At 37.4% G+C, this 72,089-nt stretch overlaps 5 protein-coding genes and 2 long non-coding RNA genes across 9 annotated transcripts in view; 2 read left to right on the top strand and 5 right to left on the bottom strand.

The window, feature by feature from the left end:
* Positions 1–3,206, bottom strand: part of LOC127856214 (uncharacterized) — a 4,288-nt gene extending 1,082 nt beyond the window's left edge. The window contains exons 1-6 of one of the 2 annotated variants that reach the window (XM_052392289.1): positions 3,054–3,206; positions 2,454–2,552; positions 1,229–1,442; positions 855–956; positions 492–543; positions 1–39 (exon numbers count right to left, since the gene is read on the bottom strand). The exon at positions 1–39 is cut by the window's left edge and continues 146 nt beyond it. In XM_052392289.1, the coding sequence (XP_052248249.1) occupies positions 1–39; positions 492–543; positions 855–956; positions 1,229–1,442; positions 2,454–2,543 (497 nt within the window). In that variant the 5' untranslated portion in view covers positions 2,544–2,552; positions 3,054–3,206. The remainder of the gene's footprint in view (positions 40–491; positions 544–854; positions 957–1,228; positions 1,443–2,453; positions 2,553–3,053) is intronic. The other variant, XM_052392290.1, reaches the window with a different exon arrangement.
* Positions 3,207–3,872: 666 nt separating this feature from the next.
* On the top strand, positions 3,873–6,175 carry LOC127854438 (uncharacterized). The gene is made up of 4 exons (XR_008037070.1): positions 3,873–4,246; positions 4,937–5,053; positions 5,686–5,787; positions 5,926–6,175. It is a non-coding gene; the product is annotated as an uncharacterized LOC127854438 (long non-coding RNA).
* A 12,496-nt stretch (positions 6,176–18,671) lies between these two features.
* Positions 18,672–20,556, bottom strand: LOC127855921 (uncharacterized). Its single transcript, XM_052391835.1, has 3 exons — positions 20,417–20,556; positions 19,084–19,333; positions 18,672–18,950 (listed from the first exon to the last, which is right to left on the bottom strand). The coding sequence occupies exons 1-3, from the start codon at positions 20,554–20,556 to the stop codon at positions 18,672–18,674; spliced, it is 669 nt and encodes a 222-aa protein (XP_052247795.1).
* Positions 20,557–22,523: 1,967 nt separating this feature from the next.
* LOC127855919 (cell surface glycoprotein 1-like) lies at positions 22,524–29,179 on the bottom strand. The gene is made up of 8 exons (XM_052391833.1): positions 28,640–29,179; positions 28,336–28,481; positions 27,211–27,397; positions 26,385–26,555; positions 25,640–26,017; positions 25,211–25,336; positions 24,544–24,786; positions 22,524–22,922 (listed from the first exon to the last, which is right to left on the bottom strand). Exons 1-8 carry the CDS (start codon positions 29,177–29,179, stop codon positions 22,524–22,526), a joined length of 2,190 nt encoding a protein of 729 aa, XP_052247793.1.
* A 142-nt stretch (positions 29,180–29,321) lies between these two features.
* On the bottom strand, positions 29,322–29,927 carry LOC127855917 (P30 adhesin-like). Its single transcript, XM_052391831.1, has one exon. It carries the CDS (start codon positions 29,925–29,927, stop codon positions 29,322–29,324), a length of 606 nt encoding a protein of 201 aa, XP_052247791.1.
* An 8,703-nt stretch (positions 29,928–38,630) lies between these two features.
* Positions 38,631–68,861, bottom strand: LOC127856006 (rRNA N6-adenosine-methyltransferase METTL5-like). Of its 2 annotated transcripts, none has more exons than XM_052391971.1 (6): positions 68,771–68,861; positions 51,610–51,732; positions 49,799–49,913; positions 45,404–45,597; positions 44,801–44,883; positions 38,631–38,795 (listed from the first exon to the last, which is right to left on the bottom strand). In XM_052391971.1, exons 1-6 carry the CDS (start codon positions 68,826–68,828, stop codon positions 38,640–38,642), a joined length of 729 nt encoding a protein of 242 aa, XP_052247931.1. In that variant the 5' UTR covers positions 68,829–68,861; the 3' UTR covers positions 38,631–38,639. The 2 variants fall into 2 exon arrangements, with proteins under 2 accessions (XP_052247931.1, XP_052247930.1); XM_052391970.1 differs by lacking the exon at positions 68,771–68,861 and adding an exon at positions 60,455–60,533.
* LOC127856008 (uncharacterized) lies at positions 60,359–62,587 on the top strand. The gene is made up of 3 exons (XR_008037815.1): positions 60,359–60,605; positions 60,960–61,166; positions 62,194–62,587. It is a non-coding gene; the product is annotated as an uncharacterized LOC127856008 (long non-coding RNA).
* Positions 68,862–72,089: the final 3,228 nt, after the last annotated feature.

The raw sequence follows: 72,089 nt of genomic DNA, 5'->3' as shown, positions 1-72,089 counted from the left end.
GTGGCGGAATGGACCGAATCAATTGACACGTCTTCCGCGCTGAAATATTTACTATTCGTTTTTGTTCTTAACATCAGATAATACATATGATACAAAACACCCGTAATCTAGCAATATTTAATTCATGCTGCAAAAAAGCAGCTATATTTTTTTAATCAAAATTTCGCATTATAGTCGAAAGTGCATCATCATGTATAGAAATGCAAGTCGAGAAATCAGTATAAATATATACATATTTATTTATACACGAGTACAAGTAACGGAATGATTAATTCAATAATGAATAGCAAGTATTAAAAAACATTGTCCGAATTCCAGATGTGTAAATGTAATTTAATTATGATTTTGGGTTCGCATGCGAATACACTTATTGTGCGATGAACTTTTACTTTGTTGAATTCTCCATACGCGCGATCAACCAGTTTATTAAGGATCAATATTCGCATCAAAACAACAATCGATTACTGTTTTGCTAACAGCCCTGTACTTACCAAATGTCAGCGTTACTTTCGTCTATCGTTTTCGTCGTTTCCAACTCTAGACCTTTTTAGAAATTTGTTAATACAAGTAAGTAAACATATTTTATAACAAGAAATATATGTTTAGCACAATGTATTTATTGCATACTGGTAAATTTAGCCCTAATATTATCAACTAGCTCTCTATATTTGTATAAAATGGTATCATACATGATATTTTAACAAAAACATATATAACGTATCAATGAGTGATTAGTTAAATGGATTATATAATGTGTACACTACATATTATTTAAGTAAAAAACATTAACACTCGCACCAAACATATACTATTGCTTGTATTGCCAAAGGCTAACAGCTTATATAAACATTTACCTCCAATGGTTGGAATATTTTCTGCCTTTTCGTCATCAGTGATTCTGCCTTCAGCGTTTCCTGCTGATGTTTTAGGTATGGTGCCCGAGACGCTGTTACAATCTAGCAGAAAAAACATCATCATTTTGATTAAAGCTTACGCAGTCCTTTTGAATTAATAGCATCGCTATTGTTCAATATATTTTGGAATATGTGAAAAAAATACATATATTATGAACATGACTGGAATTATTACTATTTTTTTGAACGAATCTATGCGATAAAACCCACCAAGATTCTTTTAAAGACAACACGTATTACAATAATAACTGCTGCAATTATCAAACAGTTTTGTACGAACAAAATACTAGAATACATGAAGAAGAAATGCCTACCAGTATGATTCATATATTCGCGTATGTCAGATACGAGATCTTTCCTAAACAAATTTGTAAAAATGTCCTCAAGAAATGACAAGTCTGTTTCAGCAATGTAACCTCTGTTGACCATCAGCATAAGTACATCGAATGCATTGTTGACGTTTAGAAGTGCCTTCGTCTTTAAGTTTGTTTCCGGCTCAATGCTCAAAACCAGCTTGACAGCAGAGACCTATTAAATAAGCCGTCATGCGCTTAAAATCATGATCAAACAAGAAGTCACGATGATCATCAAGCGGTCACCTGAATTCGAAGTAAACCAATTGATGACATCGTGACCTAGTGGCCTAGACTTTCATACCAGTAAACCTAGATCGAAGCTTGGTGAAAGTTGTATAGAACGTTTAGTTTGATAATATTTCGATCAAATGCAAATCTGGATCACAGCGTTCAAAAACTAGGTCGCCAGGTCATATCTGATAAAAAAACGTTTTAACATGCTCACCAAGTTTCATCAAGATTTAACCATAAACAGACCTTTTTCAATGATACCTAGGTTTTTCTAAGATTTAAACTATTGAACTAATTGTTGGACGTACGTGAATAAATATTCAGCGATGTGCACTAACACTTACGTAAAACACGTCGTGCTCATGTGCACTAGCAATTACATATAACACGTTGTGCTCATGTGCGCTAACACTTACGTAAAACACGTCATGCTCATGTGCACTAACAATTACATATAACACGTTGTGCTCATGTGCGCTAAAAATTACGTATAAAACGTTGCGCTAATTTTCGCTAACAAGTACGTATAACACGGCGTGCTCAAGTGCGCTAACAATTACATATAGCACGGCGAGCTCAACTAGTGCGCTAACAATTACATATAACACGGCGAGCTCAAGTGCGCTAACAATTACATATAACACGTCATGCTCATGTGCACTAACAATTACATTTACGTATAAAACGTTGTGCTAATTTGCGCTAACAATTACATATAACACGGCGAGCTCAAGTGCACTTACAATTACATATAATACGTCGTGCGCATCGCTAACATCCAGAGACAACACGTCGGGCCTAATAGCATAGTTGAACAAAATTCATTGGCAGAACTTCTTGCTCAAGGAAGCTAAAATTCATCGAGAGCATTTCGTGCCCAAGAAAGCTAATTTAAGATTAGTGTATAAATTAATACATGTAATGCACATGTTACAAGTGTAGTTTACCGGACCTCAATATCCGACATGTGGGAACCAATGTGCAGCAACAATTTGGTAAACGGCTGTAATGTGCCATTGTTCGCACTAAATCCGAAACTCATTGTTGAAACCTACAAAGACCGTAAAATATTGCACTCATTACCGCTCCTAATATATATTACGTAATTAAGTATTGTTTTTTTTCCTGACATAAAATTACTCTAATATTCTGCTTTAAACGTTTGCACCTTATTTAATTTCTGAAACATGACGCAATATTTAAAAAAAACAACAGATATGGGTTTTTCCTGAATGAAGCGTTTACACTATTCGACACTTTCAATTACGCTAGCAGACCCATTAAGGAATGATACGTAAATGTAATACATTGTTAAACGCGTGTAAACTAATTTGCTTTCACTGCAAATATAGAACTATATGATTTATCTATTATATCACAATTCAATTATAATATACACGATAACAACATGGAAAACGAAAGTGTCAACAATAAATAATGTATTTTTTAGACTTCAATACCATTGTTACACTTAAATACTATTGCTGAATATAATACATGATAACACGATGCATGGTTTATGAAAACATATAAAAAATGAGTAAATACTTACGTGGTAACAAAATATATGTCAATATCCAACCAGGTGTTAGTCTTTTCTATATGTAATTATGATTGTGCAATTCCAACGACAACGGCATAAACCTAATTAGAGTAAAGCGCAGTGTTGTGGTGGCACAATCATTGACATATTAAGGGGGCTTTTTCACGTTTTGGTAAATGGACACGATATAAAATAACATGTTTCAGATTCGCAAATTTTCGTTGTAGTTATGATATTTGTGAGGAAACAGTAATACTGAACATTTACCATGCTCTAAAATATCCAGTATATGTATATTTTGACGATTTAAAAACCTAGAAATTATAAAGCGTTGTAACGCAAGAAAGATTGAATAATTTAGAGAGTTCTGTTGTCGTAGCTATCATTTGTGATACTACAATGATCGCTTATATAAAGTATAAAAATCATTTTTCATGGTATGAGCTCGGATGGCCGAGTGGTCTAAGCGATAGATTTTTACTCCAGGGGTCAGTGGTTCGAGCCCAGCGAGTTACTTTTTTTTTCTTTCTTTAATTTTATCCTTGTTTTTACTGGAGCTTTTTAGATGCAATGTTTACATTTATCAATATAACGCATTTAATGACAATACATTCACACATCTGTGAAAAGGCTCTTTAATAAACATAAATAATTATGTGTGTTTATAAATAGTCACAAATATGTCGATGATTCGAAGCGGAAATGGTTCGTTTTGATTTTTAAATGTTTTATGTTACCATAATGGATTTATTATGGAAATGCTGTTATGTGGCAAACTTTGACCTTTAACCACTGATTATGACATTTACTTTTGAGGTTGGGAGACGGGTGCTTGACGCGACACGTTATAATGTTCGACATTTGTGCAAGGGTATTTCAATATCCATTGATATGACAAAGAGAGAAAATTTAACTTCGACGTTCTGTGATATTGATGTATGCCGCCTTTCCATGGGCATGAAAACAATCGAGCCTTTAATAACAAAGGCACTCAAACATATGATACAAAAAAAGTTAAATGAACTATCATGGATAATTTTGCAGTCAAAGGGCAGTAACTGAGTAAATGCTAAACTCAACGTTAATAAGAGTTGTCTAACTAGTTAAACAAGCTTTATTTGACTAGAGAGTGGCCTCACATTATTTGTACGATTTGACCTGGTGATTGAAAGCACGTCGACTCCGGTCCAGATATTATCTAGGTGAATATTCTGAAAAGTGTAATCAAGACTGAGTCATTAATGTGGCCTATAGAGTAATATTAATAACCGGATTATTCTAAGAGTTGACCTGGACCCAGTTGTTCGAAACCTGGGTAAATTTTAACCCTGTGATAAATGTCGGATAAATTTAACCCAGGGTTAATTTTTTTGGGTAAGTGTTGTTGCATCATTTTGGTTAAATTTATCCAGCGTTTTGTCTGGATAAATTTAACCCTGGTCTAAAGGTTGGTAAAAATTTATCCGTGTAAACAAACAAAATGGCAGAATTTTATCTGTATCGGAATGCACGCAAGAATCGACAACATTCTTTGAATGTTGATTTAAATGATGAAGAAATGCGCATTCGTTATAGATTTTCAAATGCAAATATTGATAGAATTTGTGACTTAATAGGCGGAAACACCGAAAGATCGACACAGCGTTCAAACGCACTTTCTGTCAAACTACAGGTTTTAATTACATTACGGTACCTGGCGTCCGGCAATTTTATGCCGACCGTGGGGGACACTTTCTGCGTCGATAAAGGTACTGTTTCCAGAGTGGTAAAGTCCGTTGTCAGCCAGTTGTGTTCCCTCAAAAATCGGTTTATCACATTTCCAACGACAGCTGAAGTTGTACGCAGGGAACAAAACGCATTTTACAATATGCATGGTTTTCCCTGCGTTATAGGTTGCATTGATGGCACACACGTCCGCATACTGTCTCCAGGCTCCCCTGCTGAGAGAGACTATGCTAACCGGAAAAACTTCCATAGCATCAATGTGCAAGTGACATGTAACAGCCGAGGTAAGAATCTGGGACAATTTTGTTCAACACATCTATAAATGGAATTAGAGGCCCGTCCACAAAGTCTGTCATTACTTTCCCTAACCTAACGTGACATCGTTGACACATGTTTTTTTAAGTGGGCAATGCTATTCGATTTACACCGTTCATTTTTATAAAAATTCCTCTTGTTTCTGTATTTAATCTCCAACCCATGCTACGATTAACTGATAAATGAATAAATTTAACAAATATACAAATATAGTTAGCACACATTAGAGCGATTTTCATTGACTTCAATATCTTCTATGCTGTTTACATACCATGCTCGCTTTTACGTTTACAAATGCCAGTTTCGAAATGATTCGTTTTCTTTACACTCATGATCGCATGAAAGGTTAATGATACACATTTTCATTCGCATTTTTTTTTACAAAATCACGACAAGTACAATAAAAAAATACATATTTGTTTGATTGATTTATAATCATATAAAAGATTGAATATAACGGATAAAAAATTAACGTTTTAAAACTATTATTTAATCTTTTCCCCAGAATATGCTGTCCTATTTATAGCTGGCGATGTTCAAATTATTGATCTTAAACGGCCGAGAAACACTAGCACATGTGTTGGTTTCTGCTATATTTAAGGTCTTATCACCAGCACCAATGCAGCATGGCCGGGAGCTGCACACGATGCCCATGTCTTAAGAAGTTCAGCGATAGGAACGTATTTAGATCGGCATCACCGAAGTATGCGAGTAAACCCTTCATTTCACCCATTGTATACATAGTACTACGCTGACGTCTCTAGCTCGTAGCATGTGATTGTTAAAAAGCGATACTCGGTTTTGGGGATTGTTTCACCAATACATATATACCAATTTGCAGGTTTGGAAAATGGTGTTCTTCTTGGGGACAGTGGGTATCCCTGTCGCACGTTCCTGCTGACACCGTATCTAAACGCTACTAACGCTGTCCAAGAACGGTACAATGACAGTCACAGCAAGACACGATGCTGCACTGAGCGCCCCTTTGGTGTTTGGAAGAGACGCTTTCATATCCTTCACGCTGAGGTATGGGCGATTTGTAGTTTACTGTATGCTTACATATTTTATTCAATACACATAATGGTACTGACGTTGACAACACCGTGTCCAGGGGGCGGATCAGGATTTCTGGTTAAAAGGAAGGGGGGGGGGCGGAGGGGACATTGAAAGATTTGTTGAGGGTCCACGATTTTAGTGATTTTGAAGGCTTTGACAACTTCTCGAGCATGTCACGCCCTATATACTGTCATCAAAGTACCTTTTTATTATGCCAAACAAGTGCATAGTTTATTGTTTTGGGGGTCCAGGGGGTGCGAAGGCCCTCCCCCCGGAAGCTTCACGACTTTAGTGATTTTGAAGGCTAAGACTAGTTTAAATAGATGATTTATATCTAATTTAGTGTGAAACTTCAAATAAATTGACTACTTCGGCGATTTAAGGGGGGGGGGGGGGCGTACGCCGCGTCCGCCCCCCCCCCTGGATCCGCCTATGGTGTCATAGGTACAAAAAATCTGTCCGTAATTTTTTAACTCGACACCGTTACGAAGAAAATTTCATCACCGCACGGGAATGATAAGGGGATACAACTATTTCCGAAAAGGAAACATTCTTTCAACCTTTTATGTCATAATCAAACAATGAAAAAAGCGCGAAAAATGTGAAAATCATCAAAAAGTATGTAAAATATTGAACGTACTTTTATTCAGTGTCAACACCGTTCTTCCATTTTCTTTGCCATTTCCACTTCGTGTTCTTTTATGATTTTCAAATATTATGTATTCTTAGATGCCACAAAATAATGTGTGCGAAATGTGTTTTTGAGACAAGTAGCATGCTGTTTGTGGATGATCAAATGCCTGAATGTCATCACCGTTACAGTCCACACCGTTACGCTGAATGAGTAACGGTGATGACAACATCTTAACGCTGTGCACAAATATATACACACATTGTGGTGTGAATAAACTTCGTTTTCATATCGCCGATTGTTATTCAAACAACATCGCAAATTTTACGTGGAATTTATCAGACAAAAAAGGAGAATTAATACAATTGGAATCAGTTCTGTCAGAATTCCCAAATGTCATCACCGTTACGTTCTACACCGTTACGCTGAATGAGAAACGGTGTTGACAACATTGTAACGGTGTGGAGAAATGTATACAAACAATATCGTTGTCGTTCAAACAACATCACACATTTTACATGGAACTTATCTGACATACTTTCTAGTAAAAAACACGATGCGAATAAACAAGAATATGAAAGTATAAGATAATCTGTCCACACCGTTACAAATGTGACAACACCGTTACGCCGCATAAAAAATAAGACTTTTATATACAATAAGATTCAACAAAAACTGCAAACGTGTTTTAACATCATAAAGTCTTCAAAAAGGTGTCAAATGAAAGAAGAATTTAGTATATAAACATGTACCCAAACATTTTATAGAAATTCTTAAAGTTGTAAAATGTAATTAAAATGTGTATTTACACCGTTACGCACTTAATGTTCTGATAAAGTCACTGACGATTTGGAATTGACGTTATAGCCACTCTTGATCACTTTATACAATGAAACAACGCCAAAAAATTCATTTAAAATAAGTTAAAATTAAATAATATTATCAAACAAGTATTTATGTCCGCAACGGTGTTCTATTCACAGCTTTTGACGTGCGTCAAATAAGCCTTCATAATCGCGATCTGGGTCACATTAGGTCGTGCCCAGCTTAGGTTGACGTCCGTCTGACATATACCTAACTGATAAACGGTCTGTCGACACTGCTTTACTTATTGTGTTTTTGAATATATTTTTTATTAAGAATGGAACCTAATCAAATATACACCCGCAGACTGCAACTTCATCATGCAACATGCAATTTTAAAATACATTTTTACCACACATATTCATCATGTGAATAAGGCGTGTAACGTCAACAACTACCTTCTTGGCTCTTAGGTCAAGGTCACGTGTCTCTTGTAAGAGCCTAGCCACTATAATCTAGGTCAAGGTCACATATAGAATTCAAAGTTAAGAATTATACAACATGTTCAAACTTAAATTTTAAATCTCATCGTTGTATTTTAAAATAACTTACCAGGAATGTTAACCATCTGTAGATGGTTTGTCGCCAGAATCAACTGTGTGTCATCCCAAATATTAAGGTCACAATTAAAGGTAGCGTGTCAGATTTTGGAACAATACAGTTTGTTCGAAATGTTACTGCATCATTAATTTTGCTATTTTGAAATAATTTATGACAAATGTTCATCATATGGAGAAAGCGTGTCACGCCCAAGTGATGCGCCCCTTGTGTAAAGATCAAGGTCACACTGGAGTTCAAATGTCAATCATTAATTGCCCGCATTTTTGACAATGGGCTCGACGCGCGTGACCGGGATATTCATCAGAAACTACAGACAGCAAGGTGCCTGTACCACGTGACTTTTTCGGCTATGTGTGGGACAATCGGATGTCAACAAACCATCGCTTCAGGTAACGTTTATGATAATTTCTTCATTAATTCAAAACCATTTATAAAAAAAACAAAGACGAGAGCCCGGTCATTGCCAGATACACAACTGTGTTAAGTTTGCGCAAAATAAATAAAGAATTTTTTCCAAAAAGTGCAACCGCGCGTTTGAAAAGACACGAATTGAAATGACATGTGTGGTATATTTTTTATTCAATTAACAAAAACGTTCATTATAATATTGTCAAAGGTTTAAAAAATAGGTCGGACATTGTAATTCTTCATAGAGAAGCTACATACATTATATGTTTGCATAAATACTTCTGATTCGGAGTGTGTGCTTAAAAATGCAATAATGCTATGTGTGGGATACGTTTTTGAAATGCTATCTGTTGTATACAAACTAAACTAGAGAATCGAAAGATTGACATAAACATCAATAATATTTTAAGTCTGTCTAAATAACAAAAGTTGGTCAATAAAACATTGTTGGAACTGTTTTGCGTGCTTAAAATATGATAATCACGACGTTCATGTTACTCAAAATTATCATGATTGTCGATAATTTATATTCATATTTTTTACTTGTAGAATGCCACTTGTTTGGGAACAGTGTGGTAGAGAGGTCAAAACACAGTCGGGAATCTCCAAACACAAAGCCACCCACGCACGGGAAGGAAAATATTTCTGTTCCTGCAAACCTTTTCTTGTGAGTTTTTATAAAATTGATTGTTGCAAAATGTTAAATTTTCATTCACTGCTAACTTAGGCACTCGTTTAATACACAAAATCGTAGGGATTGTTTGTGCAAGGTGTCATGTGAATATAATTGGAACAAAATTACAAAAAGTTATTGAACTTATGGTTGTGTGCTTTTTATCAGGAATGTGTAAACATATTAGACCGTAACGAGAGTTATTAAATAAGCATAAAGAGATAATACAGCATTATTTAAACAAATAGAAAAAAGGATCAATAACTTATTTTTCTGTAAAATCATGTATTCGTATCTCAATCCTATTGAGCTATCTTATATATCACGCATGACAATTATTTATTTATTTTTCTAAGTTTAACAGTTTATTTCATGTGTATTTTGTTCTTTTCAGGGAGATTAAAGTATTTTGGAAGCACCTTCAAGAGACGTGCTGATATCTTGATCAATGAAAAGTTGTCATATATAATTAATGTTCAAAAGTTTAAAAGACTGTTTGTTTTGTTACCAGATGGTGCAAGCATTGCAGTGAAAGAAAACAATCAAAGTAAACATTAAATACAAATTTGACAATTCAACAAATTGAACAACATGTATTGTTTATTACTTGGTGCGGTGGTAACAAGATCTTGCAGCCCCTTTCATGACCGGGTCGAATGAGTATTTTCATTAAACATCTTACACTGTTTTCAGTTATTCAGATTTCATTTGAAATTGAGTTCATGAAGTATTAATACAATTAAATATGTTTGTTAGTATAATAAACCCCCAAAGCCAAAGTCATTTGTTACGTGTTAATTAGATCATTAATATGTTTGTATAACAAGATTTGTTACTTTGCGAATACTGATGTACTTCTTTATGTACTTGGTGCTGTGATTTCTATTGTAACATGTGCATGCTGGTTATAAAGCAATGTTATTATTAATGAAGTGTTTATTTTGATATACTTAAGATATTCATATGGAGATGATATTGGAAACTAAATGAACTTAATAGGCCACAAACACTCATCATTGAATTTATATTGTTATTTGTTATGAAACAATTGTTTTATTAACATATATACTCAGATTTTATATTCATCCAATCGATTTCATTAATAACATAGATACAAAACACATAAATATACACAAATATCAATACATACACTTTGTTTTGATTATGCCAAAATACATAATAAATGGTATGTTTGCATAGTTAGTTGAAATAGCTTTCCGTAATCATCACAGAATGAAGATGGGTCCGTCTCTGTCACTGTGGTTTTGAAAATTAACTTGCCGCATAAAACCTTCCGTGTGGTTTGATGGTGTTCATCTAATTCTAACACAGCTTCGCGCCTTAAAGCGTTACAAATCCTTCGACTTATCCTTTTCAAGTCTGAAAAACAACAGAAGTAAAACCCATTTAAAAGCAAGTGCTTTTACTTTCTTCTTACTGTCATTCATTTATAAAAAAGGACCGAATTTAATAATCAGGCAGAAATATCAATCAAGATATTTATTTAAAGACAATAAGTAAAAAAAAGAAGAAAATATTACAGTTCAACATAGCGTGTTTGTTAAAAAAAGACCATTGGTTGGATAACAATTACGCAGTGTATTTCATTTAAAATGTATGTTCAATTAAACATAAATTGTTTAAACTTTACACAATTACTTAAGTATTCCATCATGTAACATTTGGTAAATTTGATATATTTTCAGTACAGACTGAAGTATATGTTTTAGATTCTTACACAACTGTGTTCAGATTAAATGCAGAACTGACGGGAAAATTATTGCATGCCACACATAGCATTTCAAAAATGTGTCCCACACATAGCATTATTGCATTTTTATACACAGACTCCGAATCAGATGTGTATCCGCCCTATTTTTTAAACCTTTAACAATATTATAATGAACGTTTTTGTTGATTGAATAACAAATATACCACACTTTGTGTGTTTTCAAACACGCAGTTGCACTTTTTGGAAAAAATACTTAATTAATTTTGCGCAAACTTAACACAGTTGTGTATTTTGACAATGACTGGGCTCTCGTCTTTGTTTTGTTTTTTGAAAATGGTTTTTAATTAATGAAGAAATTGTCAGAAACGTACCTGAAGCGATGGTTTGTTGACATCCGATTGTCCCACACATAGCCGAAAAAGTTACGTGGTACAGGAACCTTGGACAGGAATTCTTTCAATCTTAAATGAAGCTTTATTACACGAACGTCATGCTTCAGTGAATTTTCATGGGGTAATGATACGTCGAAAACATCTGTAATTAATTTATTGTGCATGCTCAGCAAATGCTTTCGAAATGTCAGTAAACTTTGTTGAAACGCTTTATTATATTGATAATGTGCCTATAATCATCGCGGATTTTAATAGATATGTATAATATTTCAATCAAATGCGCAGTTTCTTTCTTAAATGTATGACGGTCACAGACAGACGCAAAGCATAACTACAATGCATTTTTTTATTTCATATATATTATTTTATTATAAATTTCATAGAAATATGAAAAGCAAACGTATAAATGCATCATGTTTTGTATTCAAAATATACAGTTTTAATTTTAATGTCACAGGGATTATTATATCGAGATTAATATATAATGCATCGTTTTTATAAACAAAATATGCAATTCAGTTCTTAATGTCACATAAATATGTTAAGCAAACTTTAAAATACAAGTTCTAAAAAATCATCATAAGTCAACTCATTAAGTGATTGAATATTGGTAAACTGGTGTTGTCATTGAGGTTACCATGCAGTAGTTATTTTATAATGTTGTTGTCTCAAAAGGAGGATAAAAACACAACGCAAGCACTATCGGATATGTTTCCAAAGAGTATATTGAACAGCTATACATGTTTAGAGGTGTAAAATTAAAAACAAATGAGTCGCGTTCTGAGAAAACTGGGTATAATGCATCTGCGTAAAATGTCATCCCAGATTAGCCTGTGCAGTCCGCACAGGCTAATCAGGGACGACACTTTCCGCTTTTATGACAATTTTCGTTTAAATGAAGTCTCTTTTTAGCCAAAATCCAATATACACGTAAAGTTTCGTCCCTGATTAGCCTGTGCCGACTGCACAGGCTAATCTGGGATGACACTTAACGCACATGCATTAAGCCCAGTTTAGGTCGCCGTGGTGTAATGGATACGGTGTCCGCCTAGCGACCGGGAGGTCACGGGTTCGATCCCCACCGTGGGAGCGTTCTTTAGATCTCCCCAAAGACACCAAGTACTGGTTCTAGGCCCAGGAAACGGACTCGAGAGCGTTTATATAAGCCTAAGGCTTTCGATGCAACCGAGCTAAAATAAATAGGTTTAAACTAAATGTCTTGTCCATTTAATGTTACTGCTAGAATAACAGTTATTCAATCAAAGCATGCGATCAGACACGCAACGCAATGATTTCATTAACAGTTGGGCATTCATCTTTCAATTATGCCAATGATTATGAATTACAAGTTAAGTTTGATATTATCAGACAACACGTTAAATGTCCTCTTTTGTAGCATGCAACTAATTAAGTTTTTTGGTAAGTGCAAATCGTTCCCTCCTCCAGTACAGTGTTGGAAGCGGTTTGAAGTTCACCGAAACCTAAAAAAGCAACATGGTTGTATTCATGTCATACAAACCACATAGTAACCGGTAGCTGTCCATTATGAAAATAAAATATTACAATGAAATAGCATCAAAATTGTAGACGCTTTATCAGAGAACCGAAAGATTTGCAAACTTATTAGCAAGAATGAGAATTATGTGTCATTTCTGTAGCTGTGTTATATTTGGTCAAAGGAAATGATCGTGAGATAAATGGTCCATATGGTAAATCCCTGTTATGAATTGACTTGCCTGCCCTAAACTCAACTGACTAAGGGAATTTTATGATCAGGCTTGCCGATATCTTCTAAATGGTTATATAATTAGTCCAATACATATGATTTAAGTCAAAAACATAAACACTCGCATCAAACAGACTATTGCTAGTATTGCCAAAGTCTTACAGCTAATATAAATATTTACCTCCAAGGGCTGGAATATTTTCTGCCTTTTGTTCATCAGTAATGTTTTTGGTTGTTTCTTCAAGTTGTAAATTGCCACTGTAACGAACAGAAAGTATGAAAACATATTAATAAAAGGCCGTAACCCAATTTACCAAACGATACACCCTGGGATCACGAACGCGCAAACGGTGATCAATTTTACTAACTTAAAATGGCTAAACAAACAAACACTCTCATCATGATAAGCAGGTAAAGCAAATGCAATTTTCAAACGGAAATCAAAATCGGCTTATAATACAACAGTCATGTTTATGTTTATCCAAATTTGAGTAAGCAATGTTTCAAGTACTAAGTTTCTCTTTTTTATTGAGAATCCTTGCCCACAAGATCCACCTGCGCTTAGCCCCTCTACGTAACCTGCAGACGTTTTAGGTATTGTGCCCATGGCACGGTTGTCATCTGGTTGATGTCAATTTAACAACTTCTAGTTAAGTGGAATGTATAACATGAATGTATATGGTTTATCTTGCGATTTGTAATTGGGAAAGGACGAACTATATAATTTAAATAACTATATATTTTTTAAAACGAATCAATGCGAATAAAAAACATCTATAATTTAAACACAACGATGAAATCGTCATTGAAATGAAGTGTTCGTGTAATATGTTTCAATTTTTTAATTTAAGAGTTGATATTTGTGCGAAATTTCTATTAAACACAACGTGCAATAAAATATTAACTGGTGCGATTTTTAAATATATTTGTTGGAACAAAATACTAGAATACATATTCACGACCATTTTCTTACCCGTATGATTAATGAATGTGTGTATGTCAGAGACGAGATCTTTCCTTGACAATTGTGTAAGAATGTCCGCAAGGAATGTCAAATCTGTATCAGAAATGTGACATCTGTTGACCATCAGCATAAGGACATCGAATGCATTGTTGACGGATTGAAGTGCCTTCGTCGTCACCTTGGTGTCCGGCTCATTGTACAAAACCAGCTTGAGTTGACGGATTGAAGTGCCTTCGTCGTCACCTTGGTGTCCGGCTCATTGTACAAAACCAGCTTGAGTTGACGGATTGAAGTGCCTTCGTCGTCACCTTGGTGTCCGGCTCATTGTACAAAACCAGCTTGAGTTGACGGATTGAAGTGCCTTCGTCGTCACCTTGGTGTCCGGCTCATGGATTGAAGTGCCTTCGTCGTCACCTTGGTGTCCGGCTCATTGTACAAAACCAGCTTGAGTTGACGGATTGAAGTGCCTTCGTCGTCACCTTGGTGTCCGGCTCATTGTATTGAAGTGCCTTCGTCGTCACCTTGGTGTCCGGCTCATTGTACAAAACCAGCTTAAGAGCGGAGACTTAGTTAATACATATGCACGCACATTAAAAATTATACAACAAGGAGACCACGATTGTCATAAAGCGCTGTGCTTATTTCTCTGTATACCAATTAATGTTGTCTTGACCTGGTGGTCTAGATTGTATACCACTCGACCCAGATTCAACCATCTGTTGAATCAATCTTGATGAATCTTGTTTAGAATGTTTACCATGACAATATTTAGAACAAGCTCGAATCTTTATCACAGCATCCAAAGCAAGATAACCAGGTAAAATCTGAATATTAACAAGAAATATCTTAAAAAATATATATACGGCGTTGATTGTGGTTGGTGTTGACAAAGATCAAAGGTTATAACAATGAGCTCAATGATAGCGATCGCCTTTTTCTGCTCAGCTCTTAGCTACATCAAATCAATTACGTGGTGTTGTGCCATACTGTGTGGTTTATTTCGCTTTTTACGATATCATTGTCCCCTACCGGTTTCACCGGTGGGGACTTATGGTTTGCACTCCGTCTGTCAGTCAGTCTGTCTGTCAGTCCGTCACACTTTTCGCGATCCTGCGATAACTTTAAAAGTTCTTCATATTTTTTTCATGAAACTAAAAACATGGATAGATGGCAATATGAACATTATGCACGTGATTTTATTTTGTTCCTACGTCAAAAATTCTGGTTGCTATGGCAACAAATAGACTAGAAATACTGCTAAAAATGGTGGTTTCCTGGATTCTGCGATAACTTTTAAAGTTCTTAATATTTTTTCATGAAACTTGCAACATGGATAGATGGCAATATGGACATTATGCACGTCATTTCATTTTGTTCCTACGTAAAAAATTGCGGTTGCTATGGCAACCAAAAAATAATTCTGCAAATGGTGGAATTTCTGACAATGGTGGAGCCGGTAGGGGCCATATTGCTTGGCAATAGCCTTGTTTATCATATATCTATTGATACAGAATAGAAAAATCACAAGAAGAATGCAGATAAATGAAAAAATATAAGTCAACCGGCCATGCACGAATCGCCCGTAAAAAAGGTGTACATATTTGAATTATTTATACGCGCGTTCTTCGAACAGACCTGTTTTGGTGGTATGTCGGACATAGTAATTTGATTATATTGTAAATAGTATATTGAATCATCGCGCTCTTGCTTTATAATTTGGTCTACATGGTGGAATATTTCTAATTATATTAATCGAAACTGGTACTTATCATGCAATTATTGAAAAGATATGATTATCATTATAATATCGCCGAATATCTTTATATAAGATATTTCTGGTACAAATAAACTTCAAGTTAACCTAGTAAACGCGATGGCGTTTATACAACGGTTCTGTTGCTAGCCGCGAAATGACTTTGATAACATGCGGGTTGGAATGTAATGTATAAGCGTGAGTTGACTATTCCACTGCTGGAACGATGAATTGTTTAAAGCTTTATACATTTGCATGTTTAACGCATCGATATCGAGAATTGAGTGTAAAACTGTTCTATATTCTAAACATGTTCATAAGAGATGATTTTTTTTTCATGCTGAACACGCAGTTAACACCGTTGCAAAACGCATGGCAGTGTCTCTTTTCATTCCTTATACTCCCCCCAAAAAGAAAGTCAATTGAACAACACATTAATGTAAACTGTGAAAACTGATCGTTGATTGAACGTTTTCTGTTTCGAAATATTTCATGCCTACCGGCGGGAAATTTTATATTCAAATTCATTGGGCGCTTACGAAGTCAGCTAACGTGACAAGCTGGATTAAACAGCTATGCCGAAAAAATGTTTAAACATGCAAGGTCTGTTTTGTTCATTGCATTAAATATTGGTGTAAACTGTTAATGCTGCATAATAACAGATTTCCCAAACAATGCTATGATATGTTATCGGCCCACCCGATAAATTCCTCCGACTTGCCAGATAACCATTCTCCATCCCCTTCACCAACCTATTATTATTTATATAATTATGTCTGTGTATAAAAATAGACCCATAGGCTATATGTAGGTATATTTTCGATGCAGGAAACTTTCGTTTTTACTTTATTATCTTATGTTCCCATCATGGATTTTTTTAAGAAAAGTTTTATTTGTAACTTATATATGAAACGATAAGATTGCCTTTTATACATAAATTGACGCTCTCGCCTCTTGGGTCAAACAAAGGGTTGTATCGGACTGTGAAAATGGTTGAATTGGACACGGTTTCAGTCCGAGCGAGCTGTTCTAATGCCAAATTTGATCGTTGAACTCTTAAATGTGACCATGACCATGACCATATAGGTAAGGAGAAAGGGTTTAATCGCGACTTGTCTTCTGATGGATTGCATTTGTGCGAAGTTATTTCAAAATCCATCAATATAAGGCTAGGTTTTGCCCGAGACAGAAATAATCAAACTCTTAATGACCAAATTTTACTTTCGACCTCTACATGTGACCTTGACCTTGATGTAAGGAGACGACTCTTTTACGCGACACGTTGTCTTATGATGGTTTACTTTGTAGCAAGTTATAAAAAATCTACCAATATATGGTACAATTATGACAGAGACAGGAGTTTCAAGCTATTTTGTGGCCAAATTTGACCTTTAACAACTAAGTATGCAACTTACCTTTGAACTCGACACGTCTATTAAGGTAAATGGATGATATATTTTTCAAAGTTATTACAAAATCAATGAATATGGTAAAATTACGACTGAGATAGGATATGTCGCACAGATGTACACTGAGGCTGCTATATGCTATATGAAAGTGGGCATGAAAACGATCAAACCTTCAATAAAATAGCACAAACATGCTAAGAACAAGTAAACTGTAATATGATGAATAACTCTTCATTTAAATGATAGGTTACGCATGCGCAATTAATTTTCTTCTATATTACATATAAAACAGTTAAAGTTCGATATCAATTTTTACCATGATCAAGCGCATACCCACTATATCATCATACATCATTGGAAAGATAAATGCATAATCTTTTGAAAAAAATGCATGTCATTAAATTCTATACGTGGTAACTCAAAATATTTACCTTAGAATAGGCAAACCGGTTGATAGCTGTGCAGAAAACCATTTTGGGCTCAAATAGTATGACCTACTTTCAAAGCCGGGAACCATCAACACAAAAAGTAGAGCACAATATGGCTTATTTTTTTATTGCCTACAAATATACCTTCAAGTTGATACCAAAACTAACCATTTGCAATGTATTTTACAAATCCTAGGCAGCATGCACTCAACAATGTGTGCTAAGTATCAAACTGACTGCATGTAACCCTAAAAACAGAAGTTCCAGGTTTGGGGTTATGTGACCTTAAAATTTCTGAGACAATTTGAAATTCAATATTAATACTAGTTATCTTTCTTGTTTAAAAAGCTCTACATATGGCTAGAGTGGTAACGAGGTACATATTTGTAAGATTTGACCTCGTGAAACATGTAACCCAGATTCGATTTGGCCTTCATATTTCAAGATAAACATTATGACCAAGATCCATCAATAATAAGTCCGAATGTGGCTTTTAGATGGTTGCTGGTTTGTTTAAAAACATACCTTTTGATCTATATTTTGACGAACGTGTCCCCAATTCGAACCTGGTCGAGATATTGTCAAGCAATTTATATCAATATTGGAGAATATGTGGCCTTTAGAGTGGTATGGGCCTTTAAGTTGACTCTGCACATGACACCACATAAAACGCACACCGATGGACGCTATGAAACGGGTTATTACAATAGTTCCCTTAAAGCACCCCGTGCTCAGATTTGCGTGCTTAAGTGAACTCAGACTAATTAGTGATTTTCAAACTACAGCAAATTTAGTAGCACTCCTTTTTTTTAAACAACAGGACATCGTTCATATGAGTTACACCTACGGCTTACTAAGTATTCCATCCGTTATAGACATGTTTATCATTCTGAGCTTCAAACCCACATAAAGATAGACCAAACACACAAGTAGACTTTGAAGCGTGTTTTCATGCATGAGTCACTAATATTGCTTTTTAAATAATCAGTACTACATAGGCTTACACAGATCGGGAGCATCATACTCGGCCTGGGTGCCTAATACTCGGACTGCATGCGTCATACTCGGAATGGGTACGTTATACTCGGCCTGGGTGCCTAATACTCGGACTGCATGCGTCATACTCGGAATGGGTACGTTATACTCGGCCTGGGTGCCTAATACTCGGACTGCATGCGTCATACTCGGAATGGATACGTTATACTCGGCCTGGGTGCATAAAGCTCGGACTGCATGCGTCATACTCGGATTGGGTACGTCATACTCTGACTACAAGCATCATAATCGAAATAGTTGCATCATATTCGATATGGATGCATTATACTCGGGCTGGGTACCATACTCAAACTAGGTGCAGCATACGCGAACTGGGTGTATTTTACTCGGACTATTTGCATTGTACCTGGACTGCACTCGGACTGGGAGCAGCACTCTGACAGGTGCAATACTCGGACTGGATGCAATTTTTCGATTTGGTGCGATACTTGGGCTGCATGCAAAACTCGGACTTGGTCAATACTCCGACAGGATGCAGCATACTCGGACTGGGAGCAATCCTCAAAGTTGGTGCAAAACTCGAACTGGGTGCAATACTCGGACTGGGAACAATACTCGGACCGCGTTCAACACTCCTACTGGATGCAATACTCGGACTGGATGCATCATACTAGGGCTGGGTGCCATACTCGGACTGGTTGCCGTTATCGCAATGATGCAATACTCGTACTGGGTGAAATACACGTTCTAGGTGAAATACTCGGAATGCGTGCCTTACTCAGACTCGGTGCCATACTCGGACTGGGTTCCATACTCGGACTGGGTGCCGTAATCGCACTTGGTGCAATCATAGGGACCCGGCACAGTGTTGGAATTGCATACAAAATAATTCTAGAAAAAATCATATATATATATATATATATATTATATATATATATAGGATCAGATATGAGGTCTCTCTCTCTCGCTCGCGCTCTCTCTCTCTCTCTCTCTCTCTCTCTCTCTCTCTCTCTCTCTCTCTCTCTCTCTCTCGCTCTCTCTCTCTCTCTCTCTCTCTCTCTCTCTCGCTCTCTCTCTCTCTCGCTCTCTATAGATATATATATAGCTATATATATATATATATATATATATATATATATATATATATATATATATATATATAGATAATATATATATATATATATATATATATATATATATATTATATTCATATTTGATTTTTTCTAGCATTGTTTTTTATGCAATCCCAACACTGCGCCGGTTCCCTATGGGTTCAATACTCGTACTGGGTGAAAAACATATTCTATGTGAAATACTCGGAATGCGTGCCATACTCGAACTCGGTGCCATACAATCTCCATTCTACTAGCAGAGTTGTCGTTCGTGCCTCAACATACATGAATGTAATGAACCGCAGTGTAACAGTGTACAATTTCTTGCACCACGGTTACATTACATTCTTTGAGAGCTTGGAACGACAACTCTGCTTGGAGATAGGGTGCCATACTCGGACTGGATGCAATACTCGGACTATGTGTAATTCTCGGACTGGGTGCAATAGTAAAACTGGGAGCAATATTCGGACCGGGTGCAATATCGGACTGGATGCCATAATAGGACTAAGTGCCATACTCGGCCTGGTTGCAATACTCGGACTGGTTGCCAAACACGGACCCGGTGCCATACTCGGATTAGGTGACATATTCAGACTGGGTGCAATACTAAAGCTGGTGCTATACTCGAACTGGGTGCAATACTCTGACAGGGTGCCATACTCGCACTGAGTGAAATACCTGGACTTTGTGCATAACTTGGACTGGGTGCATATCGGACTGGGTGCAATACAAGAACTGGGTGCAATACTCGGACTGGGTGCCATGCTCGAACCGAGAGCAATACTCGGACTGGGTGCAATACTCGGACTGAGTGGAAAACTCGGACTGGGAGCAATACTCGGACTGAGTGCAAAACTCGGTCTGGGTGTCATGCTCGAACTTAGAGCCATACTCGAACTGGGTGCAATTCTCGGACTGAGTGCAATACTCAGACTGTGTGCAATACTCAGACTGGGTGCAATACTCGGACTGGTAGCCACATTTGGACAGGGTGCACTACTCGGACTGGGAGCCATACTCGGACTTGGTGCAATACTCGGATTGGGTGCCATACTCAGACTGGGTGCATCCTCGGACTGGGTGCAATACACGGACTAGGTACCATACTCGGACTGGGTACATACTTGAACTGGATGCAATACACCATTGGGTTCAGTATACTCGGACTGGGTGCATACTCGGACTGGGTGCAATAATCGGACTTGATGCATTACGCGGACTGGGTGCAGCATACTAGGACTGAGTGCATACTTGGACTGGGTGAAGCTTTCTCGAACTGGGTGCAATACTCGGACTGGATGCATACTCGGAATGGATGCATACCCGGACTTGGTGCAGCATACTCGGACTGGGTGCAGCAAACTCAGACAGGATGCAATACTCAGACTAAGAGCCATACTCGGACTGGATAAAATACTCGGACTGGGTGCAATACTCGGACTGCGTGCAAACTCGGAGTGGGTGCATACTCGGACTGGGTGCATACTCGTACTGGGTGCAATACACGGACTGGGTGCATACTGTGACTGGGTGTAGCATACTCGCACTGGGTGCCATACTCGGACTGGGTTCATACTCGGACTGGGTGCAATACACGGACTGGGTGCAGCATACAAGAGCTGGGTGCGATACTCGGACTTAATGCGCACTCGGACTTGGTGCAGCATACTCGGACTGGGGGCAATACTCGGACTGGGTGCATACTCGGACTGGTTGCACTAGACGGACTGAGTGCAGCATACTCAGACAGGATGCAATATTCGGACTTAGAGCCATACTAGGACTGGATAAAATACTCGGACTGGGTGCAATACTCGGACTGGGTGCAGCATACTCGGACTTGGTGCAATACTCGGACTGGATGCGGCATACTCTGATTGGGAGCCATACTCGGACTGAGTGCATTACTCGGATAAATACTCGGACTGGGTGCAATATTTGGACTGGTTGCAATACTCTGATGAAATACTCGCACTAGGTGCAATACTCGGACTGGGTGCATACTCGAAATATGTGCAGCATACTCGGACTGCGTGCAATACTCGGACTGGTAGCCACACTCGGACAGGGTGCAATACTCGGACTGTGTGCAATACTCGGATTAAATACATGGACAGGGTGCAATACTCAGACTGGGTGCATACTCGGACTTGTTGCAATACTCGGACTGGATGCATATTCCGACTGGGGGCAGCATACTCGGACTGATAGCCACTATCGGACTGGGTGATATACAATGTACTCGGACTGGGTGCAATACTCGGATGAAATACTCGGACTGTGTGCAGTACTCGGACATGGAGCACTACTCGGACTAGGTGCAATGCTCGGACCGGGTGCATACTCGGACTGGGTGCAATACGTGGACTGGGTGCAGACTCGGATTTGGTGCATACTCAGACCGGGTGCATTCTCGTACTGGGTTCATATTCGGAATGGGTGCAATACATGGGCTGGGTGTAGCAAACTCGGACTGGGTGCCATACTCGGACTCGGACTGGGTGCAAAACTCGGACTGGGTGCATACCCGGACTGTGTGCAATACTTGGACTGGGTGCAGTCTTGGATTGGATGCATACTCGGACCGGGTGCATTCTCGTCCTGGGTTCATACTCGGACTGGGTGCAATAGACGGACTTGGTGCATACTCGGACTGGGTGTAGCATACTCGGAGTGGATGCATAATCGGACTGGGTGCAATACACGGACTGGGTGCATACTAGGACTAGGTTCAGCAAACTTGGACTGGGTGTAATACTCGGACTGTTTGCATAATCGGACGTGGTGCACTACTCGGACTGGGTGCATACTCGAACTGGGTGCAATACTCGGACTTGGTGCATACTCGGACTGGGTGCAATACTTGGACTTGGTGCAGACTCGGATTAGGTGCATACTCGGACTGGGTGCATACTTGTACTGGGTTCATACTCGGACTGGGTGCAATACACGGACTGGGTGTAGCATACTCGGTCTGGGTGCCGTACTCGGACTGGGTGCTATACTCGGACTGGGTGCTATACTCGGACTGGGTGCATACTTGGTAGGGTGCATGCTCGGAATGTGTGCAATACTTGGACTGGGTGCAGACTCGGATTGGGTGCATACTCGGAGCGGGTGCATGCTCATACTGGGTTCATACTCGGACCGGGTGCATTCTTATACTCGGACTGGGTGCAATACACGGACTCGGTGCATACTCGGACGTGTTGAGCATACTCGGACTAGTGAGTACCATACTCGGACTGGGTGGATACTCGGACTGGTAGCTATACACGGACTGGGTGCATACTCAGACATGGCGCAGCATACTTGGACTGGTTGTAATACTCGGACTAGATGCATACTCGGACTGGATGCATACTAGGACTGGGTGCATACTAGGACTGGATGCATACTCGGACTGGATGCATACTAGGACTGGGTGCATACTCGGACTGGATGCATACTAGGACTGGGTGCATTACTCGGACTGGGTGCATACTAGGACTGGGTGCATACTAGGACTGGATGCATACTCGGACTGGATGCATACTAGGAATGGGTGCATACTCGGACTGGATGCATACTAGGACTGGGTGCATACTAGGACTGGGTGCATACTCGGACTGGATGCATACTCGGACTGGGTGCATACTAGGACTGGGTGCATACTAGGACTGGGTGCATACTCGGACTGGATGCATTACTCGGACTGGGTGCATACTAGGACTGGGTGCATACTCGGACTGGGTGCATACTAGGACTGGGTGCATACTCGGACTGGGTGCTATACTCGGACTGGATGCATACTAGGACTAGGTGCATACTCGGACTGGATGCATACTAGGACTGGGTGCATTACTCGAACTGGATGCATACTAGGACTGGGTGAATTACTCGGACTGGGTGCATACTCGGACTGGGTGCTATACTCGGACTGGGTGCATACTCCGACTGGGTGCATACTCGGACTGGGTGCTATACTCGGACTGGGTGCATACTAGGACTGGGTGCATACTCGGACTGGATGCATACTAGGACTGGGTGCATACTCGGACTGGATGCATACTAGGACTGGGTGCATTACTCGGACTGGGTGCATACTCGGACTGGGTGCATTACTCGGACTGGGTGCATACTCGGACTGGGTGCATACTCGGACTGGATGCATACTTGCACTGGATGCATACTCGGACTGGGTGCATACTCGGACTGGATGCATACTCGGACTGGGTGCATACTCGGACTGAATGCATACTCGGACTGGGTGCATACTCGGACTGGATGCATACTAGGACTGGGTGCATACTCGGAATGGATGCATACTAGGACTGGGTGCATTACTCGGACTGGGTGCATACTCGGACTGGGTGCATACTCGGACTGGATGCATACTCGGACTGGGTGCATACTAGGACTGGGTGCATACTCGGACTTGATGCATACTCGGACTGGATGCATACTAGGACTGGGTGCATTACTCGGACTGGGTGCATACTAGGACTGGGTGCATACTAGGACTGGGTGCATACTCGGACTGGATGCATACTCGGACTGGATGCATACTAGGACTGGGTGCATTACTCGGACTGGGTGCAGCATAGTCGGACTGGGACCTATACTCGGACGCGATTCTATTCTCGGATTGGGTGCAATACTCGGACTGGGTGCAGCATATTCGGACAGGGTGTTATACTCGGACTAGATGAAACACTCTGATTGAGAGTCATACACGGACTGGGTGCATTACTCGAATGAAATACTCCTACTTGATGCAATTCTCGGACTGGGTTCAATACTCGGATGAAATACTCTGACAGGGTGCAATTCTCGGACTGGGTGCATACATGGACTGGGTGCAGCGTACTCGGTTTTGGTGGAATACTCGGCCTGGATGAAATACTCGGACTAAGTGCAATACTCGGACTAGGTGCATACTCTGGCTGGGTGCATGCTCGTACTGGGTGGTTACTTGGGCTGGGTGCAATTCTCGGACTGGGTGTATACGCGGACTGGGTGCAATACAAGGACTTGAAGCAATACTCGGCCTAGTCAACATACTATGATTGGGTGCCGCAAACTCCTACTGGGTGCAATACTCGGACAGGGTGCAAACTCATACTGGGTGCATACTCGGACTTGGTGCATACTCGGACTTGGTGCATACTCGGACTGTATGCATACTCGAACTTGGTATAGCATTCTCGGACTGAGTTCAGGATTCTCGGACTGGATGAAATACTCTGATTGGGTCCCATACTCGGACTTAGTGCAATACTCGAACTGGGTGCAGCATTATCGGACTTGATGCATACTCCGACTGGGTGCTTTACTCGGACTGGATGCATACTCGGACTGGGTGCAATGCTCGGACTGGGTGCATTCTCGGACTGGGTGCATACTCGGACTGGATGCATACTCGAACTGGGTGCATACTCGGACTGGGTGCAATGCTCGTACTGGGTGCATTCTCGGACTGGGTGCATACTCGGACTGGATGCATACTCGAACTGGGTGCATACTCGGACTGGATGCATACTCCGACTGGGTGCTATACTCGGACTTGATGCATACTCGGACTGGGTGCATACTTGGACTGGGTGCATACTCGGACTGGGTGCATACTCGGACTGGATGCATACTCGGACTGGGTGCATACTCGGACTGGATGCATACTCGGACGGGGTGCAATACTCGGACGGGGTGCATTCTCGGACTGGGTGCATACTCGGACTGGGTGCATACTCGGACTGGATGCATACTCGGACTGGGTGCATACTCGGACTGGATGCATACTCGGACGGGGTGCAATACTCGGACGGGGTGCATTCTCGGACTGGGTGCATACTCGGACTGGATGCATACTTGGACTGGATTAAATACTCGGACCTGTGAGCCATACTCGGACTGGATGCAATACTCGGACGGGGTGCAATACACGGACGGGGTGCATTCTCGGACTGGGTGCATACTCGGACTGGATGCATACTTGGACTGGATTAAATACTCGGACCTGTGAGCCATACTCGGACTGGATGCATTACTCGGACTGGATGCAATACTCGGACTAGTTGCATACTCGGACCGGGTGCACTGCTCGGACTGGTTGCATACTCGGACTGGATGCATACTCATACTGGGTTCATACTCGGACTGAGTGCAATACACGGACTTGGTGCATACTCGGACTGGGTGTAGCATACTCGGAGTGGATGCCATATTCGGACTGGATGCATAATCGGACTGGGTGCAATACACGGACTGGGTGCATACTAGGACTGGGTTCAGCAAACTTGGACTGGGTGTAATAATCGGACTGTATGCATACTCGGACGTAATGCACTACTCGGACTGGGTGCATACTCGAGCTGGGTGCAATACTCGGACTGGGTGCATACTCGGACTGGGTGCAATACTTGGACTTGGTGAAGACTCGGATTGTGTGCATACTCGGACTGGGTGCATTCTCGTACTGGGTTCATACTCGGACTGGGTGCAATACACGGACTGGGTGTAGCATACTCGGACTGGGTGCCGTACTCGGACTGGGTGCTTTACTCGGACTGGGTGCATACTTGGAATTGGTGCATGCTCGGACCGTTTGCAATACTTGGTAGGGAGCAGACTCGGATTGGGTGCATGCTCGGACCGGGTGCATTCTTATACTCGGACTGGGTGCAATACACGGACTCGGTGCATACTCAGACGTGTTGAGCATACTCGGACTAGTGAGTACCATACTCGGACTGGGTGGATACTCGGACTGGGTGCTATACACGGACTGGGTGCATACTCAGACATGGTGCAGCATACTTGGACTGGTTGTAATACTCGGACTAGATGCATACTCGGACTGGATGCATACTAGGACTGGGTGCATTACTTTGCATTACTCGGACTGGGTGCATACTCGGACTGGATGCATACTTGGACTGGGTGCATTACTCGGACTGGATGCATACTAGGACTGGGTGCATACTCGGACTGGGTGCATACTAGGACTGGGTGCATACTCGGACTGGATGCATACTAGGACTGGGTGCATTACTCGGACTGGGTGCAGCATAGTCGGACTGGGGGCAATACTCGGACGCGATTCCATACTCTGACTGGGTGCATTTTTCTGACTGGGTGCAGCATATTCGGAATGGGTGCAATACTCGGACTGGATGAAATACTCTGATTGGGAGTCATACTCGGACTGGGTCCATTACTCGAATGAAATACTCCTACTTGATGCAATACTCGGACTGGGTTCAATACTCGGATGAAATACTCGGAGAGGGTGCAATTCTCGCACTGGGTGCATACTCAAACTGGATGCAGCGTGCTCGGTTTTGGTGGAATACTCGGCCTGGATGAAATACTCGGACTAGGTGCAATACTCGGACTAGGTGCATACTCGGGCTGGGTGCATAATCGTACTGGGTGGTTACTCGGGCTGGGTGCAATACTCGGACTGGGTGTATACGCGGACTGGGTGCAATACAAGGACTTGACGCAATACTCGGACTAGGCAGCATACTATGATTGGCTGCAGCATACTCGTACTGGGTGCAATACTCGGACTGGGTGCAGCAAACTCCTACTGGGTGCAATACTCGGACAGGGTGCAAACTCATACTGGGTGCAAACTCGGACTTGGTGCATACTCGGACTGTATGCTTACTCGAACTTGGTATAGCATTCTCGGACTGAGTTCAGGATTCTCGGACTGGATGAAATACTCTGACTGGGAGCCATACTCGGACTAGGTGCAATACTCGAACTGGGTGCAGCATTATCGGACTGGATGCATACTCCGACTGGGTGCTATACTCGGACTGGATGCTTACTCGGACTGGGTGCAATACTCGGACTGGGTGCATTCTCGGACTGGGTGCATACTCGGACTGGATGCATTCTCGGACTGGGTGCATACTCGGACTGGATGCATACTCCGACTGGGTGCTATACTCGGACTGGATGCATACTCGGACTGGGTGCAATACTCGGACTGGGTGCTATACTCGGACTGGATGCATACTCCGACTGGGTGCTATACTCGGACTGGATGCATACTCGGACTGGAGGCATTCTCGGACTTGGTGCATACTCGGACTGGATGCATACTACGACTGGGTGCATACTCGGACTGGGTGCAATACTCGGACTTGATGCATACTCGGACTGGGTGCAATGCTCGGACTGGGTGCATACTCGGACTGGGTGCAATGCTCGGACTGGGTGCATACTCGGACTGGATGCATACTCGGACTGGATGCATACTCGGACTGGGTGCAATACTCGGACTGGGTGCATTCTCGGACTGGGTGCATACTCGGACTGGATGCATTCTCGGACTGGGTGCATACTCGGACTGGATGCACACTCCGACTGGGTGCTATACTCGGACTGGGTGCATTCTCGGACTGGGTGCATACTCGGACTGGATGCATACTCCGACTGGGTGCTATACTCGGACTGGATGCATACTCGGACTGGGTGCAATACTCGGACTGGGTGCATTCTCGGACTGGGTGCATTCTCGGACTGGGTGCATACTCGGACTGGGTGCATACTTGGACTGGATTAAATACTCGGACTGTGAGCCAAACTCGGACTGGGTGCAATACTCGGACTGGATGCAATACTCGGACTGGTTGCATACTCGGACCGGGTTCACTGCTCGGGCTGGTTGCATACTCGGACTGGGTGCATACTCGGACTGGATGCATACTCGGGACTTTGTCATACTCGGACTGGGAGCCATACTCGGAATGGGTGCATTCTCAGACTAGATGTAGCATACTCGGACTGGGTGCAATACTTGGACTGTGTGCATCATACTCGGACTGAATGAAATACTCTACCTGAGACCCATACCCGGACTGGGTGCAACATACTCGGAATAGGTGCAATACTCGGACTAGTTGCATTGCTCGGACTGGGTGCAATACTCGGATTGGATGAAATACTCGGACTGGGAGCCATACTCGGACTGGTTGCAATACTCGGACTGGATGCATTACTCGGACTGGGTGCATTACTCGGACTGAGTGCATTACTCGGACTTGGTGCAATACTCGGACATGGTTCCATGCTTGAACTGGGTGCAATACTCTGACTGGATGCCATAGACGGACTGGGTGCCATACTCGTACAGGTTTCAATGCTAGTACTGGTTGCAATACTCGGACGGGCTGCAATACTCGGACTGGGTGCAATACTCTGACTTAATGCAATGCTCAGACTGGGTGAAATACTCGGACTGGGTGCCATAATCGGACTTTGTGACATATTCGGACTGAGAGCCGTACTCGGACTGGGTGCAATACTCGGACAGGGTTCTATACTAGGACTGGGAGTAATACTCGGACTGGGTGCAATGCTCGGATTGGGTGTCATTCTCTGACTGGGTGCCATACTAGGACTGAGTGCCATACTCGGACAAGGTGCATTACTCGGACTGGGTGCAATACTCGGACTGGGTTCCCTACTGGGACTGGGAGCAATATTCGGACTGGTTGCCAAACTCGGACTGGGTTTTATACTCCGCGTGCGTTCCCTAATTGGACAAGGCACAATACTCGGGTTTGGTGAAATACTCGGACTGAGTGCCAAACTCGAACTGACTGAGGGCAATACTCGGCCTGGGTGCAATATTCGGACGGGGTGCAATACTCGGACAGGGAGCAATACTCGGTCTGAGTGCCATACTCGGACTGAGTACCATGCTCGGATAAAATATAATACTCGTACTGGGTGCAATAGTCGGACGGGGCGCAATACTCGGACTGGGTGTAATACTCGGACTTAATGCAATTCTTGGACTAAGTGCAATACTCGGATGAGATGCACTACTCGGACTGAGTGCCAAACTCGGACTGAGTGCTATGCTCGGAATAGGTGCAATACTCGGACTGCGTGCAATACTCGGATTGGGTGTCATACTCAGACAGAGTGCCACACTCGGACTGAGTACAATGCTCGGACAAGGTGCAATAATCGGACTGGTTGTAATACTCGGTCTGTGGGCAATACTAGGACTGAGTGCGATAGTCGAACTGGATGCAATACTCGGAGTGGGTGCAATACTCGGACTGGGTGCAATACTCGAACTGGATGCAATACTCGGTCTGGGTGAATACTCGGACTGGTAGCCAATAGCCATACTCAGAATGGGTGCTATACTCGAATTTGATGCAATACTCGGTCTGGCGGAACTACACGGAAGTGGTGCCATACTCGGACTGGGTGCAATACTCAAATATGGTGCAATACTCGGACTGGGTGCAATACTCCGACTTGGTGCAAAACTCGGACTGGATGCAGTGTACTCGGACCGGGTGCCATAACCGGAATGAGTGCCATACTCGGACTGGGTACAATACTCTGACCAAGTGCAATATTCGGATTGGGTGCAATACATAGACTGGGTGAAGTACTCGGACTGGGTGCAATAATCGGACTGTGCGCAATAACCTGACTTGTTCCCATATTCGAACTGAGTGCCATACTCGGACTTAAGGCCATAATTAGACGAGGTGCAATACTCGGACTGGGAGCATTACTCGGACTAGTAGGGATTGCTTTTATGGCCTGAAGGAGGGAGTGAGGTGGGTACTGAGGTTTGATCTGAGGTAGGGACAGAGGAAGGTTCTGAGGTAGGGACTAATATAGGGTCTGACTGATGGATTGACTGCGGTAGGGACTGAAGGAGTGACAGAGGTATAGACTTAGAGAGTGACTGCTGTAGCGACTGAAGGAGGAACTCATGTAAGGACTTAGGGAAAGACTGAGGGAAAGACTGAGATAGAGCTTAGGTAGGGACTAAGGTAGGCACTGAGGTATGGACTGAGCAAGGGACTGAGGTGATGACTGAAAGAGACCGAGGTAGTGACTTTTGTAGGAGCTGAAGCAGAGACTGATGGAGGGACTTGCTTTAGGCAAGGACTAAGCGAGAGACTGAGGGAAGGACTGAGGTAGGGAATGAGGTAGGGGCTTATATATAGACTGTGGTAGAGCCTGAGGTATGGACTGAGGAATGGACTGAGGTAAGGATTGAGGAAGGAACTCAGATATAAACTGAGGTAGTGACTAGGGTAGGACTGATTTAGGGACTGACTAAGGTAGGGACTGACTGACGAAGGGACTTAGGGAGTGACTGAGGTAGCGACTAAGGGAGGGACTGCGTTAGCCACTGTGGTATTGATTTAGATATTTACTGAGGGAGGGATTGAGGGAGGGATGGAGTTAGGAACTGAGTTAAGGACTGAGGAAGGGACTTATATAGAGACTGGTTGCGGGGCTATCTGAAGAAAAGAATGACTTAGGGAGGGGCTGATGAAGGGACCAAGGCAGGGAACTGACTGAGGGAGGGACTGAGGGATTGATTTAGGGAGGGACTGCGGTAGCGACTGAGGTTTAGGCTGAGGGAGGCACTGATGGAGGGACTGATGGAGGGACCGACGGAGGGACTGATGGAGGGACTGATGGAGGGACTGACGGAGGGACTGATGGAGGGACTGACGGAGGGACAAATGTAGTGACTGATGGAGGGACTGATGGAGGGACTGATGGAGGGACTGACGGAGGGACTGATGGAGGGACTGACGGAGGGACTGACGGAGGGACTGATGGAGAGACTGATGGAGGGACTGACGGAGGGACTGACGGAGTGACTGACGGAGGGACTGACGGAGGGACTCATGGAGGGACTGACGGAGGGACTAATGGAAAGAGGGACTGAGGGACGGGACTGAGGGAGGGACTTAGGAAGTTCAGCTAAAATAGTTCAGCTTTAAGTTTTATAGGACAATAAACAATGAAATATATAATAATAGTCGGTATAAAATTATTATTATTCGTATAACAGTTGCTATTTACATATAGCGAATATTTTTCTCAAACATTTTGTGCATGATTTTGCATGTATAACAAAGAATTGTGAAAAATTAGCGACAACTGTTATACAAATAACCCAAATTTAATAGACACAAATAAAGATTATTATGTTTGTTGGATTGTGAGGTTGTTTTCAAGACCAATCACCAAACAGTTATGTGGTCGGGCCTGGAATCAAACCGTCGGATTCGTAATCCAGCGCTCTCCAAAATTAGCCATCCGGCCCGAATAAGATGATGATGATGATGATGGTTATGATGATTATGATGATGACGCCGATAACGATGATGATGATGACGACGACGATGTGGTGGGGATAGTGGTGATCATGATGATTGCGACGAAAACAGTAGTGTAATTTTGGAGCACAGAGTTGTCAAATTAGCAGTGTCGCGCTAAACAAATATAGAAACTGTATAACTTGACATCGTGTCTGTACCGGATACACAGGGCGATTGAACTTGATTGTGCATAGGATTATTATCATCTCTACCTCTAACTATTTTTTAATAAAAGAAGTTAAATGAACAGAACATTAGTCTGTTGTTATTGTTGCTGTTGACAGTTGGTTTTTTTGCGTGTTTTTGTTTTGCTCTGTTTGTGTTACATTTAAGCATGGATGTAAATGTCGTGCACATGAAAAACGCCAAAGTCATGTGAAAATCTGCGTTTGCTTTGACACAGATATGTGTGTTTTTTTTTTCGTCCGAAACAATGGGCAATATTGTGTTAATTTAAAAGCTGAACAGATGTGCTGTCAATTGCATTTGTACATATAGGATACGTCGTGTATTATAAAATATAATAAACACAATACCAGCAAGCGGATGAAAACAGTGCACACATTTTCAGGAACATTTTTTTCCAGGGAATAATTTGTTATTCGTTTTATTGCCAAAGCCGCTAGTTTTCTACAATCCATTTAAATACAGAAACCAGCATTTATCCTCTTCCGGCCATTATCAAAATGTACGGACTTATGGATATAACATGTACACACGTGTTGCCTAGGAGAGCTGGTCAGAAGTTCGAGCCAGCAATTTTTCATGTTGCAAATCACAACAAGCTCCGAGGTGATGTGGTTTGGAAGTTTTGCACTGTGTGGAAAAAAGCAAATAACCACATAATGGCTTAGAATTATGTTAATCACTTTATTGTAATGTCATATAATTCCAATTATTTCCCATTTGTTTAAATATAATTCGTTAATGCAATCAATAATAATTCATCTTTTGATAACAGAAATTCAGGAAGTTAAATCCGTCGACCTAAAGTGAAATGTTAAAGTTAGTAAGTTATTACGATAAAAAACAAACTGACCACAAATATTTATACTTTAAAAGGGGATGTTTTACGAATATTAATATAAACACAGATTTGAAATTTTCCAAAAAACTTAAGTGTTACTAACTTTGTAATCAATCCGATTTTAAAGACTGTTCATGGCACAACATAACAAACATGCCCGCATCTGATCGCAGTTTTGAAGACATTTAAAAGTTGTAAAAACTTGTTGAAATCGCTTGCAATGAAGTTGAAATAGAAAGTGTTATTGATTAAAATATTAAACAACCATATTCTTTATTTTTTATCGATGAATTAAAGTTATTTGTACAACACGTATTTGTCGTCTGCTTTTCGCGCCGAAAACTACTGCCGGAAATAATTGTTAAAATGTAAAAATAACACAATCTTTCTTAAATATTTGGAGTTGTATCATTCAATTATATGTTGTTATCAATTTCTCTTGGAATAATAATGTGGAAGTCATTTCAAAAGAACCGGTTCGGCTGACGGCTAATTTTTAATAATTCTCTTCAATTTTGGTTAAATTAAATTTAATTCCTAAATATAAAGTGACCCATACATTTTCTTTAAAAGAGTTTCCTTTATTTTATTTTTATAACATAAAAACAAAGTATATGTTACCTTTTTATTCTCGTTCCCTTTTCCGTCCTTCATTTGCGGTTTAGGCGCTGGTATTGATGCAGACGACATGACGTGCAAGTTATGGAGTGGTTCTACTAAATGATATACCGAATTTTGGGTATTTTCATTTTTTTTTAAACTTGATTTAAATCCATCATAAAACTATGTGATTTATTATTAATTTTAATTGATTTATTCAAAATAGTATTTATATATTCGTTAAGTTGTAAAATTTAATCATAATTGGCAATTAGTAGAGATTACATGACACTAACTTGGTGCGTTGTAACACTCTAATGTTGACTTAAGAGAAAACGGACAAAATTAATAAATACTATTACTACCTGTTACAACTACTACTTTTTATACTACTCATAATAATAACAGTAATAACCACTACTACTACTACTACTACTACTACTACTACTACAACAACAACAACAACTACTACTACTACTACTACTACTACTACTACTACTACTACAACAACAACTTCTACTACTACTACTACTACTACTACTACTACTACTACTACTACTACTACTACTACTACTACTACTACTACTACTACAACAACTTCTACTACTAATACTACTTCTACTACGACTACTACTACTACTACTACTACTACCACTACTACTACTTCTACTACTACTACTACTACTACTACTACTACTACTACTACTACTACTACTACTACTACTACTACTACTACTACTACTACTACTTCTACTCCTACTACTACTACTAGTAATACTACTACTACTGCTACTACTATTATTACAACAAAAACCACTACTACTACTACTACTAGTAATACTACTACTACTGCTACTACTATTATTACAACAACAACAACAACTACTACTACTACTACTACTACTACTACTACTTCTACTACTACTACTACTACTACTACTACTACTACTACTACTACTACTACTACTACTACTACAACAACAACTACTACTACTACTACTACTACTACTACTACTACTACTACTACTACTATTACTACTACAACAACAACTAGTACTACTACAACTACTACTGCTGCTACTACTGCTGCTGCTGCTACTGCGACTGCTTCTACTACTACTACTACCTACCTACTACTACTACTACTACTACTGCTACTTCTGCTACGACTACGATTACGACTACTACTACTACCACTACTACTACAACAACTACTACTACTACTACTACTAGTACTATTTTTATGATTATTATTATCATGGTGATAAAAATACAGTAGTAGTGGAAGTAGTTTTATCAGTGTGGAGTTGGTGGAGATAGTGCTGAATATGATAACGATATAGAGTGTCAGTTCTGAACATATGATGAGTATTTTTATAGGCAATTAGTAGTATTGTGCATAGTGTTGTTTTTTTTAAATATTAAAGCTCGCTTTCCATGGTTCGATCCCGTTGGATATCCGTATATACAGGGTGCAGGATCACGTGACTTTGTGGGGTTCACTGTCTGAAGAATTTCAACTTGTGCATAAAAGACAGTTTTATACGGCTTATAGAAATATGAAAAACATCAGAACTACTTAATTTTACAAGCCTTTGTTCTTAGCCAAAATTCGATATTTACAACATTCATTTACACGGTTGTGCTGCACGCAACGTGAAATGTTGGCACCGATTACAGACGTGTTCAATGATGTATTCTTAAATCTTAAAGTCTCTATAACGCTCAAAATCAACGAAAATTTCGTAAAGTATTTCGTAAAATAAAGTTAACACCTAAACAATCAGTGTTCCTTACAGCAATAGTCACAATTTCGACGCTAGATGTGGTATGATTACATAGATTTTTTTAGTACCATGTTAAAACCATTATAAAAACGAGCATTTTGTATCCACAAACATCTATTTTACCAGACCACATCTGGCGTTGAAATTGTGACTATTGCTGTAAGGAACACATTTCGACAATGGCCATAAGGAACAATGATTTTTAATTGTTTAGCTTTATTTTACGAAATATTGTACGAAATTTTCGTTGATTTTGAGCAGTAATGTTACTTTAAGATATCGGCACAAACTGCAAGAAAAACTGTCTTTTATGCACTAAAGATTTTTGCAAATATATTTCGATAACTTGAGATATTTGCAAAAATAAAGTTCTTAACGGTGTGTTTTCATTCTGTCCAGCCCGTTTGTAATCATCTGTAAACCCCTTTGAAGTGTTATTGAAAAACTTAATGAGCATATGGTTATCAACATTTTTGTCGGCAAAGATATCGGTGCAGAAATGAAATTTTAGTTGTAGATTATTTTGACGTCTCCATTATTATTATCCTCCCCATAGTTATATTTTCGACAATTATGATCAGTGTCACTTGACATTATTAGACCATCACCATACTTGACATCGATATAACCATCACCATAAATTAGCATCAACATCTAGAATTTTCTGACCTAGCCGAGTGTTATGTATAACACACACATACAAAGTTTATAAGAGGTTGTATTGCAGTCATCATGTTAGTTGCCCAGTCTGTTGTGTGGTTTTTTTGTCCGTCGCTTAGATGAAATAGTTGGTCTGTGAGTATTTCGTACCCTGTTATACAGTCCTTCTTTGTAAGATTTACATAAAACTTGAAATGCTCGATATTAAAAAGAAGTAGAAGCGCGTGACATAACGTTTGCAATTGTGTTTGTTTAACATTTGACGATGCGTGATACTCGAAAGAAGTAGTAGTGGCATACCCATGCGTTGATCTGATTTATGATTGTTATCCTTCTTGGATTTGTTTTTTTTTATGCCTGCAAAATCTCAGGTCGATTTGGAACAACTTATATAGTTGTATTCATGTATCATCTTGCCAAAACGTAATGTTTCCGGGCTTAGGTTTCGGACCTTTTTACTCAATAAAATAATAGTAATGCAAATAACAGTTTTGTCTTATTACTTTTATTTAATGTCGTCCATATACTCATGGCCTCACACTTTATTGCCAGAACATAATGTTAGTGCTTAAATTCAAGTCATATCACGGCATTAAAACACGTCCTTTTATTTAATGACTATAATACAATACTGTCATCTGTTTCGTTTTAAGGGCATTTTGCGCAGGTAGTGTGGAGAGGATCGAAAGAGTTGGGCTTAGCCTGGGCCAAGCATTTATTAACTAGCAAACTACATGTTGCCTGAAAACTGCATAGGGTTTTTCGAAACTAACGTCACATCATCTCAGTAATGCATGATAAGAACAAAAGACAAATTATAAATGATAAAAATGTGTCTATATAGTAACTACATGTATTCTTTCTACGATGAAAAACAACTCACTTCCGCTATAAAAATCTGCGTGATGATTCAACTAGTAATTTATATAATATGATTTGAATCTGTTATTTTTTATTTTCTCTTTCATTTATAATTGTTGACATGTATAAAATTACCATTTATGTGGTATGGTATGTGGAATTTTACTTTTATTTTACCTTATTATATAAACGAAATCCGATAACAGTTGATTACAAACTCCTGATTGTTATTAAGCAGTTTATAAAAATAATTAAAAAAATAACCTCTGGGAAACTGACTGCTTTGTTTTTCATAATTATAACAACATTTCTAAGATTTCTTTTCTATAGTTCTGAAAAAATGCTCCAAAAGAGAACAAGTCTTTTGGTCGTATTGCTAGCAAATCAACGTCCACTACTATTCGGATTAAAAACCATTTCAATTAATTTTGCATAACCTTGAAATTTGTCATCATCGGTTAACTTATTTCGTTATAAAATCCATAGTAATAAATCACACAATAAAAAAATATCTTCAGCAGATGATTATCTTCTTATGAAACAAAAGGATCAAGATGACCTGAATCTCTAAGCTGTGTAATTTCGAATCCTAGGGCATGATTGGAATAATCCTTGTGAAATACAACAATCTGATGTAAAATACTTCGTATCAAAGCTGTGCGCTTTTTTGTTTCAGATAAGTTGTTAACAGTCATTTTTCTACATACCGGGTAATTCAATATAAAGCACTTTATTCCCACACCCTAGGCTGGTACAAATTTGACCCCATGTGCAAGATTTAAGTAAGCGTAGTATATTATTAAACCTATAAGCATTTTTGTTTAGCTTAGTATATTATTATACCTATTAGCATTGTTGTTTAAGATATGTTTAGGCTATTTCACCATATATGTCACCCATTTGGCATGGCCGATTTTTACACCAGGGCATAGTTTAAACAACTAAGCAAATATGAAACCCTGATTCTTTGCGGTTTCAGAGGACATTTTTAAGTTTATTCACTATACGCATTTCTAAACCCTGCACATTGTCTGGATATAGGGAATATAAAAACGAAATTGTATTAAAATGCTCTAAGACAATTACTTATACAACAAAGTAAAACATAACAATTATAACATTTTACTTTGAATTGTGACATTGATCTTTTGCTGCGTAAGCAACAAGGTGTTTGACCATAGGGAATAATAATCTTACGTTGACATTTCATTGAGCACCATGGGTTTCGCATGTGACAAATTGTCTGGGGATGGGAAATAATTATCCACATTTATATTTAAATCGTTCGAGTCATGTTAAAGATACCATACCGGGCAGACATGAATGAACATTTTTTTCTTTGAATTTTTTACCTTGACCTTTGAAGAAGGACCATGGGAGTTTTATGCAAGACATCATCTGGTCATGAGAAATAATAAGCTAAAGATAAAATAAGATCTTTCCAGGTAACTTTCAAGTCACAGGGCAGACACTAAAATGTGAGACCTTTGAACTTGAATGGTAACCTTAATCCGGGTCCCAGATTAACGGAAGTTCTCAGCATCACATCCTCTGGTCAAGGTGGGTAGGAATATTACTATAATGGGATGTTGTGTGAAAATCCAATAGAGATGATCATGAATAAAGTTATAGAAAAGACACGAAATCACGACAAACAGACCCCAAAACGCGTACCCAAACACTCACCCAACAACTGACAGACGGAGCGACTACTACATGCCCTCCTTCGGGGATATGAACAAATACAAGCCACCTATTTTATTTCATTTTTTAACTGACTTATGCGCAAATCTTATAAAATCCACTTCGATGTCTACAGTGTCTTTTTTATGAGATTTCAAGGTGCATTTAAGGTTGTATTTCATCTCTGCAAGAATTGTCATGTCCATTCCCCAGTCTTCTGCTTTCTTTTGGATATGCTGAAATATAAGAAAAACCTGCTGAAATGTACCTGCCTTAGGTAATCAAGCACCAATATTTAGATGAAACAAATAACAAACAGCTGCAGTAAATAAAAATAGTCAAGTCAAGGAAGATATCCCCAAAAAGAGATGTAGATAACATGTTATCTACGGCTCTGTCGCAAAGGAAGAAAATTAATTAAACTGTTTGTCTGTTGTTGTTTTTTAAAGAAAAAATCGGTTATCGTAGAATAACTTCTTAAGTCAGCTTTGAATAGGGGTAAAAATTACTCTGCAATAAGTAAATCACTTGGAATAAAAATGTCTTGCACATCATCCTAGTGACCTGTTTTCAATTAAAATTGCTTGAGAAATGCAGTTAGTTTGCCATACAAACTTTTGTTCACACATGTAGTGTAAAAGACACAAAATAGTAACTCCATAGTTTGCCATACAAACTTTTGAACATGAATGTAGTGTGAAAGACCAACATAGTGACTCCATAGTGTGCTATACAAACTATTGTATATACATGTAGTGTGAAGAACCAACAAAGTGACTTTATGGTGTGCCATACAAACTTTTGTACAAACATGTAGTGGGAAAGACCAAGACAAGACAATACATATTTATTCAGACTTGCAAAGGGCACATCGTCTAAACACTAGATACTATACAATCAAATATGTCACAGAGATAAACATAGTTATAATATAAACATAAGCAGCATCGTATACGGTTGTGAAAATACAAGGTAAAAAACTTTTTTAAATATGGAGGATAACTTTTTGAAGTTAAGTAACAACATAAATATTATTTCATAAAATCAGAGCATCTTTTACAAATTTTGCTAATTTAATTAGTTCAAATTTATTCGTTGTATTCAACAGTTGGTGGAATTTATAAACAGAAGGCCTAACATAATAATAATTCTTTAGGTAGTTTCTTCTAATATCAATGTATAAAGGACATTTACAAACAAAATGAAACTCATCTTCGACATCTAATTCGTTGCAACAAAGGCAATAACGTTCGCTTCGTGGTATATTTTGACCAGCATATCTTCCAGTTTGAATCCTAAGTGGCAGGCTCGAAGTTCGAAGCTTTGTGACGTAGAGTCTTAGTGATTTAGGTAATAAATCTAAATAATTTTCGTAAACAAACATAGACTTAAACACACGGTACATATCTAAAATAGAGCTATTTTCAACAGATCGAAACCACTCTTGTTTATAGGTATCAATAACAACATTTTTAAAATGTGGTATAAATAGTTAACATGTACAAAGCTTATATTATTAAACACGTATGACAAACCGTAGTTGTCTAACAATTTTTTTATATTAGATACCCAATTAGAACGACCATTTTGGCAATCATTTAGAGCTTGTATATAAATTGATTTTAAAATTATGTTATCGGTTTGAATAAGTTTAAACCAGTATTTAACCATCTTAACTTATCTATGAATAAATAGCGGGTATCTTCCTAACTCGCCGTACAGTACACCATTACATACATTTTGCTTAACGTTTAACAATCGTTTGCAGAACTTTAAGTGTACCCTTCCTAATTCAATTGACTTTGTTTTTCCCCATATTTCACAAGAGTAATTTAGTATGGATCCGACAAAAGCATCGAATAACTGACATTGTGTTTTGGGTTTTAAGTCAAACTCTTTACATTTGCTAAATAATATATTCATAGCTTTAAGTGCTTTTTCCACATAAATGTTCTTGATTTAGCTGCAATTTTCCAGTATAATTAAAAAAAGTTCCCAAATATTAAAATCATTTAGAACTTCTATTTTCTGACCTTCAAAGGTCCATGTTTCAGATGGAAATAAATTAACCCGTTTGCGAAAAACCATTTTAGTTTTATCAGTGTTAACCTTTAATCCCCAGCATTTACAGTAATTTGATAAATAATCCAAGTGTTTCTGCACTTCCCCGGGCGATTTACCGACTATGGCCATATCATCTGCGAAAAGCAACAATATCCATATAATGTCATCAATATTTAGACCGCAAGAGGGATCATTCTGTAAAAACAATTCGAAGTCCTCTACAAATAGAGAAAACAACAAAGGGGACATAACTTCTCCTTGCCGTAAACCTACAGCATAGTTAAAATATTCAGAGTATGAAGCACAATGCTTTACACATGACTTAACATTTTCATACATATTTTTTATTATTCTAAGTAATTTACCTTCTATGCCGGCTTTGTATATTTTAAGCCACAATGCATTACGATAAACAGTATCAAAGCATTTCATCATATCAACGTATATAACATAAAGTCTTTTATTTTCATTAACAATTTTTGAACCAAAGACATTAGAATGTATATAGCGTCAATTGTTGAGCGCCCTTTTCTAAATCCGAATTGGGCGTCCGAAATTATATTTAAGTTACTACACAAATTTTCTAATCTATTGTTAACAACTGAAGTAAATAACTTAGATAAACAACTAAGAAGAGTAATCCCCCTATAAGTATTCACATCAGATTTATCGCCTTTCTTATGTAAAGGGATTATAATACCTTCCGTCCATTTTATTGGAAAATGACCAGAGTTCAAAACAGCATTAAACAAATCACATATATGCAACGCTAAAATGTCAATACATTCAATTAAATATTCGTTTAAAATACAATCACTCCCATATGCTTTGTTGCGTTTCAATCGTTTTACAGACAATTTAATCTCATCAACGTTAAATGGCTGATCTAATTCGGGGAAACGCGAATTCGGCAAATTCAAATTATGAGTTCTGCAAAATTGTTCAGCCTCATCATGAACACAATCAAACAAACCATGACTAATATCAGAGAAAAAGTTTTGAAAGTCCAAAGGAATATTTTGGTTTTTTGTTTTATTAGTTGATTTAAAATATTTCCAAAATTCTTTTGGTCTACGATTTTTTAAGCTTTCCATCTCATTGGCCTTATTCCTGAAATAGTGTTTTTTTCTTTCTATTGATAATTTGTTTGTATTCTTTTTTATATTGCAACAATAGACGTCTATTGTATTCCGACTTATTACAATTAAACTGTTTTAAAAGAGAAACATAGTGACTGTGTGCCGTTTTGCATTCCACATCAAACCAGTTGGCATGTCTAACAGCGCTAAACTGTTCAAATTTGGGTGTATTTGTTATTAAATATTCTTTCGAAAATAAAGGATCAGCAACATTACGTATAACATCATTAAATTTATTTAACGCACTTTTTATAGAGCCACAACTTGAACAATCTAAATCTTCTACAATTCTGTTAAACATAGGTAGGTTGCTAATAATACCCGATCTAAATTGGTTACGCAATGAATCGTCCCATTTTAACTTCGTTTCAGTGTATGATAATTGATCATTTTTGTTGTTGTTACAATATAATGAAAACGATAACGGTGCGTGGTCACTGAATTCATTAAAAGCGTGCACCACAAACTCTTTAATAAGTGCAAAATTTCGTTCATGGCAAATCAAATAATCAATTATAGATAAACCATTGTGTGAGAAGTATGTTAACTGACTCGTATCTCCTATTCTTCCATTGATAATACGATAATTTGAGGATTTACATAGATTAAGCAGTTTACTTCCGTGATTGTTGTGAGATTAGTCAACGGAGGCCCTAACAGAGTACATATCTGGATCATAATCAACATCATCTATAAAACTATTTACAACATCATTAATAACAAAATCCGAGTTGGACCCAATCCTACTATTAAAGTCACCACATAGTAAAACACGTCATTTATTTTCATAAATAGATATATCATTTTCGAGTAAATCACAAAAAATCTACACTTATGATATTGTATGCAGGTTAATCTTCGCACCAAATATAACATCCGCAAAGATAAATATCGTCATTCAAACCAAAAAAATGTTTATCTAATTTTAACCATATAATTGAAACATGATGATTTTGTATAATGTCAATACCATCTTTTAAATATTCTTTTAAATATAAAACTACCCCACCACTACATCTACGAGCGTTCTTGTTCTGGAATTTCCTATAAAAATTGTGAGAAATATATCCGTTTAAAGAAATGTTACGTGAAGAATTGGTCCAAGTTTCGAACAAAAAACAAATATCATATTTTAACAAAACATCAACAAATAAAGTATTATCAATCTTGGATTATGAAAGACCATTCACATTCCACGACAGGATCGCAAGCTCTCCCCCATCGTGCCCCTATTCCTTGACCAGACGACCGTCAACGTAGAGGGTATCTTAGGCTATCCAGGATCGTTTGCCTTGCCCCCTCGCCTCTTTCATTTTCGGTACCAGTCGTCTACGTTTGGCTACCACTTCCGGTGGGAACTGTTCGGAAACGTTAAAGTTTGTACCGTTCAGTTGCTTCCACTGCCGCCGAAAAGCCTCGCGGTCCTTAAAGAAAGCGAACTTCGCACTATTGAACGGGTCTTCCCTGGTGTCGGGTAGCCCAGAGAGCGGTGTACCCTTTCAATCTGCATGGACTCGGCGACCTCCTTCGCAATCTTCGTGGCATTTTGTAGATGCACTCGGAGTTTAGTTTCTGTAACTTCCGGTGTTTCACCGTCAACTTCAGGTACACCAGTAAAAATGAGGTTGTTTCTCATTGATTGAGATTTAAGATACGTCATATCGTCTCTTTAGTTTTCGCGCTCCTTCTCCAGGTGTTCCACGCGACTCGTTACATCGGCAACGTGCTCCAGTCGGTCGACACGCTGTTCGACTCCTTTAATGCGAGTCTCAAGGGCCAGGCACATGCATTTAATGTCTTTCTCGAAACTGGAAAATCGTTCCTCGAGTTTGGTAATAGATGATAGTTTTTTCTCGACAGTATCTAGCCGACATTTAATGGCACTTAAACAATTCATAATGTCATGATTTGTAGGCTCACCTCCAGACTCAGCCATATTGTCCAACAGATTCACTGGCTCGTTCACAAAAACACTACTGTTTACATCCTCGGAATCATACAGCACTAGCTTTATTTAGAATGTCACTAAGCAGAGTATCTGCTGACGGGCCTCTTTGTTTTGGTTGTTTACTATTTTGTTTGTTTATGTCACTATCACTACTGCTTCGGTCTTTTCTATTTCTTTTTCCAATTAGAACCAACAGTGACACCATAGTTTGCCTTACAAACTTTTGTACATACATGTAGTGTGAAGAACCATCATAGGGACTCCATAGTTTGCCATACAAACTTTTGTACATACATGTAGTGTTAAGAACCAACATAACGACTCCAAAGTTTGCCTTACAAACTTGTTTATATACATAGAGTGTGAAGAACCAACATAGTGACTCCATAGTTTGCCATACAAACTTTTTCAACTAGTATGATGGACCAACAGAGTGGCTCCAATATTATATTCCCCTTTCTTCAAAGATATCATCATGCAATAAACTTTATTTAACAATATAATTCATTATGTACATTTTGTATTCAGTAAATGGTAAAATAATTCAACTCGTTACAAGAAATATATGATAAAACAAAAAAAAACATGACTTCTCCTTGATTTCTCCTCACTTCTAATTAAATACCAGTCAAGAGAGAAGTGACTTGTCCCTAAAATATTACCCTAGGCCAACCCCTGATAAAGTGATCCAGAATAATAATATAAAGCATCCTTTCCACACAGAGTTTTTTGTAAATCACAACAAATGCTTTTAAAATAGTGAAACCTTCATGTTCCAGAATGATGGCCATTCATCTCTAAAGACATTAACGTTGTGGAATTGTTTGTGGGGAAAATTCAGTAAAACCCAAAACCCAGATCACATTTGCTTTACATGTCGCATTGACCTAATAAAACTGATATGTCAGTTTCAACTTAAATTAAATATTATGGATTTATTAACTCATGTTTACATGATACAATAGTCGCAATATTTTCCAAAATCTACAACATTAAATAAGTAAAAAACTTCTTACTTTAAATCTGTTTAGTGTCTTTAAATACAGAATTTCTAAGCCATGTTCATAACTAAAACAAAACAAGTATTTACCTCCCTAGTAGATGTTTTATGCAAGGAATACACAGCACCCGATGTTAAGCTTAGTCCAGTCTTCACAAACTGCATATCAATACCTGAAATAAATGAAGTTGCATACACCATTGACCCATGCAGTCATTTTTAATCAGTAAAGTTATTCGTTATCAAGCAAACAGACAGTATTCACAATGAACCTTACTGTTTTAGATATTAACAAATTAGTACGTTTCTCACTGTTTCAATAAACATTTTAGTACTATTGCAATTTTTAAGTTGATAGAACACAACACAATTAATTAAGAAATGTTAATGTTTATATAATGCTATTGCTCATGTATGTAAACTGATTTTATATATGCACATTATTATTTGTATAATTAAATATTCAACATATTTTTAATACATTTTGGAAGCAGCTTTTCACTATGGTCATATTTGTCAACAGTGTAAGTGCAGATCTGTTTGATCACTAAAAAAACATAAATAATATTATAAACTTATGGTAATATTTAACACTATCTGCATACTAAAACACTGTCTGCGTAGTTAAACACTATAGCTGCGTAGTTAAACACATGAAAATGCCAACAATGAATATAGAACAATTGTGGCAACCTTTGTTGTGCTTCGTTCCAAAAGGTGGGTTCATCACCACAGTGTCCACTGTGACCTTAAGCCTCTCACTGATCTCTGACCCGAGGTCAGTGATGTCATGAAGTTCAAGGTCGATGTTTTCCATCTCGAACTCTTCAATGTTTTGTTGACATGCTGCTAAAGCATCCTCGTCAACATCTACTGCTGTCACTTTACTTAAAATAATACAAACGATATATATTTGTCTTTTTTATGAGTCGTTTGCTTTACAAAGATTTATACATGAGAAGGTATAGTTTGATTTCTTGGGAAAACGCACATTTGAATGAAAAAAACAACACATTTTTGAAATACAACATGGCCAGGGTGTAATGCATGCAGAGAAGATATTAGTGAAAATACATGTGCAAGATCACCAACATTTAAAAAATATTATTTTTTTGTTAACTATAACATACAGTTTGCAGTAAACTGGTAATAACAGAATGTGTCATCATCTCATGTTAGAATTTAAATAACGAAATTAAACAAATATACGACCTTAAAGCGACTGGAGCACGTATACGATCTAGATTGCAATTTATAAAAGAAGGCGAGCGTAATACAAAATATTTTCTAGGTATAGAAAAATCGCGTCAAAACAAAAAACTTATTACATCCCTGCGAACTGAAAGCAAAACAATATATAACTTGAATGACATTTTAAAATACGAAGTTGAATTCTATGAAACACTTTATAAATCCTGCGCTGCCGATAGTCAGGAAATAGAATCGTATTTAAACAACTCGTCCTTCGCAAACGCATTATCGGACAATGACGCTAACCTATGCGAAGGAAATATATCTTTAAATGAACTGACCGATGCACATAACTCAATGAAGCTAAATAAAAGTCCAGGCTTAGACGGACTAACTGTTGAATTTTACAAAACACTTTGGGAAAAAATATCACCACTTCTTTTTAACTGTATTTTTGAAAGCTCTGCGCGCGGCGAATTATCAAGATCACAAAAACAATGCATTTTCTCACAACTTTACAAAAAAGGTGACCCAGAAAACCTGGAAAACTGGCGCCCTATATCGTTACTGAACACCGATTATAAACTAATAGCAAAAGTACTAGCACAACGTCTACAAAAAGTATTACCAAAAATTATCAGTTTGGATCAACAAGGTTTTATTAAAAATAGATTTATTGGATGCAACATACGTCAGATCCAAGATATAATCGACTATGCTGATACTTTTGACATAGATGGCGCAATCCTATTTCTAGACTTCAAAAAAGCCTTTGACACCGTAGAATGGAATCTTATGGTAGAGACATTAAGAAAATTTGGTTTCAAACACGATTTCATACATTTGGTCAAAATCTTATACACTAATATTTCCTCCTCAATTACAAACAACGGCTGGATTTCAGATTTCTTCAAAGTATCTAGGGGAATCAGACAAGGTTGTCCACTTTCATCCCTATTATTCATCATTGTAGCTGAGGTTCTTGCACATAACATAAGATCAAGTGACGATGTCCAAGGCATACACATTACACAGGAACATAAACAAATAAAATTAACACAACTAGCCGACGACACAACTATATTCTTTAAAAATGTTCATGAAATTCCAAAAGTACTTAAAATAGTCGACACATTTGGAAATATGTCAGGTTTAAAACTTAACAAAAATAAAACAGAGGGCATATTAATCGGTAAATCTAAATGTAACTCAATCACTAACATACATGATGTAACATTCAAACCGACTGTTTAGGCTCTCGGAACTGTTTTTGGAACAAACCGTGACGAATGCGAACTCCTCAACTGGGAAAATAAAATATCTGGTTGTCAAACCTTAATAAATGATTTTAACAAACGAAACTTAACTATCTTCGGAAAAGTAACGGTTATCAAATCTTTATTGTTACCAAAGTTAGCATATTTAGTACAAAACATATGCATCTCTAAAAAAAGGCTAAACGAAATCAACTCAATGCTGTTTAGGTTTTTATGGAATAACAAACCTGAAAAGATAAAGCGATCAATATTGATTGGCAACAAGCAAGAAGGCGGTATAGAAATGCCTGATTTTGAAACTTACTCCAAATGTTTAAAAATTAAGTGGATTAAACTTTTATGTCATAACGATGAGGCCAATTGGAACGTTATTCCAAAATTATTTTTAAACCAATTCGGAAATGACCTTTTAATCTTTAAAATGAATTTAGATTCGTTTAAATCATTACCGAGTGTCCATAAAACAATTCCACCTTTTTATACAGATCTTATTAAGAACTACATTGAACTAAACAATATTAAACCCAAATCGAAACCCAAAACCTTTCATGATATAAGATCTGAAATGCTGTGGGGTAACAGAATTATTAAATACAAAGGAAAATGTTTACTATTCGTTAACTGGATCGAATCCGGGATATTATACATAAACGACATTATAACAAACAATGGAAATATCTCAGAAACTGTTATCTTACAAAAACTGATATCAAAACGAAACTGGTTAGCAGAAACGAACATCATTAAATTAGCTATACCTACACCATGGAAGGAAACACTCAAATCAGATGAATCGATTAACTCAAATGTAAACATTAAAACTGCATACCCTTACGGCAAAAACCTTGACTTGAAGACTCTTACCAACAAAGACATAAGGTCTGTACTTATAACAAAACACTTCACCTCACCTTACATGCACAAGTTTTGGGAAACAAGGTTAAACCAAAAAATAAACTGGAACTCACTATATTTTACTATACGCAAATTAATTGTGAAAACGAAAGTTCGACAACTGAAATACAAAATTTTAAACCGAATAATCCCCACGAATGAAAATCTTTTTAAATGGCACATATATAACTCTCCATGCTGCTTATTTTGCCAGGAAGTAGAAACATTCGAACACTTTTTCTTAGAATGCCCGTTTACCATCCAATTCTGGACATATATTAATCACATATTTAAGGGTATAGGACTAAACAAACCTATGAATATTATACACAACATAACTATAGGTTACAAAACACAATACGCCGCATATAATGATATAAATATAATTTTAAGTGAAATATGTTACACAATCTACAAAGCGTATATGAAAAGTGAAAGACGAGCACGTCAAATTAATATGTCCAGCATACTCTTGGACGGTCTACTAGTATTGGAAATACATTACAAAAAAAGTAATACCAAGCACCAGTTATTATCTAAGTTCATAGCCCTTCTAAAATAACTGATGAATAGTTAACGCATAATGCCTCATTAACCTATAGTGCTTATATATATATATATATATTTTTAAATCCCAAAACAGGAACTCCGCCCTAACCGAAAGACACTATTCTTTTTCGCTTTTGCTTTGAATGCTGCCGTATTTCGGTTACAGGATGTTTTGTCTAAATCTTTTAAATTGTAACATTGTATACATCGCTGTTCCCTATGCTACCACATAGGGCTTACGCAATGATGTAATGGTTTGATGTAACTTTACATTTTGACATATTTCTTACTTCTATATGCATCATTATTGCTTTACCATAGTTTTTTTCTTGTATTTTTCACATACTTTCTGTTGCTTGTTTGTATTTTTTTTTGCTTTATTCCAAGACAATATGCGTTATAATGTGAAGCCACTTTAATACGATTATTTATATTGCTTTGCTATGTCAACGTGATCTTTTACCTTAAATACATAATCACTCTTCTCTGTTAATGTACTAATTTTAATAAGCATAATGTAAACCAACTGAAATTGATCTTGCAAAGAAAATTATGTTTGTGTATGTAATGTGTATAAATATGTTCTTGTTTATTGTAAACCTTGTTAATAAAAGTGTAAAAAGTAAAAAAAAAAAAAAAAAAAAAAAAAAAAAAAAAGAATAATTATAATTATTATTTAGAAGAACAATTATTATAATTTACATTGCTTAATATTCGTACTATAATATGCATGTATCAGAAATTCGTCATCGTCTACGTATTCGTCGAATTTATGAACAATAAACTGTAGAAAATTAAAAAAAAAAAAAAAAATTTTTTAAATAATTTTCATATTTTATCCTTTATAAATTAAAACCTGTGCGTCATTCTACTTTCAAGGAAACAATGCCTTCAATGTGTGTATAAATGGCAATTATGGATATTAAAGCTGACTTTATTAAGTGATCGATAATTATATATAATATGTATGTCTATAAGATTTAAACTTACTCAAGCAGAAACAGCTTTTTGAAATTTGTATTTATGGTAATCCTACTTAACTATCATAGTCTTAGAGTTATAACATAATGCTCTGGATATTACATTTTATAGCAATTATAGACAAAGAATTATGTTCTGGACAAAACTTTGCTATTAAGGTTTACTCTTAATCATTTCACAAGTAGGTATTGCATACCTTGCTCCCAACATTACAGCTCCAATGCTCAACACTCCACAACCACAGCCCAGGTCTAGAACATGCTTGTCTTTGATGCCATCAAACGATGTGTGGATGGTGTACAGCATGCAGGCTGAAATTGAGAGTCTATATTTGATATATGCAAGATGAAATTAGGAGTCCTTGTTTCATATATGCAAACTGAAATTAGGGGTCCATGTTTTATTTAAGCAAACTGAAGTTAGGAGTCGATTTTTCATATATGCACGCTGAAAGAATGAGTCGATGTTTCATATATGCAAGCTTAATTCAGGGGTCCATGTTTTATATATGCAAACTGAAGTTAGGAGTCGATGTTTCATATATGCACGCTGAAAGTAGGAGTCGATGTTTCATATATGCACGCTGAAATTAGGAGTCGATGTAACACATGTTCAGGCTGAGTCCATGAATCATAGATGCAGGCTGAAGTTAAGAGTCCATGAATCATATATGCAGGCTGAAGTTAAGAGTTCATGTTTCATATACACAGGCTGAAATTGAGAGTTCATATTTGATATACAAAGTATGCAAGATGACAATAGGAGTCAATGTTTCATACATCTATATGCAAGCTGGAGTTAGGAGTCCATGTTTGATGTATGCAAACTGAAATTAGGAGTTCATGTTTCATATATGCAAGCTGAAATTAGTAGTCCATGTTTGATATATGCAAGCTGAAATTAGGAGTCCATATTAAATATATGCAAGCTGAAATTAGGAGCTCATGTTACATGTATGCAAGCTGAAATTAGAAGTCCATGTTACATATATGCAAGCTGAAATTAGGAGTCCATGTTACATATATGCAAGCTGAAATTACCGTAAAGATATCACCCTTGCATCTGCAGTGTATTATCAACATCATCATCATCAGACATACTACTACCTGATACAAAACCTGATTTATAAACGTGTTGTAAATGTTGCAAACTCTTCGTATGCACATAAATAATTATCATAACACTTTCTGATTTATATGTTAATTGTTTTAAGTGAAGGGTGGGGGTAATTTAACAGGACTTAAAAAAATTCTGCTTTTGAAGTTATTTTAACAGCGGAAATATAAGAAGACAATTTGAAAGTCATTAAAAAACAACAACACAGTTTTCTAAACGATTTGGCAAATAAGGCCTTACAAAAAAGGTCCGAACCTGAATTCAATATTCAATTTATACTGTTTCAATTTTGTGGGTTTGGTTGCCATAATCACACTTACTATTGAAAACGGCAGAATGCACTTCCAGGTCACAGCTTTTGGTTAATTTGGTTGTTTTTATTGTTGTGTTTTTTGACTGTGTAAAAAACATGAGCATGGAAGATCTGATTTTTAGTCCTAAAACAAGAGATGTGTTTGTCAGAAACACAATGCTCCTTTCTGCGCCGCTTTGAAGCCATATATTTGACCTTTGACCTTGAAGGAAGACCTTGACATTGACCTTTCATCACTCAAAATGTTCAGCTCCATGAGATACACATGCATGCTAAACATCAAGTTGCTATCTGAAGCGACATAGAAGTTATGAGCATTTTTCGAAACCTATATGCAAAAACCTAAATCCTAAATGCAAAGTGTGACGGAAAGGCAGACAGACAGACAGACAGACAGACAGACAGACAGACAGACAGACAGACAAACAGGCGGACGGACGGTCCGATCACTATATGCCCTCCTTCGGGGGCATAAAAAGTAACTAAAGATACTGCGTTAACAGATCAACTAATGCAACATTCCAATATTGTTTTAGATAAGAAATTTGCAATTTTAAAAACTTAACATTGGTTGTTACCAGCTAAATGCGCAGGGGTAGAGTATTGTTCAAGAAGAACTTTTGGATTTTCAAATCCATCTACCTCTTCCAAATATGTCTCTAGCTCCTTTAGTTTCAGTTGCCTTGAAGCCATGGCCTCATCTAAAATGGACATTACATAATCATTAGTCATCGAACATATTTCAAAGCACAATATATCATCATCAATAATAGAGAGCAGGGCTCTCGCTAGGATTTTAAAACAGGAGTCCATGGACTCCTTCCTTGCAAAAAGTAGGAGTCCAAAAGGAAAAAGTAGGAGTCCAAAAGGAAAAAGTAGGAGTCCAGTTGTATTTTGCACACATCTTCAAATTTTCAGCAAAATATACATTATTTTCTTATTGGTTTTATTTTAAACAAGAAATATCTTTTACAAAGATATACGGCGTTGATAGTTCAATGAATGAGATCAAGGATAGCGAATGTCTTTTTCTGTGCAGTTCTTAGCTGCATTAAACGCAGAACGGGATGTTACGCGGAGGTTTCGCGGCTTATTTTACATTATTACATATTGCTGGCCATAAACCTATAGAAACAAAACAGAAAACCATAAGAAGAATGGAAGTAAAATTAAAACATATGAGTCAACCTGCCACACGCGAATTATCCGTATTTATAGGCGCGTTCTTCGAACAAACCTGTTTTAGTGGTTTGTCGGTCGTCGCCATTTGATTAAATTATTAACAGTATCGAGAATCATAGCGCCCATGCTTAATACATTAGTCAATATGGTGGTATAATTATTGTTAAATTAATCAAAAATAATATTTATCATTGTATTATTGAAAACACATTAAGAATCTATTATTGACATACCATAATTATATTGCTGAATATCTTCATTTAAATTATTTCTGGTCTAAAGAAAATTCCAGGTCACCTAGTTCACGGATAGCGTCTATATTATATATCGATTCATTTACTGGCCGCGAACTCCGGTGATGACCTGTATATAAACTCGATACCTCGCGGGTTGAAATGCAATCCATTAAAGTGAGGCCTCGCTTCCACTACTCTTTATACTTATATACTTTTACATGTTGACAGGAATATGGAAGTAAGTACTAAATATGAGAACATAGCCTTTAAGTATAAACGCTTTTGCGTTGGTAATTCGCTGAAAATAAAAGGTGAACGCACAAATTGTATTGATGTCGAGAATTGAGTGTAAAATTGTTCTATCTATTAAAACTTTTCATTAGAGATAAATCGTTTCATGCAGTAGAACAGTGTTACAAAGACGCGGATATGTTTCCAATTTTCTGGTGGTATACTCAAATCAGCCAATGGAATAAATGAAGTGTATTCATTCGTACCTAGCCGCGGGAAATTTTATTTGAATTTTATTGGACACTTACAAAGGTCAGGTAAGGTGTAAAGCTGGCTTAGTACAGCTACGCCGAAAAACCCACATGCCACTAGTCCTTACTTGAATGTCTAGTTTTAATCAGTGGTCATGATACAATTAACATAACACATTTTTTATCAAATGTCATTAACCCCATGGCACACATTAAAAACATACCAGGGCACATAGAATGGACACTTTATTAATCAAAAGTAAGGCCTAAAAAACATGTTTGCTTCATCGGTTAACCGACCGATCGTGTCTGTTTACCCCCGACTGCAGTTTTTTTATCCAATTTAAAAAAATCGCGTTTTACACTATTCGGCCCGTGATTTAGACAGCAAATGTATTGATTTAAATAATGACATTCAAAACAATATATTACCGGCAATTACAGACCAAATCGGCAGAGTTGCATTCACAATCACATATGTTATGTCTATTTTGTCAACACACCCCAGAGAGCAGTCTCCACAATAGGTCAGTAGACGTGCTATGCGTGTTTACATAACGCCCAACACTTAATCCAGTTCCGTCCAGATGTTCTCTTGAATCAGTATACAGTACAATTACTGATGCAATAATTACTCATCTAACAGACCGTTATGATAAATATACGGCGTGTTTGATTTAAAATTAATTTAGAGGAAATATCAAATTATTCGCGATATAATTGTGTTAAAAAATACCAACGAAACTTTTAACCGAAATCAACAGAATTTAATGTTCTCTGCGCTACACAATTATATAAACAAGATGCCTGAAAGCCCCAAAGTCCCTCACCTGAGATAAAAAGAAATGACCTGTTCTTTGAAGCCCAAGATATCAATCGAACAAATGTTCTAACCAAGTATCATGAAGAAAAAACAACAAATTGCCCCTTGGCGGCCATGTTTTTTATTAGACCTGAACCATTTTTTAACTCTTCCAAGATATGTCCAAATTTCATGAAGATTGGGAATAAAATGTGTCTTCTAGACTGTTCACATGTTGTCACTATATAGATATAAAGAAAACTGCCCCACTCCCTGGCGGCCATGTTTTTTTTACTGATCATGACCATTTTCAAACTCGTCCGAGACATCCACATAACTAATGTTTTGACAAAATTTCATGATGATTAGGCAAACCATGTGACTTCTAGAGTGTTCACAAGCTTTTTTACTATATAAATATAAAGAAAAAGACCCCCCTGGCGGCCATGTTTTTTATCGATCCAAACCATTATCGAACTCAACTGTCCTGGTCAGGTGTGGTGGTGCGGTCTCCTTCGCTTACGCAAATGAACCGGTCACAGGACGGTTACAAGTTATGTAACTTTGTGAGCACTTATGTAATGCGGAACTATTTATTTGACGAACTCTTATTTCCGGTCAGGATGACTATACTGACTGGTTGTAATTCAATTAACTAAAGGCGTCCAGTCAGGGTCGCCTTGATACACTCAAAGAATTTATTTATGAGTGAACCTAGGCAGCTTTAACAAAAATAACTAATTTTTATTCAAAGAACTCGGAAAATGAAGAACAATGACAGAAAATTAAGAACAGATACAAGCCATGTCTTAAGAAGCTATGTATCGTTACAAAAATAGAAAACATACCGCAAATACCTTAATGAATGTAAAAAGAAGTTCAAAATCTGTCCAAAAAACTGATATAACAAGGGCTGTTTGTAAAACATGCATGCCCCCTATATGGGCTATAAGTTGTAGTAGCAGCAATTGTGTGAATACGTTTTTTGTCACTGTGAACGGTGGTGGTGGTGGTGGTGGTGGTGGTGGTGGTGGTGGTGGTGGTGGTGGTGGTGGTGGTGGTGGTGGTTGTGGTGGTGTGTGGTGGTGGTGGTGGTGGTGGTGGTGGTTTTACTTTTTACTTTTGCCCGATGTTTATTGATACAATGCATTACAAAAATGCAGTTAGCCTTACATTTGGTAAAATTGAAATAAATTACAAGGGAGGCAAATGCTGTAACAAAATGAACATGCATAAACGGTATTTGTTTCCCTTGTTTGAACCATGCTAAATCCTTAAAATGCCTATTTCCAGTAACTGTGACCTTCATCTGTGACCTTGACCTTTGACCAAGTGACCTCAAAATCAATAGGGGTCATCTGCGAGTCATGATCAATGTTCCTATGAAGTTTCATGATCCTAGACCTAAGCGTTCTTGAGTTATCATCCGGAAACCATCTGGTGGACGGACCGACAGACCGACCGACATGAGCAAAGCAATATACTTCGAAGGGGGGCATAAATTAAAGTTACTGTTAGTCTAGAAAGTGCTTCAAAAACCTAGTTTACAAAATAGGTCTAATTTAATCTAAAGAACAATATTTATGGAGATAAGGAAACTTCGGTGGATCAAATGTAAAAATATGAAAAAATTACTGAAGTTATTGAAGTAGAATAGAGTATTTCTAATTTAGAAAATGCCAAATAGAAATAATCTAAATAATAAGAATAATTTAGAAAATAATGCCAAAATGTCTTGATGCTGGTGTTAAAAATAATTTAGAGATTATTAATTATTTCAAAATTCCAACCTTTTTCAAGAGCTGTTAACTTTTCAAGAAAGCATCAAGAGGTGTTTAAATCAGCCCAAACAGCTTATTTTATACAGTTCAGAAGAGATCAATGGCAGAGTAGTCAATTTTCCCTCATAACAGTGCATTTATCGATGATCAATATCTTCCCAAATGCCAGAGCAGAACTAAAAATAGATTACTGAACCAGATCAAACAAGGGAGATAAATACTGCATAAATACTGCAAAATCATGTACATGTTGTCTTTCTTTCAGTTATCTTAGTTGAAAGGCTTATCATAAGTGCTAATGACTAAAACAGTTATGTTAACTATGAAAATTCTGTGTTATAAAAATGAAATAATACAGTTAATGTCACATAATATTGACATAATAAAACCAAACTTTTCTACACAGGAAACCAATGTTCTGACCACATTTCATGAAAATTGAGCAAACTAGAAAGTTAACGAGATTTTACTATAGACATATATAGCCATATAAGGAAAAATGCCCCGCCCCTTGACAGCCATGTTTTTCAAGTCAATGTTACCATTGTTAAACTTATCCAAGATATTATTGGGACAAATCATCTGAGCAAGTTTCATGAAGATCGGAAAATAAATGTGGCCTCTGGAGTGTTAACAAGGTTTTACTATAGCCATATGAGGAAAAATGCCCCGCCCCCTGGCGGCCATGTATTTCAACAAATCGACATCATTTTCAAACTCGTCCAAGATATCATTGGGATGGATCTTCTGACCACGTTTCACGAGGATAGGACAATAAATGTGGCCTCTAGAGTGTTAACAAGATTTTGCTATAGGCTAGCCATATATAGCCATATAACGAAAAATGCCCCGCCCCTTGGCAGCCATTTTTTTCAAGCAAACGTAACCATTTTCGAACTCATCCAATATATCATTGAAACCAATCTTCTGACCAAATTTCTTGAAGATTGGACAATAAATGTGGCCTCTAGAGAGTGAACAAGGCAAATGTTGACGTCGCACAACGGAAAACGTACTACGGACGACAGACAAAAGGCGATCACAAAAGCTCACCATTAGCACGTTGTGCTCAGGTGAGCTAAAAATAGCATTAGTTCATAGCTCAATTGTGTACGATCGTTATTATTCTGTCGATTTTCATCTGGTGATAGGATACAAAGTACTTTTTGACATAGGTAATGGGAAAAGTCGGGGCTTATACGGTCACTTATTTGAAAAAGGTAAATAAGTTTACAAGATAAAACAAAAACTCAACATTTCGTTCATCTCGCATTCAGCTCTGTACTGGTTAGCAAGTATTTGTCGGACAGCAGTATTTACCGGACTTTCTATTTATTTCGTGTATTGTAACGCTGCAACCCATTTTTTTTTAGTCAGATACTTACAGACGTTTGTATTCTTGAAATTGACAGGAAAAAAAAATTAAATGCTTGTATAGAAGTTAAACAAGTGTGATGTTTTCAAATTGCGTCGGAATGTAATGCGACCTCCATGCGGGCGATAATAATACCCCGCGCATGCTAAAAAGAAATCCCTAACTGAAACCCGAACTGACTGCCTGAGATTTTCGTTCGTCTACTGTAATAGAGCACGGCTCAATTTATTGTATTTCAATCTCTTACTTGAGTTATGGAGGTTTCGGTAAATGACAAGTTCGGTAAATTGGATTTATATAGTAAATGCCGTGGAGGTTACAGTATACTAAATAACCGTTTCATGTAGTAATGCCGTGGAGGTTACAGTATACTAAATAACCGTTTCATGTAGTGCTGTACTCTCTAAAAAAAATATCATAGTTTGTTCGAAGGCATGTTGTACACTTTAATATATTCTTCTTGCTTTATCTTTTGGAGAAAGTAGTAGGGCATGAATAGGTGCTCACTACTAAATCCCTGAAATATGATAAACTAAAAGACTAAAGTAAAATATTGCACTGAAAAAGGTAACATTCCACTATACTACGGCTGAAAAAAAAAGTTGCAAAAACAGGTGATTTTGACTTTTGACAAGTTCTTTTTTGGTTCGTACATGACATATCTTTTTTATTGCACAAATCGACTCCGCTTAGAATGGCCTTTAAGAAAATGCATGGTTATGGAGGTCTCTATGTGCAAAATGTTGCGTTTATTTTCGCTCAAAGATGTCGCTTTTACATTGAATTATATAGGGAAACTATTTAGTATATTGTGACCTGGAGGTTTCGTTAAATTGGTATGAATAGGGATTATCGCACCTTTAGTCGATAAGCGTGTACATTAATTGAGTTGTTTGGCACTAATTAAATTATCTGATTTAAATGTACGGAGTTGATGTAATCAATTTAGAGATGTTTGCAGTGTTAATAAAAAATATCCAGGCATGCAACCCATTAATATTCAAATCAAGGGAGGTAATTTTCATATTAAAAGTTTATCTTTAGGCACGGAGCGTAATAGTCCATCTAAATGGACTCCCAGAGCCTTTGATAATTTTTGCTATGGCGGCTCTGGCAGTCCATATGCACCCATTCATAAACATAGGTGCAGTTCAGCGCAGCGAATCCGTGCGCTTCACTAAACAGACGTCGTTCGAGACAATTGAGGAAAATAATGAATAAACTTGTTAAATTTACCTGAACGGCTACCTACGGATGTCATCCTTTGCATGCACCCTATAAAAACACGACGATGTTTCAACACACTTTTCTCGCTGACATGTTTATGTTTATATTTGAAACAGTGTATTCTGTATCGAATATACCACATCGTTATCGACTTTATAGGCTGGAGCACATAACCCGACGTGCAAAATATTGGTGTACTGTGACCTTACCAATATTGGGTCAATTTTCGAATATGGCGGATACAGCGTACAAAACAAAACCTAAGTCCATGACATCAATTATTTCTTGCTTTAATGGTACCATATAGATAAGTTTGTGGTTTAGATAGGTAAATTTTAATAAGTTCTTGCAGTTTCAGTGATCCTAAACCCTTGCATCTTTGATAACATTTTGCACCAATGGGCAAGAGAGAGCGCATTGCAACTCGAAGCAGCCCATTGGGCTATAAAGCTTAGAGTTGAATTATTGCAACTAGGAGCGTAATTGACAGGGATTGAAACGAATATTTGACCCTTACTGTAGTCATTTCAAATTTATGCAAAATCTAAACATACGAATGTGTTGGTTTATACGTTATCTTGTTGCTTATTAATTCCTCTTTCAAAAAATATAACTTCTAGTTTTTGTCCGTTGTTATTAATGGATGTATAGCGAGTTAAACACGAGAAATACACATTTTATGTTAAACCCACGCGCGTTTAAGCTTGTCGATACTTTGTTACGTAACCAGTAGCTATCGATTAGCGTACATCGACGCACCGAGGTCATACATTTTGATGTACCCTTACTAACTTTTATTTATTTTTACTTTTGTGTCTCGGGCGAATTATCATAGAAAGCCGACATTTCGTAGTTTTCAGATAGATCTATATAAATATATATGAAGTATTACTTCTAATTTGGGCAGCCCGTCGAGTAATAACTTTAACTTTTGCAAATATCACACCGTTTTAGAATCTAGATTTACGGTTGACATGTGCGTACTTTATACCGATTTGTAGCGTTTATATTTGGAGTTCGGTTTTAAAAATTACTTCTTGCTTAGAAGAATAGAATTCTGTATACGATAGAAAAATAATAGATTTAAAAATGAAAGTAAAGAAGATATGACTTTGTACGAAAGTAGCTCGCCGTCATAACGCTCCGAACTGATGCTACGGTCTTGGCGATTATGCTTTTGTTAAGATACTGACCGTTATACTTCCGTTGCTAGGATTCTGAATGGCCCAATTACATGCGCAAGCGCACATCAAAAAATATTTTGTTTACATTCGCTCGTAAAAGACAAACCCAGGACGTATCAGTAACTTTTGTATTAAGTGTTTCGAATTATTTTGAAAGTTAGCAACAAAAAAACATACGTAACTTTTGTCCAAGAAATATTCACTGACCAGTAGCAGGTCAGGATGTTAATTAAAGGGATCTTTTCACGTTTTGGTAAATTGACAAAATTGAAAAAAGTTGTTTCAGATTCGCAAATTTTCGTTTTATTTATGATATTTGTGAGGAAACAGTATTACTGAACATTTAACATGGTCTAATATAGCCATTATTTGCATCTTTTGACGATTTTAAAACCTAAAAAATATAAAGCGTTGCAACGCGAAACGATTGAGTAATTTGGAGAGTTCTGTTGTTGTCGTTAAATTTTGTGACACGAAGATTGCTTTTAACGTATAAAATACGTCAGGTAGGGTGTACTCGGCAGGATAGCCGAGAGGGTAATAGCGATTTTACTTCAGGACCTCGGCAGGACTCCAGGGGTCACTGGTTCGAAACCTGCTCCTGGCAATTTTTTTTTCCTTTTTAAAATTTTATTCTTTATTTTTTACTGCAGCTTTTACGATCAAATGTTTACATTTATCAATAGAAAGCATATAATGAATAACTTCAGAACATGCCAAAATCTGTGAAAAGGCTCCTTTAATGTGTCTAAAAGACCTAATGAAAAACATTGTACAAGTCAAAAACATCAGCAATACTACCTTATTTGGCTCAAAATGCAAGATTGTGCGTTCACTGAATACCTGTGATAACATTTTTGTTTGCAGATGGCTGCAGCCTCTGACATAGCAACTATGAAACAGAGAAACCCTGGGTCCCATGCAGGCACACTCAAGGCCAGGGTCATTGCAACAAAGGGACCAGCCACCTACACTAGTGGGGGAGACCAGCGCCATTCCTTGATTGTAGGATTGGCTGACATGACTGGGGCAACAAAGGCTGTCATTTATGACAGTGCTCAGTTCCAACGCTATCAAGCTGGGCTATCAGTAGTTATAAGAAATTTTATATTGAAAGCTGATGGGTCAGTAATTGTGACCCGGGATTCACGAACCTTCTCCACTTCTCACATTGATGCAGCGGATGAGTACACTTCTGAAGCCAGTAGGCTTGTTCATCCCCCAGAAGCCCTGTTTATGAGCCTGGAACAGGCAGCTGCCTCCCCTGCCAAGACACTTGTGTCTGTTAGGGGACACATTGTGCAGGTTAGTAAATACACTTTTTTCTTTCTATACAAATTATGATTTTGTAACTGTATATATGTAAAAATTATGATTTTGTAACTGAATACTACAATCTTAGGAACCACATGTTAAGGCTCTTAACGGCCTTTAGTCTGTCATTTTGAAGAGGCCTTTGACCCCTCAATTTGCATAAAATCATTTGCATTTTTTTACATTGTAAAAACATCAGTCGCAACTTAATTAAAAATTGGTAAATTATTCGCTGTATGAATTTGTTTATGTTAGGCACTTTGAAGCATGTTTAATTGACTGGACACTGGAATTATACCAACACATGATCTTATTCCCCTGTGCTATGAAATTAAAATTTTCCAGGAGGACCAGGAAAGACAGGTCAATTTTGGGAATACATAGACAAGAGTGAAAGATATCACAATCTCCGACAATCGTCGCAGAATCAAACTGATCTTTTGGCGAGAGGCATGTGACATGCTCCACAGAACAGGAACATTTATACAGGTCACAAATGCTGTACACAGAGGGGAGACTTCGCTGTCACTCACCATAAGAAGCACCATCCAGGTATGTTAGATTGCAATTATAAACTCTAACAAATATATGTTATTATTTTCTTTTACATAGTGCTTAACTGTTCAACACTTATGCCACCACTCAGGAATCTATTTTTGAGAATTTGTCAGTGTTAATGGAAAGTATGACAAATGGATGAGCAATCCGTTGCAAGTTGTGGAACAGACATGAACCTTTAATTCTTTAAAATTTCTAGTCAGTGTCAATTAACAATTGATAATTGTAACAGTATTGTAAGTCCTTAATACAAGCATAAATGAAAACACATAATTTTACAGTCCATTAATTAAATTTATGAAAGTTACCTAGATAATTTTTTTTACTCATTTTGCGTCATTTTTGTGGGTCACACTTCCTTTAGCTACATTTAGACATAAATGACTTTCTACAAAATATTGCTTAATGCAAGTGGTTATCACTATTAAGTTATTTTTCATATATAACTATCATGTTTTAATGTATATACAGACATGAACCTTTTAAAATTTCAAGTCATTGTCAATTAACATTTGATAATTGTAACAGTATTGTAAGTCCTTAATACAAGCATAAATGTTTACAGTCCGTTAATAAAATTTATGAAAATTAACCAGAGAATTTATTTTTACTCATTTTGCTTCATTTTTTTTGTGGGTCACACATCCTTTTGCTACATTTAGACATAAATGATTTTCTACAAAATATTGCTTAATGCAAGCGGTTATCACTAATAAGTTATTTATCATATTTAACTATTATGTTTTAATGTATATATTAAAATATATATATATAGCATTAAGCAATATTATTATACATATATATATTGTCTTCAGAAATGCAAAAACATTAAACAGAACTTTACTTACATGCAGTAACTGCACATGGTAATTTTCGTTCGTGACACGTATGCCCTGTCAATTTCTTAATGATCTTTCAATAAGCGACATTATAACATTCGGGACAATTGCGTTAAAATAGTTATTCCCTTAATACATTGTAGTAATAAATTCATAATTGAACTATTTTGATGTACTTTCAGGCTTCTGAGGCTCCATTAGAAGCAAGAGATTTCACCATTGAAGGTGTTGGCGGGGACCAAGAGAAAAAGAACTCCTGGCAGATAATGGGGAATGCTTCACATTAGACAGTGAGACCTTGAGTTTGGCCCTTCCTGGAGAGGACATTGACACTTTCCTAGCACAAAATGCACCAGTCACCCTTCGTCTCTTCATGAGGGGGGCCATAGTTGAGCGTGTGGAAATTGTGGGCTAAATGTAAATTGAGTCTGACATTAAAAAAATGTGCTGTAAATAAGTCTTTTTAAGAACATATCACTTTCTGAAATGATCAGAAGTGGATGGGGAAATGTTAAAGAATAATTCCTTATATAATTATTCTTTATTAATTTTGGAGCAATATGCACAATTAAAATAGCATATTTCAGTGATACATGAACCAGTTCTAATGAAATCTTTTAAAAAGAGTAAACAATCACATATTTTCACCTTAAAAACCACTACAGTGTTGTATGTTCCAGCTGGTAACAGTGGATTTATGAATAAAATAAGAAAATAAGCACTTTGGTCGCCCAAGAAGAAAGTGGTTTTTAAGGTATAAATATGTGATTATTTACTTTTTTTGAAAGATTTCATTAGAACTGGTTCATGTATCACTGAAATATTTGCTATTTTAATTGTGCATATTGTTCCAAACTTAATATAGAATGCTTATATAAGGAATTATTCTTTAACATAACCCCACCGACTTCTGACCATTTCAGAAAGTGATATGTCCTTAATGGTGTAATGTAAACATTTGTGTCACGTAGTATTTTTGTGTATTTTAGCTAGTCACCCTTCTTCTCTTCCTGAGAGGGGCCACAGTTGAGCTTGTGAACTGTGGAATAAATGTGACTTCACATGAAAAAAATCTGCTGTAAATAAATCTTTTGAATGTTGTACATCTGTTCTGTTACATATTTAGTTAATGACTGATGCTTGTAATGCACCACTTTTTAAATGCATGTCTTTTTTACTGCTGGTTTCAAAATAAATACTTTTCTAGTGCAGTTCTTGTAACAGTTCTTTTCACAGACTGACAAAAAACAATTCTGTTCACTTTGTTACAGAAATTTCTTTCATATTTCTTAAACGGCAACATTAGCCTCTTACTTGTGAACTACCTTATTTGACGCCGCACAACGCACGACGCAAAACAGACAAAAGGCGATCACAAAAGCTTACCATGAGCACGTTGTGCTCAGGTGAGCTAAAAATAAGAAGAATTTACACAAGTTTTTTCAATCAAAAGAGTCTTTCTAATTTAGACTAGAGTGTTAACAAGGTTTTACTTAAGCCATATATAGCCATATAAGGAAAAATGCGCCACCCCTGGTGGCCATGCAACAAAAAACATTTTCGAACTCATCCAAGATATCATTGGGACAAATCTTCAGACCAAGTTTCTGATGATCGGAAAATAAATATGACCTCTAGTGTTAACAAGGTCATACATTTCATTTCAATTTAAAGGGGCCTTTTCACAGATTTTGGCATTTTTTTAACTTATTCATTAAATGCTTTATATCGATAAGTGTAAACATTGGATCGTAAAAGCTCCAGTAAAAAATCAAGAATAAAATTAAAAAAAGGAAAAGAACATTGCCCGGACCAGGTTTCGAACCAGTGACCCCTGGAGTCCAGCCAGAGTCCTGAAGTAAAAACGCTTTAGCCTACTGAGCTATTCCGCCGATTACACATATTTGATGTATTTTATACCTTATATAAGCAATCTTCGTAGTTTCACAAAATTTAACGACAAAAACAGAACTCTCCAAATTATTCAATCGTTTTGCGTTGCAACGCTTTATAATTTTTAGGTTTTAAAATCGTCAAAAGATGCATATAATGGCTATATTAGACCATGGTAAATGTTCAGTATTACTGTTTCCTCACAAATATCATAACTAAAACGAAAATTTGCGAATCTGAAACAACTTTTTTCAATTTTGTCAATTTACCAAAGCGTGAAAAGATCCCTTTAAAATAAAAGTTATGAAGAACATGTGTTGAAAAATGCGAATTAAGTCAGATATTGAATTGACCTCTAGAGTGTTAACAAGGTCATACATTTCAATAAACATGTAATTTAAAATAAAAGTTATGAAGAACATGTGTCGAAAAATGCGAAATAAGCCAGATATTTAATTCTGAATTTGAAAATGTCTGTACCGTCGAATTCGCCATAATGAATATCATGCATGTAACCAACTTTCATGAAGATCGGATAATAAATGTGACCTCTAGAGTGTTAACATGAAGAACATGTGTCGAAAAATGCTAAATAAGCCAGATATTTAATTCTGAAATCAAAAATGTCTGTACAGTCGAATTGGCAAGAATGTATGTCATGCATGTAACCAACTTTCATGAAGATGGGTAAATAAATGTGGTCTCTAGAGTGTTAACAATTAGATAAAGCCATATTTAGGCATATAAGGAAAAATGCGCACCCCCTGGTGACCATGTTTTTAAAGAAACCAAAATCATTTTCGAACTCATCAAAGATATAATTGGGACAAATCTTTTGACCAAGTTTCATGAAGATCAGAAAATAAATGTGCCCTCTGGTGTGTTAACAAGGTTTTTATATAGCCATATAAGGAAAAATGTCCCGCCCCCTGGCGGCCATGTTTTACAACCAAAGCGCATCATTTTTTTTCTCATCCAAGATATTATTGGGATGAATCTTCTTACCAAGTTTCATGAAGATTGGACAATAAATGTTGCCTCTAGAGTGTTAACAAGATTTACAATAGCCATATAAAGCCATTTAAGGAAAAATGCCCTGCCCCTTGGCACCCATGTTTTTCAAGCAAAGGTAACCATTTTCAAACTCATCCAAGATTTCATTTGGAAAAATCTTCTGACAAAGTTTCATGAAGAACAGAAAATAAATGAAGCCTCAAGAGTGTTAACAAGATTTTAGTATAGCCATATACATGTACATAGCCATATAAGGAAAAATGCCCCGTTCCTTGGCAGCCATGTTTTACAAGCAAAGATTACCATTTACAAACTCATCAAAAATATCAATGGGACAAATCATCTGAGCAAGTTTCATGAAGATCGGAAAGTTATTATGGCCTCTAGAGTGTTTACAAGGATTTACTGTAGCGATATAAGGAAAAATGCTCCGCCCCCCCGGTGGCCATGTTTTTCAACCAACCAGCATCATTTTCGAACTCATCCAAGATATCATTGGGATGAATGTTGTAACCAAGTTTCAAACAATAAATGTGCCCTCTAGAGTGTTACATGTAACAAGGTTTTACTACAGCCATATATAGCCATATAAGGAAAAATGCCCCGCCCCTTCACAACCATGTTTTCAAGCCAAGATTACCATTTTTGAACTCATCCACGATATCATTGGGACAAATCATCTGAGCAAGTTTCATGAAGATCGAAAATTAAATGTGACCTCTAGAGTGCTAACAAGATTTTACTATAGCCATATCAGGAAAAATGCCCCACCCCCTGGCGGCCATGTTTTTCAACCAACCAGCATCATTTTCGATCTCGTCCAAGATATTATTGGGATAAATCTTCTGTCCAAGTTTCATGAATATCAGACAATAAAGGTGGCCTCTAGAGTGTTAACAAGATTTTACTACAGCCATATATAGCCCTATAAGGAAAAATGCCCCGCCCCTTGGCAGCCATGTTTTTCAAGCAAACATAACCATTTTCGAACTCATCCAAGATATCATTGAGACCAATCATCTGACCAAATTTCATGAAGATTGGACAATAAATGTGGCCTCTAGAGAGTTAACAAGTCAAATGTTGAAGCCACACAACGCACGACGGACAAAAGGCGATCACAAAAGCTCTTTTTTCAGGAAATATACATGATGACTGACTATATTGGAAGCATGGAAGCATTTTGTAAACATTGTGTTATCACGTGCTTTCTTACTCCCAATATATTGCGTCTAACTTGGATAATGAACCGTTAGCTCCGCCCATTCTAACATTTCATTCAACAAAGTTATCTCAGGTGTAAGCGAGCTTGATATTGATTGGCCCAGCTAGCATGTGCGCTTCCATAACAAAAAGGTCACGCGTGGTCGCTTACTATGGTGAAGACCGGTTTCGCTTTTTGTTTAAATGCTTACGCTGACAATGAAACCAAATTGAAAACCAGTCCAGATTTGAATGGCAGACAATCTCAGTACATTTCATCTGCTTGATATGACGCAATTTTCGATATTTTTATACATTTTTATTGAAAAAAAATGTGTGTACCAGGGACTCTCGATTGGTTTGGAACATTTGTCTTTTTTCAAATTTATGCATACAAATACACATAATTAAGCGTCTCCGAGAGCCCTGGAGAGCCATGAACAATATCTTAAACTGACAATAGTATAATATTTAGCGATACCCCATATCTTAAATTGCCTAAATCTTAGATGAACAAGAGCTGCTTTTGTTAAACACAAGGCCCCCTACTGTGCTTTGTAGTCACACATAAGCTTTATCCCAATTGAAAACAGCATTGGAAATGTATTGTCCATTGATCTTTGACAAAGTAATGGGCCTTGCATAGTATCTGAAAGTGTTTTGGTAAAAGTGTTATTTTTAAGAACATGCATAAGCTCAAGGAATGTAATTTCTCAAAAAATCAATGGAACGGAATGCAACTCACACTTCATCTTACGTAGACTTACGTACCAAAAAGTCCAAGGCCCATAACTTCGCCCAAAATCAATGGACCAGAACAAAACTCATGAGAACATGAATCATTAAACGCAAACATTGTCACCATCATGATCAGGACGGGCCCACTTTTAAGATTCTATGTCTAACAACTTATTGTAATATCAATTTGGGATCATTATTGGTTGGCAAGTATTTTACTGACAAAATATCCCTTTATTATAAGATGGATTTCATAAATGTGAGAAATCAACAGTGAAACGTTGCATGAGGTATCCAGGGTTGTTTTCCTGTTTGCGCATGTTAAAAAAGCAAACCACTCATGGGAGCATGCACAACAAAATAGGGTCTATAAAACAGGTCTCTGTCACGTTGACAGAAGTATATTTTCTACACATTTTTTCTCTAAAAGATGGAAGACAAACAAAAAAGCTTAAAAAATTATTTTGTTTGTATTAAAATTCATATAAAGCATTAGTCAACACTAAATATTAAAATAATAGCAAAATATGAAACAATTAAACAATAAAATTAAAAAGGTAAGTAAGTCATTTAAAAAAGGTAATTTGGCATTTTTTCAAGACATCACTTTAGACGTTTTGTTATATATTACATAAACCAAAACAACAATGTTTCTTCATTTCCGGGAAAATCCCGGACAATGCGGGACGTAATGGCATGTATGCAACACACGTGATTGAACACGACGTCAGCTTATAAAAGGAGAATTTCAAACTGCATCTGCTCTCATATACCGACCGTTTAAATTATACCTTACACTGTCTGCTTACTGAATTGGACTTTCATTGAGCTGATACACACAAAATAATGCCCCAGACAACAGATGCATGTATGTAAGGATATCTTAATCATGCACATAATATTAGTTTACCAAAATTTTTAATCATTTATGCTGCATATACGTCACGAAACTCACATGGAAAGCATGTTTTCTTAGACTATGTTCTAAAGTCTTTACCAACGTGAGTGACACTAACACTTGTTCAATATATTTTACAATAATTTTAAGATCGTTGTTTTTATTCTATTTCAGATGAAAACTATTTATACAAGTAACAACTGCAATATAAAAGTGCTAGAATAACAAGATGTGTTTGTGAAACACAATGTCCCCCTATATGATGTTTGACCTTGTAAGATGACCTTGACCTTGTGAAGGATGACCTTGACCTTTCACCACTCAAAATGTGCAGCTCCATGAGATACACATGCATGCCAAATATCAAGTTGCTATCTTCAATATTGCAAAAGTATTCATAAAATAAGCGATTTGGGCCACATATATTTGACCTCTGACCTTGAAGGATGACCTTGACCTTGACCTTTCAACGCTCAAAATGTGCAGCTCCATGAGATGCACATGCATGCCAAATATCAAGTTGCTATCTTCAATATTGCAAAAGTATTTTTAAAATAAGCGATTTGGGCCACATATATTTGACCTCTGACCTTGAAGGATGACCTTGACCTTGACCTTTCACCACTCAAAATGTGCAGCTCCATGAGATACACATGCATGCCAAATATCAAGTTGCTATCTTCAATATTGCAAAAGTATTCATAAATTGAGGGATTTTGGACACATATATTTGACCTCTGACCTTGAAGGATGACCTTGACCTTTCACCACTCAAAATGTGCAGCTTCATGAGATACACATGCATGCCAAATATGAAGTTGCTATCTAAAGTATCTTCAATATAGCAAAAGTTATTGCAAAATGTTAAAGTTGGCGCAAACAGACAGACCAACAGACAGACCAACAGACAGGGCAAAAACAATATGTCCCCCACTACTATAGTGGGGGACATAAAAATTGCTTGTATCTATAATTACTTTAGTTAAGATGTAAAATATTGATTCAATAAATACCTGTCACTTGGTTTACAAATAAACACTTTGGCGAATTTAAAACAAAGGGAGGTAACATAAGCTTTTACAAAGCGCGTGCTCGACGAATTGGCAGTAGGTCATAATATACTAAATCGTTTCCCAATATAATTCAATGTAAAAGCGACAACTTTGAGCGAACATAAATGACACATTTTGCACATAGACAGAGACCCCCATAATCACACTTTTCTTAAAGGCCATTCTGAGCGGAATCGATTTATGCAATAAAAAGATATGCCATAATACCCGAAAGGGGAGTTAGACAGTACAGATAGATAGATAGATGTTCAAACCAAGAAAGAGGTCGATGCAAATCAAAATCGACTGTTTTTGCAATTTTTTTCCGGCCGTTTCTTAGTGGAATGTAACCCTTTTCAGTGCAATGCTTTACTATAGTCTCTTAATTTATCAAATTTCATGTATTTACTAGTGAACAGTTATTCATGCCATACCACTATCTCCAAACGATAAAACCCGAACGTTTAAAACACGCCTTCGAGTCAATTATGATATTTTTTTAAGAGAGTACAGCCTACATCAAACGCTTATTTAGTATACTGTAACCATTACTGACAATCTGAACACTAAGTTAGTATGAATACGAAGCTCACAGGTGGTTAGCGTGCATACTAATACACATACCTGGTAAAAACATCATTTTGAATAATATAAAAAACGAATTAGATCTATATCGAACAAATAACACTCTGAAAAAAAAATCACTATAAAATAATAATAATAATATATATTTGATAGTGATTTTTATGCTCCCCCAAATTTTTTTGGGGGGAGCATAAAGTCGCCGCTTCGTCCGTCCCTCCGTGTGTCCGTCCGTGTGTCCGTCCGTCCGTGTGTCCGTCCGTGCACAATTTTTGTCCGGGCTATTTCTCAGCAACTAATGACCGGAATTCAATGAAACTTTATGGGAAGCTTCACTACCAAGAGGAGATGTGCATATTATCAGCGGGTTCTGGTCGGATGATTTTTCACAGAGTTATGGCCCTTTGAAATTTTTCATTAACTGTACATATAGTGCAATTCTTGTCCGGGCTATTTCTCAACAACTAATGACCGGAATTCAACAAAACTTTATGGGAAGCTTCACTACTAAGAGGAGATGTGCATATTATCAGCGGGTTCTGGTCGGATGGTTTTTCACAGAGTTATTGCCCTTTGAAAGTTTATATAAACAAATTCTTGTCCCCCCAACTACTGTGCCCTCAAGACGTTTCCTTTTATCTGAATATATAGTGCAATATTGTGACAAATAAACTTTTGGGGAGCATCACCCGTCTCCGACGGTTTCTTGTTTTCCACAGAAGTTTATGTTTTTACTGATTAATATCCTAGCCACACGCTAACCACCGTGACTCAGCTAAGGCCGACATGCAGACAATAAAAACAGGGAATTTTGCAATATTTTGCAGCAACATCCGTAGTAGTAGCTGTAGTAGTAGTAGTAGTAGTAGTAGTAGTAGTAGTAGTAGTAGTAGTAGTAGTAGTAGTAGTAGTAGTAGTAGTAGTAGTAGTAGTAGTAGTAGTAGTAGTGGTAGTAGTAGTAGTTAGTAGTAGTAGTAGTAGTAGTAGTAATAGTAGTAGTAGTAGTAGTAGTAGTAGTAGTAGTAGTAGTAGTAGTAGTAGTAGTAGTAGTAGTAGTAGTAGTAGTAGTAGTAGTAGTAGTAGTAGTAATAGTAATAGTTATTCATTCTTTCATGAGTTAACTCACCCATCCACATTCACCCCCACAACCCTACCACTCACCAACCCGCTCACTCAGTCTCTCAATAATTCATTCATTTATGCATTCATTCATTCATTCATTCATTCATTCATTCATTCATTCATTCAAGTATTTAATATGAAAGTCACGCACACGAATTTGACAAAGGGTTCGATAATATGCGTACATTAGTCGATAATCCTTTACATGTATGGTCTTGCAATCTGATGAAATAGCCTATCACTAATGCACGTACATTCTTTTAATTCCATACGACAATCCTGATGACAGATATAGCCATAAGAACAATAGACCAGAGGGGCTAGATCTGTAGATAGGTCCATTGCCACATTTTAAATACCAATTAATGACCTTCCCTCGCGAGGAGCTCAATAGACAAACTGACGCAAGCATTTAGGCAGTAGTGGATATGCTGATTATCGCAAAATTCGGTTGATTGTTGGCGAAAACGATAAATGAAAGCACTGATCTCGATATTGTTTTGAATGTAATGCTTCTAAAAATGGTCGGCTAGCTGTCAACGTAAGAGCAGTATATTGATGACCTTAGCAGTGAATGTTCAGATAAGAAATACGGTATAATAATTATATGTTATCATTTGTAATGGACAAAATCTGAATACAATAGATTGAATAGACATAAAATGATTTCAGTTATGTGCATTGATTTTTTTTGTAAAATAAATAATCTTCAGATATAACAAAATACACAGTCAATTATTACATTTAAAAAAGCTAAACATACCTTTACAAGTATTGCACTTGGCAAATGTGTGTTTTGTTCAGGGTACTGTACTTTGAAGTGTGTTTTGTTCAGGGTACTGTACTTTGTGTGTGTTTTGTTCAGGGTACTGTACTTTGAAGACATTTTACTTAAGAGTTTTTACATTAAAGTTTATAATCATGTACATATTAACCATGTGTAATTCATGTAGATTTCCCTAGCTGAGTTTCCACTTGATCATCCACATAGGAATGTATACAGGTGCTCTTCTAGTGTGTGAAACCGGGTCTTTAAATTCGCAACCTTAAAATTACCAAAAACAATCATGGTAAGAAACTTAATATAATGTTGTTCGTGATAAGGCTACTTAATATTAAAAAACACATCTGGAATGCATTGCATTATGTCGTCAACGAGTTATATACCGATATACTACTTTAGGTAAAGAAAATACATGCAAGTTATCTGAACTAAAATTTATGTACTACTTTGTTTCACAGAATATTGGAATTCGTAAGAAGTGAGAAAGAAGGTCGACAATTTACGCTAATCCTTCTTATTAAGGATTAGTTTAATACTCTGGAAGTGCAAGAAAGTTAATGGCCTCTAAGTCTGTAAATGTAGGACATGGCCCAAACTAAAATCTGAAATATATAAACCCATACTTGTGAACCAATGTCCCAGTTTTGTTCTTCAGTACGAATGAAAGTTACGTTTTGGATACATATTCAGAGGTATGCATTTAATTTCTTTGCTTGTATTATGTATTTCCCGAAAAAGTGCTTTTATCAGTCGATATATGAAACAGAAAGTGCTATAGAAGTTAACCCATTT

Source organism: Dreissena polymorpha, chromosome 13 (assembly GCF_020536995.1).
Source record: "Dreissena polymorpha isolate Duluth1 chromosome 13, UMN_Dpol_1.0, whole genome shotgun sequence".
Classification (NCBI taxonomy): domain Eukaryota; kingdom Metazoa; phylum Mollusca; class Bivalvia; order Myida; family Dreissenidae; genus Dreissena; species Dreissena polymorpha.
This window is presented reverse-complemented; position numbering and strand designations above follow the sequence as displayed.

Coding starts and splice junctions, on each gene's coding strand:
- LOC127855921 (XM_052391835.1), bottom strand. CDS start 20,556: ATGGCACCCAGTCCGAGTATTGCACCCAGTTCTTGTATTGCACCCAGT. Junction 19,334..20,416: donor GAGTATTGCACCCAGTTCGA/GTATAGCACCAG, acceptor TGATGCATCCAG/TCCGAGTATTGCATCCAGTA. Junction 18,951..19,083: donor CCAGTCCGAGTGCAGTCCAG/GTACAATGCAAA, acceptor TGATGCTTGTAG/TCAGAGTATGACGTACCCAA.
- LOC127855919 (XM_052391833.1), bottom strand. CDS start 29,179: ATGGCACCCAGTCAGAGAATGACACCCAATCCGAGCATTGCACCCAGT. Junction 26,018..26,384: donor CCGAGTCTGCTCCCTACCAA/GTATTGCAAACG, acceptor TATTGCACCCAG/TCCGATTATGCATCCAGTCC. Junction 24,787..25,210: donor GAGCATTGCACCCAGTCCGA/GTATGCACCCAG, acceptor TATTGCACCCAG/TCCGCGTATACACCCAGTCC.
- LOC127855917 (XM_052391831.1), bottom strand. CDS start 29,927: ATGGCTATTGGCTACCAGTCCGAGTATTCACCCAGACCGAGTATTGCA.
- LOC127856006 (XM_052391970.1), bottom strand. CDS start 60,518: ATGAACAAGCCTACTGGCTTCAGAAGTGTACTCATCCGCTGCATCAAT. Junction 51,733..60,454: donor CAATGTGAGAAGTGGAGAAG/GTTCGTGAATCC, acceptor TGTCCATTTTAG/ATGAGGCCATGGCTTCAAGG. Junction 49,914..51,609: donor TACCCCTGCGCATTTAGCTG/GTAACAACCAAT, acceptor TCTCAATTTCAG/CCTGCATGCTGTACACCATC.